The 66503-nt window shown below is 38.4% G+C and overlaps 1 protein-coding gene across 1 annotated transcript; it reads right to left on the minus strand.

The window, feature by feature from the left end:
* Positions 1-426: 426 nt before the first annotated feature.
* GNAT3 (G protein subunit alpha transducin 3) lies at positions 427-24983 on the minus strand (the record flags this gene model as incomplete). Its single annotated transcript, XM_082279941.1, has 8 exons — positions 427-617; positions 1298-1451; positions 1655-1784; positions 5861-5989; positions 9709-9866; positions 13251-13392; positions 17371-17413; positions 24866-24983. The coding sequence occupies 8 exons, from the start codon at positions 24981-24983 to the stop codon at positions 427-429; spliced, it is 1065 nt and encodes a 354-aa protein (XP_082136067.1).
* Between the last annotated feature and the right edge of the window lie 41520 nt (positions 24984-66503).

The following is a 66503-nucleotide window of genomic DNA, read 5'->3' on the forward strand; positions in this document are numbered from 1 at the left end:
CACTAGAAGACACAGAATTCTGAGGTGTCCCCAGTTTCCTGAAAAGTGTTGATTGCCTGGTCTAGTGGAAGATGTTGCTGCCTATGGCATGGGGGGTGGAACTAGATGGTCTTTAAGGTCACTTCCAAACCAAAGAATTCTATGAATCTATGATATTGATTTAAATAGGAATGTGACTTTGATTCCAGTAGGACTTATCAGCAGCTGGCATCTTTGTAGAACAGGAACAATTTGTTCAATCTTCTTATGATATATGGAAAGTCTGTGTTGGTCTGCAATGCTCAGGCTGTACCCAAGGCTTCAACTGATGCTAATGGGTGCCTAATTGATATTGTTTCTTACCTAGAGGGTTTTTTTTTTACTTCAGACAGCACATCAGACGAAGAGAGGAAAGTGGACTGAGGCTCTGAGCAAGGGAATGAATGGTTAGAAAAGCCCACAGTCTTTCAGATTTTCTTTGATTATTATGTCTGTGACTGCATCAAAAACAAATTTGACATTCTGGGTGTCTGTGGCACAGGTCAAGTGACAATATATCTCTTTATCTTGTTTCCTTATGTTCAAGTCTAGAAATTGTTTCTTGATGTAATTTGCAGCATCTTCAAATGTGTTTTGTCCTAGTGGAAAGAAAAGAAAAACAAAAGAAGACACATTTCCACTGGTACTTCCTCACAACTGCAGAGACAAGAAACAATGCTTTTTGCCTTTATTTTTTCTATTCTTTCTATTCAAATTAACTTCTTGAATTAGGCATGAAAATTTTGTATCTAAATTGGTTTTTCTCTGGTAATTTCTGACATAGCCTTATATATTCTCTTGCATCAGCTGGGAACATCTGGTGTTTTTTTTATTTCCAGTAGGCACTACTGTCACACAGAAAAAGAGACAGACTTCCCTTATGGAATGAGTTCTTAAATTAGGGACAAAAATCTTGGATTCAGTTGTGGTGTGTGTGTGTGAGTGATAAAATACTGATGTGTACTGAAATACTGGCTGAGTCCATCACAGCTCCCTTCAGTCATCTGAAATTTCTAGATTGCTCAGCTTAGGCTACCACCAATGGACAGAAATGAGCATCTCCAGGGAGAGACATGAAGGATAAACATGGTGAGTAGGTGAGATGAGTTGAATTCTGGCTGTGTCTGTCTCATACCATTCTTCCATGAGAAGATGCTCAGATAAGAGGCTTAGTATTTAAAAGGTTATATATAGGTGACATGAGTCAAAGTCTCAGTCTTTAATGCATGGCCTGCACTTACTATCTAAACGTGTTTTCTTCTGAACACTCCAAACTTACCATTATACTCAGGAAAGCAGATATTCAGGTGAACTTTTGTTATTTTCTCTTGAAAGAGGTCTTTTTTGTTTAGGAACAGCACAATGGAAGTGGCTGCAAAGCATTTATGGTTGCAGATGCTGTTGAACAGATGAAGGCTTTCATGCATTCTGTTCTGTTGAGATGCAAAAGGTAAACATGAGACTGACAAATCTCATCCCCATATGTCATTTTTACTGCAATGTTCTTTACTGGAAAGAACCAATACAGCGTAATAGCCTTTAAATGGTTATCAGAGAATGGGAATAGTTTTGATGTGCCATCAGAGAGTACATTAAACTTAGAAGAAAAAAGGGCTGCTTGTCTGTTCTGACTCACCACTTCTTTATCTTCCACCAGAACCATGTCATAGGCACTGAGTGCAGCACAGAATATGATGCAAGTAACTCCTTCAAAGCAGTGAATCCACTTTTTTCTCTCTGATCGTTGTCCACCCACATCAAACATCCTTTGCAGGAAAAATAACATATGTACAATGTAAAGCGCTAATAAGGATGTAGTCGTGATTTAATGCACAGAGTTCAGATGGAGATGAATGAAAAATATCCAACTTTTCCAAATATTGGTCTGTTTCTATCCCAACAAGTCCAGGAGGGCTGTGTGTTGTTACTCCTGGCTTTGTAGTGGGTATAAAATGAAACATAAAGGCTTAAATACCTGCATGTAGGAAAAATATCCAGTACTTTCAGGTGGCACTCTGTGTTGAGGAAGTGGGGCTCAGGGCAGGACTAAGACCTGCAGGCAAGGATTTATTCAGGGCAGAGTTCTGAGACATCAATAGAAGACCCTCAAATCCAGTGTCATTTGCTACTTCACGGTTTTGCATGCTGACATATGGATCAATAAGACACACGACTGGAGGCCAGTCATGGATTGAGCCCTGTTTGTGTATGAATAGTTGTTGCCATCTGCTCACTGCCCTGGTGTGATCACTGAGCCCACTACACAACTTGCACTACACCTGTGGAGGATGGAGGGTGTGTTCCTTGTCCATCTCAGCTGCTCTTTAAGCAGCAATTCCTGGAGAGCAGGAATCCCCTCTTTCGTGCTGAGGGAATGGGAGGGCTGTCCTTCTTGGCATTTATTTCCTTCCGCCAGGAATTCCTTTGCCAGGAATTGCTACTACCTTTGGGTAGTGTCATATGAACTTTATATGGACTCTATATGGGATCCAAAGCCAGCTCAACACACCCAGCAAGGACCTGGTTAGGGCCCAGCTGAGCCGGAGCTGTTAAAGCTACCACTGTTGTGCTTTGCCTATCCAGAGCTCCCACTTACATTTGCAGTTCTTCAGTGATAAGGGCTAGGGCTTCCTTTTCACTATTTTTCTGGAACAAAAGGTGCCAAACTTGAAGATTTTTCAAGTGCATTAGAAAACAGGCAAAGCATAAAAAATTAAATTTATCCTACCCTTAGGTTTTCTGTTCCTAGTGTGCATGATGACTTTTCCCTGTGCTGCCTGTTGTTGAACTTAATACTGTAAAACTTAATCCCCTGTTGGATTACCCTTTCCTTCCAGAACATGCATTAGATCTCTGGATCCTGCAGAATCCGAAAGTTAAACACAACTCAATTCTTATAGCAATGAATATAATGGGATTCAGTAAGAAACAATCATGTCAGTAGTAAGCAGAGAAAGAATAATTTGTTGCTGAAACATTGTTTTCTGCAGTATCTTAATCTTCTGTTTCCTTCACCATCAGCAGTGCAGTTAATGTTAAAAAAGGTTTATTTTTTATAATTTTTCATCCTTCTTAGAAAAAATGAAATACTTTCCGATGCTCATAATGAACTGCTTCTGCAGCTGAGGAGCAATCATTTTTTTTCTGGTACATTTCATCTTTTTGATTATTGGGTGTCTACGAAAGTGAATTATTTTGGAAATCAGGACGCTGTTGTGGAGCAAGATTTTGACAACAGAAATGGCATTCTTCCAAGCATATCTTCACTGAATTCAGAAGGTCTACTTAAGAGTGGGGTCATAAATAAACTATCTTGATTTTGTCTGTGATTAGTGCCCAAAAGTCACCTAGTATTACATGCCTTTCTTGATTTGTGGTGTATAACTCTAACATCAGTGTTATGGCAGGAAAAAAATTTAAAAACCTTCAAAATTTAGTCTTCAGGAAAATTTTGTTTCAGCATACATAATCATATGAATCAGTATTCACTTCCTGTGAGATTTTAGAATATGGCCCTTTGACTATTCAGGAGAAGTCAGTTAAAAAGGACAAGACCAAGGCCAGAGGCAGTGCTGCTGGGCAGTTTTTGTTGTACTAACCTTAGTTTTCTTCCCTCTTCTCAGCCCAGAACTTAACATGTGCACATATAAAATCAAAGTCCCTCCATGAATGGTAGAAAATGAGGTGATCTTCTTTTACCAAGTTAGTAATTTAGTCTAGAAATCTCTATATTTTCCTAGAACTGCTCTTGAAAAACTTAGCTGCAGATATAGCATTAGCCATATACTCAGTCAGTGGTACGCACAGAGAGGCCTGAAGCCTAAAATAAAGCTTGCCTGCTTTCAGTCAAACTCTTCCTAGCACACCAATAGAAAGGACAGTAGAAGAGGACCTAAGAAGACCAGGCCTTCTTTTAAAAACATTTAAATATGTGTTGAGCTCTAAGTCAACATTAGTGAAATAAATTGAAGAGCACATGGAACCTAAATTGCACTAAACCAGTAAATTAACCACTAAGCAAGGAGCAAATAAAAATCGATGTTTTCTGTGCAAGTGTAATTCAGTTTCCTGGAGCAGTACCAGGGTTTAGACTTTTACTTAATGGATACAAAATATTTTCTGCCTCATTCAGTTCAGTAAAGGGATCAGTGTTTAGTGAATGAGGCATCTGTTCACGGATTTTTTGTATCCATGTATGGCTTGTGACCTGAAGCCCCATCAGCACATCAGCCAAAACTCACTCTGAATGTGGAAATGTTCTTCTCTTTATAGATGTTTCTATGGTACTTATCAAACTTGCTGCAGAGATATCAGGGTCCTCCAGCTGTTTTGCATTTCTATGGCAATGCAAAGTAGCAGTAACTGGCTGGTTAACATGGATTTATAATTGTTCTGCACCACTCCAGCGGCTCAAACCCCTCGACTACTTTGTAGTGGTTTTACCTAATATTACTCAACTGCCTGAAACCACCAATGAGTTTACTCACATAACACTACTGTGATGCATAGCAGAGAGGGTAAAATCGGTGGGGTTTGTGTTTGTGGTGGCATTAAGAGCCTTTGTCTTGTTTGCAGACACTTGGGTAGCTAAATTCTCAGTTGTGCCACATTTCAACTGGACCTAAACACTAATCTGATATTCTCATGTCAGGACAGGCAGCACCCATGTCAACAAGGATTTGCACTCTGATGGTTTCTTTCTCCACCCTGAATTTATTTCTTACACGAACTATGATTGTAACTGAAGGCATTCAAATTTCCAATGTACAAAGCTGTCTGGAAATATGTTAATCAGAGAAAAAGAAGATGATGTCTATGACATTGCAGTGTACTATTTGTGGGCAACTCCTGAATCTTCATGAGTGACCAGAATATTGATAGATGACAATAATTTATTTGTAAGACATCTGCTTCAGAATCTCATTTTGTATGTGCAACTTCTGTTGTGTTAAAGCATCTGTGTGGTAGCATAGATGGTTTGGGGAATGTTTAATTGGCACATGCAGAGAAAGAAAGAAGCCAAATGAAAAATGTAAGTTATAATCCTCATGCTTGATGAATCTCTCTACAGGCAGTGTCTTGTCTAGACTGCATTCCTCAATGTGCGCCCCAGCCTTTAAATTAAGAATTAAATGGATTTCAGTCCACAGACAAAAGCATTATAGAACACTGAGACAATCATAATTCATTCAAATCCATTTTCACATGCAATTAGATGTTTTTAATTGGTTCACCAAGCATAACAAGATCTTGGGTATCTGAAAGTGTAAAGTATTTCAGTCAAATTTCTCAGAGGCATTATTTTCAAAACTTTTTTCTGAACATTTTGGTTTTCATCTTAAATGAGCATGAAAGCATGCTTGATAATGCTGAAATTTCCTATGGGACAGAATTTTTTTTTTTGCCAACTGCAGTGCATTCCAGTGCTAAGAGCAGCTATTTCCATTCTCAAAAGAAGAGTGAAAGGTTGAGAGTGCATGCAAATTAGTAGACATCAAATGTTTTTGCATGCTGTTAAGGACATTTAAGTAGGCATATATCACAAATGTCACAATTATTCAAATGGCAGGATATAACTAATGCTTTTTAGACATTTACATATGTAAAAATGTCCTTTTAGAACCTGGTATTCTGTGACCATTTATAATAGTCCATTATATGCTCAAAGCTGGAGTACTGATAGTAAAATACCTTTCTTTTTCAGCTGTGTAAGAAAGTTAAGTAAGAGTGGGTTCAATGAAATCACAATGGGATTACCTGTGTTATAATAGGTCAATACCTTTGGAAGAAAATACTTAAGAAATATAAACCCCGAGAAGATTGTCAAATATGGCTTTCATACCTGAAGTTTAAATCCTTGAAACAAAACTGAGTCTCTATAATCCCAGTTGTCTGCACTCTGGAGTGCAGGACATCTTGCTCAGTAGGGACATAGTCAGGCATTGCCAACCTGTCCAAATCGTTGAGGTAACTAGGAGAGTAAGAAAGAAATTGTGGTTGATGAATCCAAAAAGTGAAATGTCCGTTATATAATTCCTCCACACTGATCCACTTTTAAATATGTAAAGCAAATTACACATTTAAACACAATACTCTTGGTTCTTATGCAACTGAATTCTACAATACAGAACCATTTATTTTTTTCTTACTTGCATATAGAAGTGTAATTTATTTGCACATAATAAACATTTTTCTGAGGATTTCAGCTGAGGGAAATCCTTATTTCTCTTAGGGATGCTTTAAAACCACCTTGTCAGCAAAGAGGTTTTTGGCTTTTCTTCAGCAAGTGGGAATTGTCACCCCAGGGGAAGAACCACAAGCATCCTTCAGAAGCAGATGCATCAGGAGTCACCTCAGCCTGTCAGATGGGTTGCAACAGTATTTTCCTTCCTAAGTGAAAGGGAGGGCATAATATTTTGGAGAAATTCACTTTTAAGGGCTATTTTCCCTCTAGACCTCTCAATTAACAAGAAGGTACATGATGATTTTAAAAAATGTATTTTTTAGTCAAAACCAAAATCTTCTGTGAAGGTGAGGATCCCCTCATTGGTATTGGTATATTTCCAAGATGAGCCCTTGGAAAAGTGTGGCTTATCTGCTTTTATAGAAAGAAAATATCTCTGGTATATAGAGATAAAATCTGCATGAAATGAGAACCCAAACCAGATCTCTGAAATATGTTTTTGCCAACCCTTCTCCCGTCTCTTCTAGGGGCACACAGCTTTCTTTAAATGGCTAGGCAGAGCTTCTGAATCCTACTGGATGGTCTAGGAATCTGTGCAGAGAGGTTATGAATTGTCAGAAGGAAAAGAGGTGATGCCTGGGTAACTTCCTACCTTTTAACTACTGGTATTCAAATAGAGAAGAAAGCCAAAAGCAAGAAACCCCACCAGGAGCTGAAGCATTTTCAGTGTCCCAGTTGGTACCTTCCTATTAGTAGCCCTGCATCTCTGACAAACAAGACACTGTGTCTCTAATGTCTATTAGGCTCCATGCCTTCTTTTTCCCTCTCTACACCAAGTCTGCCCAGCAGGTAGTGCTGCTGTTCAGTTTAACCAGAATCTTCCAAAATAAACCTCACAGCTCATCATCCTTGTCTGCAATATTTAATAGATCTGTAATTTTAAAAGATTAAAAAATAGAAGAATAAAATGAAACGAAATAAAATTTTAAAAAGCCAGAATCTTTCATTCAGATATTTCCAAGTAATGATTGGAAATGGGATTTTCTTATTTTAAGCTGAATAAACTGTATGCAAGGGGTGTTGAACTTGATCTGAGTAATTCAATGTTTTCCCATTATTTGAGTCCAGGAAACAATCTGTTGGGGAAAAAAAAAAAAGCAATATAGCTCTGTTTCTCTGAGTAGGGCCTGAGGCAAACTCGTCTCAGCTCACCTTTGTGGAAGGCAGGAACAAAAGACATTTTGTTATTTATGAAGCATATAAGCACTAAAATAAACACTTGAATATAAAATGAAGTTCTGATAGTTTTTAGACACAAATGCCTGAATTCAATTCAACACAGCCAATTGTAATTGCATGAAAAATTAGACCAAGTTAATTATCTAGTTAATGGAGCAAGAGGCAGTTTCAGGCTCTTCTTAGAGCTGTAGATAGCTCCAAGGGGAGACTCCAGACCATCTCTTCACTGGCAAAGGAGGGAATGGAAACTGGTAGGTCAGTAAATGCTGATCTTTCCTTGGCTTGAATGAGGTGACAGGACTCCTACCCTGACAGGCAATTGACTGAAAAGCAAGATGCACCATGTACTACTGGTAGCTGTACAATGACATTTAAAGTCACAGTTTATAATCCCAATCTTGCCCCTTCCATATCCATCATTAAATTTTAAAACAGAATTAGTTCTAGGTGAGTCTAAGGGAGCAATTCCATCCAAATTTAACAAACAGGATTTTTCTATCATTCAGAAGATATAACTTTTTTTTTTTTCAATTAAAATACGCAAAGGAAAGGCAGTGATCAAACTTCATTAGTATGAATTAATAAAGTAAAATCTCAGAGAAGATAACCTCAGAAAGTTAGAGTTTGCACAGTATCAATCAATATTCTTTGTAGGAGCTGATTCACAGGAGCTGAGAAACAGGGTTTGGGGTTTAAAAGAAATTGAACTGCAGCATTAGATGGTTGATTGACTGTAGCTGACTTTGAACTGATCATTAGAAGCCCAGCAGTGAGGGAAAATATTAAGTTGATTTTAATGCTTCAGAGCCAAAGGCTAGAATTTTAGAAGCATCAGGTACCAAAAGATGAAGACAGAAGATTAGCAGGATTTTCAAGAAAATAACACTGAGATGCAATTAATTTAGATTCTTCTATCTTCTTTGTTAGGCAACAAAACCTAATTTGCCAGGCATAGTGTACACAGCAGAGTGTTAGCTGGTAAACAAGCAATTTTTAAAATTTTTTTTTTTCTTAATTAAGAGGTGGTTTTCCTTTTAATTATTATGACTGGTTTGTTAAGGGCTTTTAGTGATGGGAATGGCAGTGGGACCTGTCAGAATGGGTATGTTAGAAAAAAATTGCTCTGTACTATTCCTACAGGAATCCAACGCTGCTATAAAATACTGTCAAATTAGGCACGAATCAACACAGGCAATATTTTCTTTGTTTAGGAATCTTGCAAAAGGTCTTCAATCTTGCTTGGAAGATACAAAGAGATGAAGAATTTGTAATATTTTCTCTGCCTATTCCCTCCACTACCTACAAAAAGTGAACTATGGAGGCCTTCACTTGTCCCCTGAAGTCCAGTCTCCAGCCATGCCTTTCTTTCCCTGCCGTGTAGAAGGCACACTCAACACCTTGGGAGACTTCCCTCTGCAGGTGCCCTCAGCCTGTAGGAGGAGCTGCAGGAACAGCAGGGAAACCTCCACCTGCCCGTCTCAGAAGATGGACCTCAGCTGGAAGGAACCTCTGCCCCAAGTCTGGAGTCAGACTTGAGCACTCTCAAAAGACTCTGATCTAGTGACACCTCACTTCATGGCCGTGTATGAGCTGAGAGACAAGGCAGCTGAGCAGGACTGGAGCCTGCAAGAACAGCTGCAGAAGCAGCCAAGCCAGGGACTCCTGAAAAGTCTAAACACTGACTATATCTGAGGTAAGAGATGTGCCCCAGCTGGACAGTGACCCTTTATGGGGTCGGGGCTGAGCAGCCCTAGTCAGTCCCCTGCTTATCTGTCTGGTGCCTTCCCAGCACTCAGAAAGGGACCTGAGGCTGGAGCAGCTGCAGCACCACTGGCTCAGCTGGGTGCTGGGATGGTAATGGCCCAGGGAACACCTGTCCATGCAGCCGGGTTAGTTTAGAGGAAAGTTTTTATAGTTTCCTCCAGACTTATATTTAGTATCTTGCAATATATACAAAGACTCACTCTAGGTAAAAACCTAAGCTGTTTCAAGTCACCTTTCCCTCTATTTGTCAATCTCAGAAATACCCAGAGGGAGAATATACTGGGTTTTTTTTTTAAACTGTTCAAACAAACTCACAGAAACAAATTTTTTCTGAAACCTTGGTTTCACTTGTTTCCTCCAGTTAAACATTGCTGATATATCATAAACCTTTGCAACCCCCTCATTTTTTCAGGCTGATGAGCAATGATTGTTGCAGGCTGTTCTGCAGGAGGGACAGTTTTGCTGCAGCAATAGCCAGCTGTTCAGCAGCTGCTGTCACCTACTATGCAGCCGAGTCGCTGAGCTGATACTCTGCTGCCCTGGCGAAGCAGGCCTGGGTCCCGCCGTCACACCACAGCTGTTTGATGAGCTCAACCAGTTCAGGAGACATGCTGCCATCCTCCAGAGTTGTTGCCATGGCACACAGCTTCCTTTCATCTTCCTAAAAAGAAATTTCAGTAAATATTGTGCAAGCGCGCTGAGCCCCTTCACCTGCTTGAAGATGTGTTTGGTTTATAATGAGTTGCAGGGGCAAAACTTCTCATTTTCACTGTTTTTTCCAGGTGGCTGTACTCTCCTGTGCATGTAAACATCCTTTTACAAGCTCACTTTCCTTTAGGTTAGGCTTAAATTGTGATGGAGTTTTCATCTTTTTATTGTTTTGTTTTGTTCACGCAAAGGCTCCGTTTCACTTTGCCATCAGCATTTACAAATAGTCCAACCTCAAAGCAAGGCTTTTATATTAAGAAAGAATAATAGGGTATCAAGAGCTAAATTAAAAAGGACATTTAAAGTTAAAACTTATTATAACTATATCAATGCAGAAATCTAAATCTAAATGTATTTTTGGATGTATCCATAAGAAAAAAATTCTAGCTTTAGGCCACAGTGAGAAATGTGACAAAGTGAATATAACTAGTGGAGTCATTTCCCATATGTAGGGAAGCAGAAACCTGTAACAGAATAAAATCCCAAGCATTTAAAATATATTATTCTGTGATTTCTTCCTTTTGTAGTCAAAGAAAAAAAGAGTTTAAATAATTTATTTCATTAAAAATATTTCTTTTCAGTAGTTAACAGCTTAGGAATTTACTGTAAATAAAGACCATGATTAAATAGTCATTTGATACACTGCCACAACAGGGGATAATTATAAAATATAATTCCTTCCTAGTTATAGAAGTAGACAATTCAGGTGCCTTGCAGTCAATAGTTGCAAAAGCATAAATGGATTCTGACAGACACTGTTTTGGCAGGGAGTATGTTTTATTCAGAACCAGGAAACATCCTCACAAAAATTTTTCACAAATTTATTTTAGGAATGTGCTGTATCTTTATGTCTCAAGAGGAATTGCAGTTTATGGAAACTATAAAAGTCAGAGACAGATCAAAAATGAAACACTGCATTTTTTCTGAAAGAGAAATTGAGTAGGCATGGAGGAAGAAAAAAGGGAAATTGAGTAGGCATGGAGGGAAAAAAACCCTGGGGAAATAACCACTAGTGAATTGCCTTTACTGGTAGGAGGGAGGAGGACAGCAGGATAATTTCCCTTCTGCATGAAAAAACACCAGCTCCATTTACACCCCCATGCCCTCCTGCAGTGCTGGGATCAGCAGAAGCGAGTCACGCTCTCTCCTGTGTGTGTGGATCCACTTTTGAATCCAGGGTGCACACTAGTTCAGCTGCAAGATAAGAGCTGGAACGTTCTCTTCTCCAAGATATGACATATCACGGAATGATTGCAGCTTTCCACCTACTAGGCTGGTTGAATGGCCTACAGTGAGAAGCCTTGGGCTCAGAGTCTCCAGGTGTAGAGGGTAAATGTTTATTGATTATTATGTGAAAGGTGGCAATTGTGGATTTTTGTGCTTACATAATAAAGGAAGATAGCAGCAGATTGAACTTGTCACAAACTTGTACAAAGTTTTGTTTCTCTCTGGCATTTACAAAGACTTCAGATAATTTTCATACTAAAAATAGATTGGAGTGATGCTTTAGAAAAAAAAATTACCTCACTCTCCAGAACAGATGTTCTTTAAATAAGTGCTAAGGCCCTTTCAGTACCAGCAAGATGTATTTGCAGGCAGACCTGCAACATGGATAAGCACATTGCTTTTGGGACCAAGATAATCCCAATCCTTGAACTAGATGATTTTAAGCAGCTAAATCTGGACTAGAACATACAACAAAAACAAAGTCCGGCTGAAATCAAAGCTTATATCAAAATAACCAAGCTTATCAATGGCTTATGATTTTAAAAGGGTAATGTAAGCTAAGTTTTTGGAGGTTTTTTGGAAGAAAGGGCAGTGTTTAGTGGCAATTCAAATAAATGTGATCAAAATTTCTACTTTCTCTAAAAATCACATCCAGGTTGCTCTTCTGTGGTTCTTGGCGAAAAGAAGACAGGCACTGCAAATATTCTTCACAGCTGTATTCAACTGTGTTCTTAGAGGCCCATTCTGCAGCGACAGCAAGAGTGAGCTGACTGTGCTATAAATGATAAACTTACAAAAGTTGTATTTTCTGCATTTGGTTATATGTAATGCTAAGAAATGGACTATTTAAGTTATTTAATTTTAAGTATTACAAGTTCTCCAGGCTGTGAAGTCCTTTGAAAAGACCGTCTATGAAACTGGCATAGATGGAGCCTGTACAGATATCTCAGAAAATTTGGAAGGGCTGAGAAGAGTCTGAAATACTGGGGCACAGGGAGAGCATATCTTAATTACAGGTGGCAGAGTCTGCACCACCCAATGGATACCATGGGCTGAGCCAGGCCTGACCTATGGCCAGTGCTGCAAGGTCCAGCTGTAGCCATGGCTTGGGCCATGCAGACTGGTTGATGGCTCAGTACAGCACATTAACACTGGCCTATTTTCTGTCTGCTGATTCTGGGCCTCGCTACATTTGTTTGAATGACTTGCATTCATGGAAAATATTTAATTTCTATTTTGTCAAATGCCTGTATGAGCTTTAGTAACCTCTGGAGATTTTGTTTATCATTTTTTAGGTCAAAGTACCACATGTCACTATAATGAAATGTAGACTTCTGGAACAAGTAAAGCTCTTTCAGATAAGCAGATGTTATTCTCTCCAAGATAAACCTCTAGGGATTAGGTAGAATTTGCCAAAACTGGAATCAACTGATATTCTGACAGGCATTTGAGAAATTCTCAGCAAGATCTGAGTTACAGGCTAACAGACTAAATCATTGCATGGAGAAGAAAAGTTATTCCTTTATTTCTGTCCTTGAAAATTCAGCATGATTGACAGAAGAAAACAGGTCTTCTTCCTGTGGCTTTGCTCCCTGTGCCTGTGCAGAGGATTGTTGACTGTGTCAGGAATGCTGGACTCCAGTTCCCAGAGGTGCCAGTGTGCCAGCACTGCATCCACACAACAGGGAGGTCTCTGCTCCAGGAGCAATGCCAGACTGAAATGCTCCCAACATGTCTACATGACCTTTCCTTACATAGCTGAACCCCAAGGGCTGGTCATAAAAGGAAAATATTTTTTACATTTCCCAATAGCAATAAATAAGTAACTATGCACTAAGAAAATGTTCTGGTTTTTACTTTTTCTTTTTTTTTTAATGTCTTTGGCAAGTTGAATATTTCTTTTGTAAAAATCAAAATGGGAGTTTATGCAAAGGTTAGACCTCAGGCATCAGTTAATGAGAAAATTAAAATAAGTAAGGAAGTCTTGTCACATGTGACTCAAATGTCATATAGAAACTACTGGATCCTCTTTGTTGCACTAGTCTCCACAATTATATTACAAAAAAATGTGTTCCAATGCCTATTTCGAGAGAAAGGGTGACATACTCACAATTCTAGCAGGGTTTTCATAACTGATTCCTAACTTAGTCATTGCTTTCACAATAGCAAGGATAGACTGCACTGCATTACTGTAAACGATAGGTCTGAACTCCAGGCGTTCCTGGTAGGTGAAACCATCTTTATGGATGATCCTGGTGAAAAAAAGAGAAAAAAATAAGGTTTATGGAATACATCTGCAAAAAAGAAAAAAAAAAAAAGAAAGCAATGCAAAGTTGGAACAGGTGCTTTTGTGGTCAGTGTGAGAAAGAACTGAATATGTTTGGCCCCTGTAAAAGCATTTATCAGTGGTTGATCTGCCTATTCTGCTAGAACAGAGAAGCAGCAGTTTCTGTCTATGTGAGGTTGAGTCTCTGTACCCAGTCTGAGTGAACAGATGCTGTTTTTCCCCCTTTTGGGTTACCTTAAGATAAGGTAGGAGTCTGGAACAGGATCCAGGCCCATCCCTACAGATATTGGGCAAGATGCATTTCTATACTTAGATCCCAAATCTTTTATTATTGGAAACTACTGTTTTAGTAATGGGCTGTCACATTGCTTGTTCAGTCATTCTCGTTTTTATCCAGAATCTTACCTAGATAGAAAAATTACTGCAAAAATGCTTCAACTCTGGGAGGCACTTATCAACAAAACAAGAAAAAAATCTTTAATTTTTTTTTTTTTTTGTACATCAACTGCAGTTTCTAGTTATAGCAAGGTCTTACTCTTATTATCTCCAGGGTTTGGAGACCTACATTTTACTCCAGAGGGTAAAGAGCCTTAGTAATCAATATCAGTAATCTAATTCTGACAGAAGGATTAGAATTTCATAATCCTCTTTGACTGGAGAATGGCATGTGGTTAAAGTTCTCCAAACCAGTATTCAGATTATATCTTTTTCCATGAGTTGTGAAAAAGGATGAAATCTTCACCCACTTTGGCCTGGTGTGCTCTCAATGAACAGACACCAAACTGCTTTGGCTGCTGCTGGAACCAAGGCTCTATTCTTCCTCACCTCAGCTGGCCAGAGATGAAGGCCAGGTTATTAAATACAGAATTTCTGGGCTTTGGGGTTTGGTGTTTTACCCCATCTTGCCTGAGATACACTCTGGTCAGAGCTACCCAAGCAGCCAACTCAGCCCTGTCAGAAAATAATTCACTCACATACACACACATGCACAAAACCCAGATGACAACTCATGTGTCTTAACATCTCTCTGACTTATGGATGCCAGGAAACTCAAAAGTTGCCTTCCAGTGCCTGTAGGAATTGCATCTGTAGAAAAAAAGGCTCTCTAAAATGTTTTCCCAATCAGTTCTAGACCAAGCAAATCTATGAACTCTCTTTTGAAGCTTTGTTTTTTGGAATGCTGTTTTCATCATGAATTCAAATGAATTCTGCAAGATTCAAAGGAATTCTATTGAACTTGGGAGAAAGAAAAAAGAGGAGCTCATGGAGCAGAGACCTCTCCATTTTATGGATGCAGTCTTCTGGGGTTTTATTCACAAAAGAAGGGCTTCTCATCAGATAGGTGGCTTTGATTCAGTCTCAACAGGCATGATGAATTACCAAATATTTTGCTTCCTACTTTTCATTCACTGAAATATTTGTACTAGCTTCATACTACGAACTAAGAGCACAGCACAAAGATACTCAGCTTGGTTTTAAAAAAGATAGATCACACTTTGGAAATCATGCAGTTAGAAGCACAGAGTTCCAGGAATTGTTTTTTTTTCCTTTTTAGTAACTCTCATAACCATCCTCATCTTTTTAGGGCCTTGCAGCATGTCTGTATTTTGAGTATCAGAAGATATTTTGTAAAGCTTAGTGGATGGATATAACTTTGATTAAGACTGGAAAAAAATAGATTTATTAATTAGAAAGTTATGTTATTAAGAGTAAAATTACTATGATTTTAGTGGAAACTGTGTTTTCAGTAAAATTATTTGTTTTGTAAGCCATCATCAGTGTTCTTTAGAAAATGTTACGCTTCACTAAAAAAAAAATTAACAACTAATATTGGGGGTTTTAACAGAAAAAAATCTGTTAAAAAGAAGTTCTTGGTTGTGACAGAAAGATGACATTTTATATGAACAAATACAATTTTTTGGAACCATTTTCCTGTAAAATAATTTGGTTTTGTGATCAATTTGACAGCTCATAAATCCACAGGTTTTTAAATATAACTCTCAACTTTGCAGCATTCCCCCCTCCTCCATGCAGTTAAATCTTATCAGCCTTTTTAAAGCGCTCAGTTCAGAGGAACATCTTTAATATGCTCCTGCTTGGGGCAGCTTTGAGCACAATACACCTCAGTGGTTTGCTGAATAGGGAGGTCTCCTGAATGGAACTCAAACCAGAAATAAATTTATCTACTATTTAACTGGAAAAAAAAGGTTAGCAAAGTATTTGATGGATGGTTCTGAATCTGCTTTATTACAAATGAGCTGCTTAAATAGTAGAAATTTGTTCTTATGACTTTTTTTACTCAACTCTTTAAAATGCATTGGTGAAGATAACAAATAAGGGGAACTTAAGTTCAGAATAGTATTACTGATTTCATAAACAGGTTGTTTTATTTTTACACAGGAAGAGATTGGTGCTTAAAAAGTAGGGTCAAATCTAAACAGTTGCAATCCCTGTGTAATTTTTTTCTCTATTTGGACAGGTTTAGGAATCAGACCTGGACCTCTCTATGAAAACAAGACTAGACACAACAGCAGTATTTTATCAGGCTGTGCAGCAAAGGAGGACTTTTGCTATGGGTGTAAGATTGGTCCCTTGAATTTAGGTGGATTATTAATTTAAACCAGATACATAATTAGCATTTTGGCTACCCTTAAAAGAAGAACACAAATGAATTTAGTAGTGACCTGTTTTACTATACATGAAAATATTGTCAAGGTAAATTGTAAATCAGCACACACACACAGAGGTAGAGAGATTTGACCTTCCTCTGAAGCCAGGGTAAGTGAAGCTCCTGACTTCAATCTGTGAGGCACCTTGTACACTTTGAACAAACTACAAGTATTCTTGCTGTAGATTTATGATGCACACACAATATCTCTGTAACCAGATAGTCAGTCCAAATTCAAACAGGGGTTTCTGCATTTGAGCTTGCACAGCCTGGGTCTTTTTTCCCAGAGTGATTATTGTATGAAAACTTTTTGTGTTGATAATTTTCTTGCTAAATCAGTTCTTACATCGGTCCCTACCCATGGAATCGTGGGTAGGAGCAGCTCACTGTGCAGGCTGGTGGCTAAGTATGTTCTCACCTGGCCTGTAGGAGACCTTTTAATCTTGGCCGGAGCTCTGGAGACTAAGAATGATCTATAGAGGCCAATTTGGGGGAAAAAAATCCCCAATGAAACAACAAAAAAATGCCACCAAAATAACCCCACCCCCAAAAAATACCCAGGAAGAAAACTTTCTGTTCTCTCATACAGTGTGAATATTTTGATACTTTCTCTTGAAATACAGTGAAAGCAAACGAAATTAACAGACACCAAAATAAAATTGAACAAAGAGATATGATTGACATCAAGCGTAATTAAACTGTGGAGCTACTTGCTGTAGAATGCTCTGGATATTGTTAATTTACATTGGTTCAACAAAAGATTCAGGGGTAGACATGAATTAACTGAGGGCTAATACAGAGATGAAGTGGTGCTCTCTCTGCTTCAGGATGGTTCCCAAGCCATAGATCATTAGATACTGCCAGGGTATCCAGCACAAGTGTGCTGGCATGGCTGGTCTGATGATCTTCAGCAAACATCATTCATAGGTGTCTGCTGGAGACAGGGTCTGCCAGCTGGATCTGCCATCACTGGTTGTCTCACACAGTGCTATTCCCACTACAGGAACTCCCACCAAAGCCAGGGAAGCAGATTGCCCGGTCTCCATGTGTGGGCCCAGTGCATGATTTGGTCAATCAGATTTGACTACCAATCCACCTGTGTGTCTCACTCACTCTGTGTTTTTCTTTATTGTGTGGCTGAATGGGAACTTGATTTGAATGATGTTTCTTTGCATGTTATTCAAATAAGCATAAACATTGTAATAAGACATTAGCTAGACAGCATACACTACCAATACCAAATTCAACAACTGCTATGCATATTCAGATACTTACTTCATTTGCTTTACAATAGTGCTCTTTCCTGACTCTCCAGCACCTGCAGAAGGGGAATGTTGAGAAGATATGATTGATAGATGAATAAGAAGCAAGTATTAAAAATAACTCCCTGGAATACAGAATTTTTCTATCTAGGAAGAGAAGTACAGATGTCTTAGTTTCTCACTGTACTAAGTATAAACCCTCCCTAATGTCCATTTGGATTTAAAAAGAACAAAATCTTGGTAAAAGTATTAATACTCAAAAGGAAAGGGACACTTGAAAATAACTGAATATTCAGTCAATTAAGAGAAAATTACAGAATTTTCAATTAGCAAGTAAATAAAATATGGATAATATTTTGATTTAATCTCTGGCAGATAGGCAAGAAAACATGTACAAAGTACAGCCTCTGACAGTGTCCCATTTATTACCTGATTTGTAGCTGCTCAATTAATGTGTATTATGACCTTTTGTAAGCCAAATGATCCACCTCCATTCCCTTTAGCCAGCTTCCATGAGCGACTAGAAAACCAGAGTGTAAAGACTTGCATGTGGTCTAGCTCATGATGCAAAGGCAGGACATGAGCAAAAGTCTTGACACTGTTTTTTTTGTCATTCCTCTGCCATGTGGTCTTCCGCCATGAAGTAGTGTGGCTGGAAGTGGGAAACCTGCAGAGTAATGCAGCAGCTGGGGATGATTCTGCAGGATAACCCCATAGCTGCTGAGGAGGGGCAAACATTTGCTTACACAGCCAGCTGAAGAACTAGGGCATAGGTTTGGCCAGATTACGTACAACTAATTTGCCCTCTTATCTCATGGAAAGTGAGTAATCACAAATGCAAAGTGTCTCCATTGCAATTCAACACAGTTGACTCTCATCTTCGGTCAGAGAGAATCATGGGGGTTGGCAAAAGCTGCCAAAAAAGAGATGGATTTTGAAAGCACCTAAAGAGAGGATTTAATTTTGTGAATGCATGGGACAGGATTAATAGAATCTGAGAATATATTGGTCCTGCACAAGACAGCCCAAGAATCACGCCATGTTGATGAGAGCATTGTGCAAACACTTCCTGAACTCTGTCAGGCTGGTGCTGTGGCCATTTCCCTGGGGAGCTGTTCCAGTGCCCAACCACCCTCTGGGGGAAGAACCTTTTCCTGATATCCAACCTAAACCTCCCCTGACACAACTTCATGCTCTTTCTTTGAGTCCTGCCACTGGTCACAAGAGTGAAGAGATCAGTACCTGACCCTCTGTTTCCTCTCAGGAGGGCACTGAAGACTGCAATGAGGTCTCCCCTCAGTCTCCTCCAGCTGAACAGATCTCAACTGCTCCTCATAACCATTCCTCTCCTGACCCTTCACCCTCTGCCTGGCCCTCCTCTGGATGCTCTCTAATAACTTGATGACATTTTTTTATTGTGCTGCCCAAAACTGCACACAGTACTCAAGGTGACAAATATTTGTCATATTTTTAGGAAACTGAATGAACTATTCATTACAAGAATTTGTGCTCCCTTGTCCAGCTGGCGATGCTGTGCCTGATGCTCCCCAGGACAGAGTTGGCCCTCCTGGCTGCCAGGCCACTGCTGACTTGTGTTCAACTTGCCATTGACCAGGACCCCCAGGTCCTTTTCCACAGGTGCTCTCCAGCCTCTCATTTCCAATCTGTCGATACATCCAGGGTTGCCCTGTCCCAGATGCAGAATCCAGCACTTTGCCTTGTTGAAGTTCATATGGTGGGTGATTGTCCATCTCTCTAATTTGCTGGGGCCTCTCTGCCCTGGAGGGAATTGACAGCTCCTCCCAATTTAGTTTTGTTGGCAAACTTCCTTAGTATTCCTTCAAGTCCTGCATCCAAGTAATTTAAGAAGATGCTGAAGAGAACTGGGCTGAGGATGGAGCCCTGTGGAACCCCACAAGTGGCAGGTCACCAGCCTGATGTTCCCCCATTCTCTATAACCTTTGTGCCTGACCTGTGAGCCCATTGCTCACCCATCATGTAGCCCTGTTATCCAGGTGTGAGCTGGACATTTTATCCAGAAGGATCTTGCAAGAGACAGCATCAAAAACTCTGCTGAGTACAAAAAGATTCATCACTGCTTTTCTCTTTGTAGATTACCCTTTCCCTCACAGTATGGTGTCAAATAATTCTGACAAAAACAAAATCTGAGGCCTAGGTTTTTTAACCAAGGACTTCTCAGTGAATGGAAGAAACTGATTACAGAATTTCCAAACACATTTTGTAAAGGTAACAATATTCAAATGACAGGGATTAATTTACTCAAATCACAAAAGACAGCAAACCATACTCAAAGCATTTCCTGAAACCCATGATGTGAATGGTAGAAAGTGAGAGAGAAAAACAAGCCCATGCAAAATGGGCTGATGCTGCCATCTGCCACAGTTTGGAAAAAATGCAAATTTGTTGTAGTTCATTTATTATACTTTCAGTGACCATCTGAAGAATTTGGTAAATCCCTGCCAGCAAGGTAGTGTTTGCTATACTTTTTGTGGGAAAGAGAGGAGGCTGTACTGAGAACTCCTGCATTCACCTCATGGAAAGATGCCAGGAAACATAATATAGAAATTAACTTCTCTTCCAGATCTGAAAGACAGTGTTAAAATAGAGTGAGACACAATTGATATATTTTAGATGCATTTTTCTACCTCTGCTCATCTTTAATTTATGATCCAGTAATGCTTTTATGTAAACAACAGATGACTTTCAGACTTTGGCTTCACCATGGAGTATCATCTTAGTTGTAGCAGCACTTTCACCCCAGGAAGTAGGTTAGGAACTATTTGCTTTGCACCTGCTTTCTTTGTTACTTCCCTTACCATGCAGCCTCCTCCTTTGGCCAGTCCCTGCTGCAGGAAATGAGGGACAGGGCTGCATTTCCACCTTCAGCAGTAGATTTCTACTTGCAGAAATAGTGGCAAAAAGTGTATCACAAAAGACGTTGTGTGACTACGCAGGGAGCTGAAAGCATCTTCTTCAAGCCCAGATTTTTTAATCAAAGAACTTAGGACAAACAGTCTTGTCCTGAAGCACAGAAAGAACTTAGAGTTTTGAAAAACTCTGTCAGCTGTGAAGATTTATAGCTCAACCTGATAGGTACCAGTGATAATATGTCATAGCCATATTTTATATTTCACATATTTATGGTCTAGCTGAAATTTACTTCTCATTTCTGTCTCTACTTCCTTGACATGGATAACTGCACAGAAAATACTGGCACAAAAGTTTCAGTCAATGCCTGAAACTCTGACACTGTTCCTGGGAGCTGAAAGATGTCCCCCCCACCTGTAAGATTGACGCTTCTTCCCAGAGATCACATCCACCATGCCACAGGGCATGTCACATTCACCTTCAGTGAGGTGCTGAGCTCTGACTGGCTGTAACCTGCATCTCTTCTTGATTTGCGTATTCCAGAACTGCATCCCACCATGTCCCAAGCCTACCATGATTCTGGGCACCCTGGGCCTGAACTTGTAAGGCTGCAAAGGAGCTGGCCCCCAGCAGCTGGACACAAATCTCCCTGCTGCTCTGGGACTGCTCAACCTCTTTCCCACAGGACACTAAGGCATATAGAGAGCAGAAATAGAAAAAAAAATGGAAGTGCCTTGAAACCGTGTGAGAATCTCTCAAATGCAAGGGGAAACAGAACCCAAGCCCTCAGCTGTAACTTGACATTATTGTTTTTCTAAACAGAATTTGGTTGAATAGTTGCGGACAGTACAAGCTTTCAAGATAGCACCTGCTGAGACATTGAAGAATATATATTCTTATATAATAAGGTGCTTTTGTGACTCAGATAAAGACTTATTATCTCTCCACAGTTATTATCTATGTGGAAGGAAAGGTTTCGTTTAGGAAACTTTCCAGAACTAAATGTAAGGAAATAAAAATCCCTACTGAATACTTGTTTGAAACCTGTTAGAAAACCCACTGACAATCACAAAAATCAGCAAAAAGCAGGAAAAGAAAATATTAAAATTAAAATCAGAAAATGTTCCACACCCCTTTCTGAGCCTTGTCTGTGCCATTCAGAACTCTGGATATTGTGAACTAGAAAGGAAATCATATCTTCCTGGTCCTCTTACTAGACTCTATGAGAGAAAGAAACTTGAAGAAAAAACCTAAGATCAAACCCTCTTGAGACAATAAAGTCCTTAAATGTCCCACCCTCCGTAAAAGAAAATTGGTATATTCCCATCAATGGGATTATTGGTCTGTCTTTGTGCTCAAAGCCTATGTTTCCAGGCTAGATTTTAATAACAGGAAATTAAACTTCACTACTACAGTAACTGATTAATTTAACTGGTTTTAAATATCTATATTATAAATTTCTACATTCAGATTACTTACCAGAGACCTCTTATAGTCAGTGGAAAAAAATATTTGCTACTAAGCCTAAACCAAACATCTTCAACTTCTGTTCCCCTGAAGCAGATGTTTAAATTAAATTGTGTGAGTTGTGCCCCCTAAGGGAGTAAAGTGAGATGAGGATAACCAGTTCTATTAAGGGTGGCTTTTGTCCCGACACTGAAAACTGTGGACAAGACATGGAGTAATACTTTGAAAATAGGTAAGTTAAAATTTTTAATGATTATTTAAACTGAATATAAGTTCTTATTTCTGTGAAACATCTCTGTGAACATCAGCTGTTTTGGCTATATTTGGAATGTGCACTGTACTTTGCACACCTATAAATTGAAAGCTGGCATCCTGCAAAGCATATAAACTACTTGTGATGTGGCAGGCCAGATATGGTCCTGATACAAAGGAAATAAAGCTTTCACTGTGGAGTTCTTGGAGTTTGTTCCAGACCCATAAAACAACCTGATCTTTCTGAAGTACAAATATATAGAGACCAGATTTGTGGACATGTTGGACCTAGAATAGAGGAGTTAACCCTCTTGGCTCCTGGACAACGGGTGACGAACATCAGAAAGTGAAACGATTTCTCTCCTCCTCCAGTTTATAGGTGCATATCATATAAACTGTAAATCATCTCAACCCAGATAGTGTGTTTGCCCGGGTCATTGAGCTTCATATAAACAAACATGGGGCTTTTTTTTTTCTTAATGTAATTTCTATTTTTTGGAAAGAGATCTACTGGAGGCTGTAGAGAGATCATGCCAGATTTTAAATAATTCTCTCAGAAAATAGTCAGAATACATTGTTTTTTACATTTTAACTGTAAGGAAAAAAGTGATTACACTGAAAAAGTTATGATATACATCTCATTTTTTTTCTATTTTCTACCAATCTGCCTACTGCAAAAAGAAATTATGATATCCAGTATGCAGTATAAAGGCAATATGAAGTCTGACTGAACAGAAAGCTAGGACTAGGCTGGCTTGAATAGAGCTGCCCTCGATTTATGAAGTCTAAAATTTATATCATTTCTGATATCGTCTTGGGGGTATGGAAAGTTAACAAATCTGAATAAAGTGGATTTAATCCTTTCTTATCTATCCATTTCACACAGCCCCTGTGGAAGGGGTGGTATGGAGCCCCTTATGCACATTGCTTCTGAATCTCTGGTTACAGGTGCTCAAGAGACACTGTCACTCTGGTCGTGCAATAGGCTCCAGATTCACAGTTTATTCACCTCTCATTTCTTTTAAGAACAAGAAAATTCAAGTTATTTAGTATATTATATTTTTTTTGTCTCTTCAATATGCTTTTTACCCAGACTTTCCAATCTGCTGTTCAAGAGAAAAAAAGCCTTCCAAAATATTACCCACTCAAAAATTTGAATTTTTATCATGTGTGATGTAAGTAAAGGAATATATTTTAAAATCTATAAAGAAGTATTTCAGATCCAAATGATCATCTTGCCGCATGAAGAGTGCTTGGGAAGCTAATGAAACTGAAATATATTCAGGTTTGAAATGAACATAATGGAAGTCTTTTTCATGTAGCTTGCATTGAATTTCAAAGTATTTTACTAAAAGTGTCTCAAGGCTGATATTAATAGTGTCAGAAGAAGACTGATTGTATAAATTAGGAAACATTTAAAACTAAAGTCCTTAATTCTAAATACATACATATGTTCAGTGTGTATGGGGGGTAATTTACTTGATATCCTGGTGTAAAACAGTCTTCAGTAATACTGTAAGGGCATAAAAGCTTGAAGATAAAACTGCTTAACTTATAAATTCCTCTTTATCTGGAAAATTCTTCTTTATCCTACGCATTCCTCTTAAAGGATTTCTTACTTCTTCCTCATGGATAAGGTTCAGGATGCTGAATTAGATGGATCCTGGTTCTAACTCAATGTCACAATACCTTTTCATAACAAAAAATAGAAATTATTTTAAATTCATTACATTTTAAATTAAAATATTGTTCTGGGGCTTTTTGACCAATTTAAGCTTTCCTCATTAGGGGCAATATTTTATACTAATGTCGCACAGAAAATCTTTGAATTCTTAACCAGACTGAAAAGTTTTGTGAGCCACAATCCAAATACTGATGGCAAATAAAGAGTATCAAACTTCTGCTTTCATATTATTATTTGAGAAACCTGCATGTTCTTCTCTATTTTTGAATAGCAATTGTTTGATTTTTAACAGATATAAATAGACCTTTTTCATAAGATACAAAACAACAGAGTTGATTTACTTTATCTAAGAGATCTAGTTATGTCTGAATAAATGTCAGTTTAAAAGCAATTGCAAGAACTGCAGTTACAAGGAAGGCAAAAAGAGAAACATTTGAATGATCAAAGACTGTTCTTCTATTCATTGGGAGAAACCAGTTTTAACTTTTGTAAGAGGTTGTTAAAAGAAAAATATTAAGACAGTGGTGATGTCAATGTGCTCTTGGATATTTCTTGTAAGCTGCACAGAGCCATGGGAAAAAATAGACAAGAATAAAGCTGTATCAAGAAAAATAATATCTTTTCTTTTGCCACTACAGCTCCTGGCTGCTAATAAATTGATCATAGTGTGGATTAGAAGTAGTAGTTTATGAGAATATTTATCTGTATTAAGCTCAGTACTTCTCAGTCCACTCTCCATTATACATGAAAAAAAGCCATTCTAAATCACTTTCTGCTTCTTTAAAAAATGGAGTGAAACACTTTGCAAGATAAACAATATCAATACCTTGTGACACCTGTGGATTTTTTATGCAACCACTTACCCTACTTAATCTTCCAGCAAATGAATGCATATCGATCCATGAAGAAAATCTGCTCTGTTCTGTGTAAGTTTGCATCATAACATTTATTCTAACAGCAGGTTCTCATTTCTCAAACATTTTCAAAGTCAAGGAATTATAACATTTGAAATTTAATACATCCAGTGACACGGCCATTTCCAGCCTATTCCTTGTGACTTCATAAATGGCCACAACCAGAAAACATTTTAAACACATATTACATTTTCTTCAAATAAAATAGTGAAAGGTGAGAAATTCACTGCACTGAAATGTAATTCCAGAGCTAAACAACTCCTCAATGGAAAAGCATTATGAGAAATTTTAATTCTATTTACCCAAGAGTAGCAGTTTGACTGTCCTGGCTTCCCTCTCTGCATCTTCCTGGAGTTTCTTCTCCAGTTCTCTGGATCTCCTGGCTGACTCTTTGCTCTCTGAACTGGCTCCACTGCCCATCTTGAGATGTTAAAAATTCTCTTTATGCAGCTGATTTACTTCTTATCAGACCAGTTGCTTTAATTCAGAAGGACAACCATCTGTGCTTAAAGAAAATTTTAAAATCCCATTTGACTTCTCCAGCCAGCCTTCAAATCAAATGGTCCTTTTTCACCTGTCACATGACCTGGAGATGCTATAGACAAGGATTTACATAGGCACACAAAAAGGTAGTGTTATGATGTCATAGAATTAAAGTTATCCATTCAAGATCAAACCAAGGTATGGAGAGATCTCTCTTTTTGTTCAGGGAGGTTTTGTTTCCCACACTCCAAAAAAATGTGCAAAATGTCTTGAGGCAACAGAATTGGGAATAATACAGAGTAAAATTTTCAGCTTGTGAGGCAGTGTGATGCCCTGAAGCAAAAAAAGAAAAAAAAATGTACAGTTTTGGTTTTCATCTTTCTTGGTGCCCATAGCTCTAAATATACGTATCCTTTATTTTTGAAGGACAGAATTTGAATTTACATAGTCAAGACATTTTTAATTTATTATTTTGATTGATTATTTTTGATTTATTAACTGGCACGCAGAATATTTGCTGCATTTTTGTATTATGGCAAGTACATTTATTTCCTTGGAATGGTAAAGGACCTCTTACTACAATTTGTAACATCTTTGGAATAATTTTGCACAGACATTCCTTGACTAATGTCAGAGTCTTTTCCATTTTTTTAAAATTAATTTATTAGCAGTTATCAGTTTTGGCTGAAAGCACCTCACCTTTTCTTATGTAAGAAAGGACACAGGTCAGATTCTCCCCACTGATGTAATAATTTAATTTTAGTTTATTCACAGTGCAGTAGGATTATAGAAATGTTTTATGTAATATGATGGAAATATTACTTGGCATGTACTATCAGCAGTATATCGAGAAAATATATCTGCTGTAATAGTGTGGCAGTGAAAAAGTGTAGAATTACTGTCAGAACTAAAAGATACAAAACTCATTTTTTTGTCCCTTCTCTTCAGATTAAGGATTTAAATAAAATAAATCTCACCAGTGTGAAAGATTTATTCTAGACTTAAACTTATTCACTTTATAAAGTATTTTGGTTATATAAAAAGCAGAAACATGAAATTATATTATGATACTACAATTATTCACTAATATTAGTTAAAAATGCTCTGACTTCACAGTATATAAATATATAAGGTTCAGCATGAAAATAATGTTTAATGGTAAAATAAGCATGAAGGTTATTTTGATTTATGTTAGAAGTATTTTTAGGTCAGAAGATAAATGAGGAAGAAGGCCAGAGGTAAACTCATTCCATCCTAGTGAAAAGAAACTTCCCCACAGCAGAAGTGTGTGGACCTCAGACAGGAAGGCAACTGGTACTGGGTGGGGAAGATGAGAGCAAGCAGAATAAATATCATGAATTCTGAGCCATTAGAGATGGAGAGAGCTGTCTTCTGAAAAGAGACAGGTCTTTTGCTGTGCTCATCCCATTCAGCACCGAGTGTCTTCTCAGGCTTAATTTTCAGACCACAAGCTGCAGTAAAGACACAAAGCTGTTGTGAGTCAATAGATTCTTCTCAGTCAGCAGCACATGAAGCTACCCAATTTTCAGTCTCCTTGCACTGAGATGCCAGAAATAAACAATCAGTGCTTGTTAATGGCTGAATTTTTGCATATATATTTACAATGCAAGAAAGTTCTCTGTTTTGTTAAGCTTATATTCCTGCTTTGTTTATTGATTAAAATAGGCCATCATAAGATCTTTACACAGCCATAGTAAAACTGATTTGTTTAAAAAATGAAAATAGCAGCTTTGGAAGTGTGGTATCAGTGCCAGGTGTCTGTTTATCAGAACTGTAGGCAAGTACAGTGTTCCTACGGATTTCAGGGGGGGGTTGAAAAGTAAGCATTTCTGAAAACTAACAGAACTAAATATTAACTGATATGGTCACAATTCATGGAGATGAACATCATCTCCAAATTAAAGGCCCACTTCACTACTGAGTTGTTCCACATATTTAGTGTAACTCTATTCATTTTGCATTTAATTTTTACAGTATCAAACTAGAATAGGGTAAGGGTAAACTATTCAGTTTACTGGATGGGTGTAAATGTATCCTCACTTACATAATTTTTCCTAGATGGAAAACAATGGAAAATCAATGTGCATCCCATAATATAATTTTCCTATCATTCTCTGTTATTGTGACTATGTACAGGAACTGGCTTTAATAAGTAGGTGTCTAAATCAAGCAGACTGTAAAGAGAATATGCATAAACTAAGATAAAACCAATTATTTCATAAACATGCAGTGTCTATAACATATTATCCATTTGATTTATTTAGTTCTACCTTCAAACTCTAAACAGTTTACTGAAAAAGACCCCTCAGCAATATGTTTCTATTTCTCTAGAGAGAAAACAGGTTTCTGTTTTGCTTTAGACATCCTCCTCCTCTTCTCTTCCTCCTCATCCTCACTAAAAATGTTTTGATTGAAAAAATTTCTGATTATGATTAAGCCAGAACTAGTAGACAATGCCTTACAGGGTTCAGTTGATTCCAAAATGCTTTTTGATGTCTTTTCTTGACCTCTTCTAGGCGCAATAATAAAAATATGGTCTCACCTTGCTTCTCTTCTATTGTTTCAATCACCTTTATTTGGTATGGGAGTGTTTGAAGGTAAGTCTGGAAAATGCTCCTTTGAAATGCCATCATGCTTTGTAAAGAATACTAGTTTTGTGGCTGGAGTTGTTTCTGGTGATTCACTCTAGGTGGTGCTGATAATACAGAATGTTTGCTAAAGCATTCTGCAGCTGTACAAGCTCTCAGACTGCCTGAAAGACTGTTTCAAGTGATCTCTTCAGAATTCATGAATGGGGCATTTTGGATTCCAGTTGAAAATTTTTTTTTTATATTAAAGTTGTACTGGCCTGGGATCTTTTTGGCCAATAATGTAGATTGCCCTGGTAGTAGAGTTCTCAAGTAACAGGTTTCATCTGAAAGTGCTGAATGTGTCCCAGTCAAAGAAAGAGGAATAGCTTGGGAAATTCACACCTTTTAAGTGTTATCTCCTACTTTCTGTCCAAGTCTTTGCATTTTCAATCTGTTCAGACTGGACTCTGGTAATCTTTTCCACATTTTCACTAAAATGAATGTTTTCCCTTTTCTCTGATAAATTTTAGCAGAATGACATGGATTAAAAAGGAGGAACCTTGAGAAAGAATACATTTCTCTAAATTTAGGAACTCTCAATACAAATCCTTCAGCATGCTTCTAAATAAAGGAGGCTTGAAAAATCTTCAGTACAATGCCTTTTACAATCAAAGGAAACTGTTCAGCTCTTTCATCTGGCTACTGAATTTCTTGAAATGCACCTCCCAGTTAAACACTGGCAACATTTCAGTGGAAAAAAGACCCACTGAAATATTTACAAACCCATCCAGACTTCAGTAATTACTGATGTGCAGAGATACCTGCTCAATGACAGATATTTTAGCTTTTGAGACCTGTTAAGAGCCTTATCTCTGGCACTGGGCCACAGTCACAGGGCTGAAATGTTTGTGGAGCTCAGGCAGTGTCTGCACACAGGGCTGTGCTGAGCTGTGTGACCTGCACAGTCTGGACTGTCACCTGCCCTGCACAGTGCAGGGGCACTTGCACTGCCTGACTGCTGTAGGCGAAGTGCAGGATGGATGTTAATCCTCCTGGGACCTTTGCACAAGAATGTAAGGTGGACCCAGAAGAAGCTTCATAGTTTAGCAATGAAAAGCCCTGAGAAACTTTAACTTTGAACTTATTTCTGCTTTGAGCTGAGGGTTGGACTAGAGACCTTGGGAGGTCCCTTCAAACAAAAATTGTTCTATTGTTTTGTAAAAGAAATTTCAACTTGTTTTACCTTGGCTTTAATTTATAAAGCTTGTCTATGAGATACTAAGGCCTTAATTTTGCTTCTTTTTTTCCCCTCAAAATATTAATAAGAACATAAATCTTGATTGTTTTCTTTTTATCTGCTCTGCCTCTTGCTAAGCTTTCTGCTTCCCTACTCTACACAGGATATAAATGTGAAAATCTAAGTGAAATCTAAGACTTTTGTGTCATATCATCCCCCCACCTCCTAATTTGTCATCTTCTCTCAAGAAAACATTACCAAATAGCAGAAGAAAAAAGGAAAACTTGGCCCTTAGCTCTGTAATAGTACAGTGATGATACTGTAATATTTGCAAAGACATTTAGTTCTGTAAGAAAGGTAAAAGGAATTATGTAGTCATTCATTTTTACTGCTTACAGAGGTGAAAAGAAAAGGAAGGATAGAAACAACCTTACAGATGTCAAAAGAAAATATTTTAAAACGATGAGTTCCTGCATTTTCAATCCTGTCATTTTTTCCTCAAGTGTTGATATAAGCATGAATTCTTTTCCCTTTTTGTGAAAATCTCAGATTTGCTATGACATAGATGAGCTGTACTGGCTTCAGTACACTCATCATCCTTGGCTCTGTATTTGCAGTTCGTGCTGATTCAATGGAATATGTGACATTGTGTGAGAAAAGATTATTGAGCACTGGGCGGGGCTCACTGGATGAGTATTGGGCCAGGAAAGACCCACTTATATCTGACAAGTTTGCCAGTGCTTCAGCTGAACCTTTGTGTTATCAGTGAACCTCTGCCAATTTTTGACAGTAGATGTGTGGCTGAGCTACTGTGTTCAGATTAAGAACTGGACATTCCAAAACTCTCAAACTTGATGTATATATCTGTCTGACCAGTGGAAAAAAAGCAACATCCAGTGCAAAGCTGTAAAAGCCCAAATCCTTCAGTGTCTCTCGAACCAATACTCCTATTCCAGTCTGTGCTTACAGGATGCCTGGGATGTGTTTGACAGAACTGCACTGAGCATGGCAATTTCCCCTGACTTCCCACACATGAACAGCAAATATTTCAGGGTCTGACCTTTCTACAAAGATTAACAAATGATCTGTCTGCTGTGGTAAGTTTAATTTTTCTTCTGGCTTATTGCTGATTCACACAAGAAAATGGAAAAAAACAGTCAGGAGCTAGTGCATTATAAAATGGTTTGAGGTCTTTGAACTCACATATTTCCCGCTGGATTGTCTGAGACTCTCTCCTGCTGACTCCTGTGAGAGGTGCACCTGGTATTTTTTGCAGGGGGAGAAAAAAGAAGAAAAGGAAAAGGGAATCTTAGTGGAAAATGGCTGACGCCTGCTATCTCTGATGAAAGGATTAAGTTTCTAGTACAAGGTGAACAGTCAACACGGTATGTTAAAAAAAGAAAACAGCTTAAAACAATGGGGAAAGATTTTGTCAACATCCCACTCTGAACAATTCCAATTCCCAGCAGAGCCATATATTAAGACTCATCAAGGCCCATTGTGCCTTGATAGCCTGAAGTTAATGAAGAGTGAAAGCAAACACAATTCTGATTTGACTTGTACAACCCTTTAAATAACAAATATTTTAACCTTTGCTTTTAGTGTCAAACAAACATGCAATGCAAATTATGGAAAAACTAAAGACACTTTTCCCAGCAGATTAGCATTCCCTCTTTTTTATTTGGCAGACTTTTTCCAGCTAAAAAACCATGTGATTGCAGTCCCCTCATCAGAATTCATGCAGCCCTGTACTGACATAGCTATGTAGTGGCTGGATAAAATCTGATTTCTGAATGCTGACAACAATGTAAGTCTGTAGTTTCAGAGCTTGGAGTGATTTCCAGGACGTCAGCTGAATTGAACTGCTCTGTGTGGAGTGTGTCCACAAAATTTCCATAAGAGCTGTTGCCACAGTGCAACAATACCTATAGAAATGACTGTAGAAGAGCTTGTTCTGCTGCTGTTCTAATGCACTTCCTCTGAAGAGATTTGTTTTATTCTGCATAGATTCTTATACTACATACTTATGGAAGCTGGCTGATATCTGCTGCGTGATACTTGTTCTTTCATTCGTACTCCAGGACATAATAACTAAACAAGATCCTTATTTTGATAGGTTTTTAGAGAGGATGGTATTGTTACATTTTTTTAAGATAAATTTCATTGTAATCCTACGTTAAATCTAAATATTTAAAAGGATAGAGCATGACAGCCAAATGTGGTAAGGCAGAGGAGAGAGATTTCCTAGTAATCTATAATATTGAGATAATTCTGGGAAAACTCTTCTCTCTTGCTCAGTGTAACTTCTGAAAGAAAAGTTATTTAGTTATTTCTTCAGAGAAGAAAGTTGTCTCTTATTATCTTTGTGGTTTGTAACCATTTTAGGGTCTGATTTAGTCCTATACATTGTCTTCCTCTGTAGTCAGATCTCCCTAACTTTGAAGTGTCTTCAACTAAATACATAAAGTGCTTTCTGTCTTGATGGTATCCTGCAATACTGTGAGGTGGTGACATGACATACCTCATCCCAACCCATGCAGCACATGGAGGTAATACTGGGAATTTTAAGGATTAATGATGTTTTTAGTATTCTTCTGTTCTACTTATAAACTGACACTTCCCCTAGATAAATGTGCATTGTCCTGGGAAGAATTCAAAGGGAAAGGGAAATTATCTCATTATTCTCAGCTCCCACTCCCCTTAGAGAAATTTAAAAAGCTGAGCATTTCTTCCTGAACCAGGCTGGCCTCCACCCCAAAATGTTCCGTTCTTAGACAGGCAAAAGAAAAACAAAATGTTTTGTTTTTACTACCCTCCTGAATGGATTGAGCAGAGCTCAGGCTTCCTGGGTATTTGAGAAGGGACATCCTAAGCCCATATGTTAAGAACTCCACCCAGATTCAATAAGTTCATAGGAAAAATGTAAACCTCTGAAACATTGGGTCTCCTAAGAAATGAGGTCAGGACTTAGGTGCAAAGGAAATGGAAGAGCCTACAAGACTAGCCAGACATTTTGTGAATACTAGTAGTGTCTAAGTTCCTTAAGAAATCACAGACAGGAGTGGGTCTCCAATAAAGGGTAAAAAGAAATATAATTGGGTAATTATAGAATGACATGTTGAGATGGGGAACAACACGGTACTTTCACACAGCATATTAGTCTGTGTCTTCAGGGATGATGTTTTTTGCTTCTCAAAATCAGACAATCTTTTCCAGAATTAAATATCCCTCCAGTTTTATTCTCAAAATTACAAATTTAAGTGGGCTTACTTTCTAGCCTTTTGAGATCTTGTTTTCTTGGCAGCTACAGATGTTTTGGGAAAATGTCTCCTCAATTTCTTATTTTTCCAGCATCTTTCATGTGTCAAAATTAGTTTTATCTGAGTCTTCCTCTAACTGAAGTGCAGAGCAAAATCTGCCAGTTCTTTGGACAGTGGCTACTTTCATATTTATTTGTTTGAGTAATTTTCTCATTAGAGATTCTGCAAGGTAAAGCTGCAGGTGTTTAAGACACTGTAGGATAACTTGAATTACACCATGTTGTACTGGCCAATGTCCCAAGTGTTTTGTTTATTCTGGCAATTGATGTTGTGTTTTTGTATTTATTACTAAATCTGTTGTGGTAGCACTTTCATGGGATGCAGGGCGACATTTTCTCCAGAAGCCACTGCAGTGCCTGTCTCTTATTTTAACGTGCTGCACAGCTGGCAAGTAACACTGAGTGTTACTGATATTTCACACAACTCTGTCAGGCCATTTATCTGTGTGTCCTCTGCTGCTCCAGAATCACCATGATGAAAAGTCACCTCTGGGTTGAGTTGCTGGCTGGGTGCCAAGCACTGCCCTGTGTGATTCCAGCTCACATACCTGTCACAGTCCTGCTGGCTAAGCAGTCGTACCTCGTGCTTCAGTGTGGTGCTCTGCCTGGGTCTTATATTTCATTTGTACCTGCTCAATTTTTAAATCTTTCTGAAGCACAGATGCTGCAGGGCTGGAGTCCTGTGTTTTTGATCAAAATTCTCACATGTATGTATTCAATCCCATACTCTGTTCAGATTTCCACTTTGCAGTTAAACTATTCCTTACAGACATGGTTCAGCAATGCATATTGCTTTTCAACATGACCTGTTCTCATGGATTATCTTGTGGCATGTGACAAAAAGAAACACGTCTTCTTACTCAGTATTTGCCCCTTACCCTCAGTTATACATTGAATTTATAGACGTCAGTTGTATTAGGAAACCCAAGAATGCCTGGCAATTTTCCTGGACCTGGATTTTCTGTGCTTGCATGTCTTAGGACAGTCTCAAGAAAGAATTTGGTGTGTTTATGACATCCCCTGAACAATTCATACACTTGGCTTGCCAGAAAAAATTGGCACAACTAAAGGCAGATTGCCTACAACCTGTTTGGTCTGAAAACTGTGACAGTCTATTAATAGACTTGAGCTGGACTGTGATAATTGTTCTCAGTTCCTATAGGTGTGAGTCACATGTTCTGGAGCTGATATGCATTCAAGAAGGCACTTTTGTTCAGATGGCTGCAGCATCCTACTTATTTTACAGTACAAGCTATCCTGATCCATGTGCATGGAAGACAACATCTGTGTGCCACGGGAACACAAAACATATTCAGCAAAGTGGTCCTTCAATGCTCTGTGGGCATCTGGCAGCTCCTTTCCACTCCTGCTCAAACCCTAAGTACTATCAAGCAAAAAGCAGAGTAGCCTATTTTCCTACTTTTTCCACCAGTTTATATTCTTTGGTTTGTGGAGAATTCTCAAGGTTAACACTTGGAAAGTCCTGCATTCAGAAGGGAACAGGCAATGGTGATCTCCCTGGTACTCTGTTGAAATTATTGGCCTGCCTGTGGTCTGTATCCACAACCAGCATTTTTGCTCAAGGGTCTGATCAGGCACCTGCTCAGCATCCTCCCTCTAGCACCCTCTTGGGAAATATGATCCTACACAGTAAAAGTAAATTGTAAAATTGTCTTGCTAGGGAAGGGTAACGGAGCTGGGGAACGGTCTGGGGCACAAGTTTACTGATGAGCAGCTGAGGGAGCTGGGGGTGTTTGTTCTGGAGAAAAGGAGGCTCAAGAGGGACTTCATCACTTTCTACAACTCCCTGAAAGGTGCTTCTAGCCAGGTGGAGGTCAGTCTCTTCTCCCATGTAAAAAGTGTCAGAACAAGAGAAAATGACCCCAAGGTGCATTGTGGGAGGTTTATATGTGCATGTCATATAAACTGTAAATCACCTCAAGCCAGAAAAGGTGCATATAAATTTGATTTCTATTTATGTTTACTCATTCACTTCAGTAATGAAAAATATATTATAAGTATTTCTAAATACATGATTTTGACCAAAAATATTGCATATGTAGTATCCTGTCAAAAAAATCTCAGAATTCTCCACCACATGTGTACTTACTGACAAACAATAATAAATCAATTATCTTTTTGGTTCTTGATAAACATAAAATAGAATTCACACCCCTTGCATGGCAAATATGCACATATATGAGATTGCCATAAACTGTTGTATACTTATCCAGCAGGCCAGGGACTAACATACCATGCCAAGTGTGTAATTTCCATGCCAAGTGTGTAATTTACTGATAAAACTGAGAGTTTTTGCAGTTTTTCTGTATATGTAATAATTTGTTGTTCACTTTCATATTGTATACTTTTTATTTATAATTTATTATAATCATGAATTGCTAATAAAAATTTATTCTGTCACTGCTGCTACAATCTTGAAATATATTTTTTGACAAGAGTTGCAACTGTCTGCAGATACCTACAGTGTACAAGCCTACATCTGGACAAGTTACCTTCAATCATTTTTAAAGGCAATGAAAAATAATAGACACTTCCAGAGTTCAGTTTTCTCTCACACTTGAAGTATGCAGTACAGAGGTCTCATCTTTTGCTGCCAAAAATCTTCAGCGAGAATACTAAAATCTTTTTGTCTCACTTATCACAGAAGTTCTTCTGAGCATGTTTCTCATCAGAAGAAAATCCTTTGCCTCAGAACCCTACTGTTTTTTTCACTGTTCTAAATTCAGAAGTTCTCCAGGGAGAATTTTAATAGTGTCCTGCTCCCATGCAAGTAGCTGGTGCAGAAGCTATGGATGAACTGATTGTCTCAAAGTGGTTGGACAACTGAAAATGTCAGCAATGCCCAGAAGGACTCAAGAGACAAAGGTCACCTTCTCATTTTAGGAAAACACAGTGTAAAGATCTTGAAGTTAGGAGCTTTTCCAGACTTCAGTGCATGAGCACGTCTGACTTGTTACTGGTAGTTGCCTGCAGAGCTTATTGGAGGCTGCCTGCAGTGGTTGGTGGCAGCCACGCCAGAGACATCCCGATAAACTCCAAGACCTGCTGGGCAAAAGGTCCACATGAACTTCATGAGTACTCCAAAAAAAATTAGGAAAATTGACAGAGAGTTGTACAATGGCCAAAGTCAGTGATAATTTCCAACACGCTGTAATAGAAACTAAAAGACTTTCAATTTTATTGAAAAAATTACATATTTTGTTAAAACAGTCCACTGATTGATCTATGAACACAAATTGAAATGGTGATCAAGGGCAATAGGAGATGGGGAATGTCCCTGCATTGACAGCCACATTCATCTTTGTGTTGACAAGAGATCCTTTGTGTGTAAGGTGGTTGGGTTTTTTTCCCTATTCTTCATGCAAGATAACACATTTAATTTTCCTTTACTAGATTAATTATATAGTTTAACCATTCATCTAGATGTCACTTTTACAAGGACAGTTTTATGTCAGATGTTATATCTAATTGGTAACTAGGAATGAAGTCCGTCTCTGGAATAAATTCTACCTGCTTCATCTTGCAGCCTGAATAATAAAACATTTCTTCAGAACTCACACCTCTCAGAATGAAAAAGAAAAAAAAAAAACAACAAACCCCAAACTAAAAAGCCAGACCAATGGAAATAAAGAACTGTTTTCTCTAGCAGAAAAATAAATATAAATTAATTTCACAGGCAAACAAAATTGGTTACTGTGTGTCTGACTACACTGAATTATGATCCACAATAGAAAAACCTGTTTTACTACAGGCCGAGTTCTGAATTGCTTTGAGTCTGTGTGGGTGTACATGGAAATCATATGGAAAAAAAAAGAGACAAAGCTCTAGGAGGAAGACAATGTTGAAAGCCTCATTTCTCCATATATACTAAGGGCAAAAAGAAAGTGGATATACATGCCTGTATTACAGTTACAGGTCTGTTGTAACAGGCATACCTGAAAGGAATTGTAACTGATAGTATCCAAGTAAACATTGCCAAGCAGAATTCTTCCCAGAAATAACATTACATGGCTGAAATACAAAAGGAGTTTCATAACACAAGAGGAGATGCTCGGTTTCATCATATTCTTAGAGAAGCCTCGTAGAGCCAAGTGCAGAAGCTCATAATGGAGGCAAAAGTCTTCTTTCTCCTTGTTACACATTTTCTGATTGAAAATATGAGGCATATTGTAGACAAAAATGTTGTGTACATTCACATTACCACTTTGTAAATAAACACCAGGTGAGTGTAATGGGCAACTGACCTCTGCTATGATCTAATTTTTGCAAAAAAAATACACAGAATTTCACAAAGTATTTGTCTAGTATAATATATGCAATCTGAAGCATGACCATAAAATTTTTTTATTTGTGGTAGTTTTGACGGCTTAGATGTGTTTTTCCATTATTAATTGATAAAGAATATGAAAAGGGGGTTATGATGTTTAAGTTACAAATGAAAGACAAGTTCCATTCGGAATCAGAAAAAAATGAACTTATGCAAATAACGCTAATAGTGAAAATAAAAAAAAAATAATATTTTTTTAAGTTTGGAAAATAAATTAGCAAGGAAATGAAGTGTGAAAGTGTTCATAATAGCCTGAAAATACCATATGCATTTTCAAGAAATCAAATGCCCAGGTCAGGGAAAAAAAGGTCATAATTTAAGACAGGGAAGGTTTCTATTAGATCTTATGAAAACTTTCTAATGTAGTGGTAGTTTAGCATTGTAAGATGTTATAAGTGAAGGCTATGGAAATCATAACCATAATAGTCCCTTATCAGACACTGTAATCACAAACTAAATCCAGCATATTTAATGCAGAGAGTCCTATGTGCTATTACATTTCATTTCTCTTCTCACTCCCATGAATCCTAGCGTACCTTTACAGAATTGAGCTTGCTCAGTGACTTCTTCTTCCTCTAATAATCTTTTTGGCTACCTACAAAGATTCTCATGATTGTTTATCTTTCCTTCCTGAATGATACACTGAAATATTGTACCGTATGACTTAATGTATGCCAGATTGGAACACACCTCTTTACTTACTTTAAAGAAAATTACAAGGATTTGTGAAACTTATTTTAGGCTGAGGATTTTTTTCTAGAGCCTCCAAGTATGTGGTCATTCATTGCTTTTGACAGGATTCCAAGACTCAAAGGGGAGTCCAGAGTGAACAAAACAGTATTAAAAAACCCAACAACAACAACAAAACCCAACAACAACAAAACAACAACATGAAAACAAACAAAACACCCCCCAAAAACCCCCAAAACCACCAAAAAAAAGTGTGCGTGAAATTACTGCAGGTTAACTGAGGAGTTCCTAGTTACCTCAGAACACACTTGCTGATTTCATTCAGATTCAAAATGACCATTCAAAATGACTCCGACCATCTGGATTAGCCACCCTAGTGTACAGAAGGGCTGACCTGGACCTGTGAGGTGAGTCAGAGTGCTCAAGCTGGGCAGCAAGGCTCCTGGTGCGATAGGTGGTAGGAGCCTGTCACCTCCAGGAGAGTGCCTGAACTCTCCAAAGAGGTATTGAGTGTGAAATTGTCAACAACAGAAAATGCTAAGAAGATCATAAAGTAAGATGGCTCTGTAAGCTAGTGGTTCAGTTCTCTGTAGTGAATGGGCACTCAAGTGTACATATTTTTCTTTATATCTAGTACTTGCCGACTGGTAAAACCAGAATAAGGATGCTCTCCCCTCTTTTTGGAGTGTTAAACGGATCTTTTTAAGTCTGACTGAGGATGAGAGATAGGTGGAATTATCCATGGCTGCTCTGAACAAGATTATTTGATGGACCTCATGGCATAAAATATAACTCTGAACCTGACTGCATTCAGGGTTACATCATGCTGGACAGTGAATATTAGGATTCTCTTATTTAATCCCAAGATTCTTAATTGTTCTTCAGGTTTTTCACTGGCACCAAAGTAGGTGATCTGAAACTTATCCTGTGTGTTTTTCACAATAGAAGCATATCAGTTTATGTGAGCCTTATTGCCTTAGGAGATATGAATGGATCTTTACTTCAAAAAATCCTAGGATGTTTTGTTTCTTTAAGGATGTATTCGAGACTTGAACACAGCTATTAAGGCAAGGAAATTGTTTAACTACTTTAAGCTACTTTAACTACTACCTGTTTCCTTCTTTTGTTGAGCATTTAATAAAAACTAGAACATTTTTTACGTGGTGATAGAAAACACAGGTCTTGGGCTGAAACCTCATATTTAGGGAGATGTTTTTTATTGTTTTTGATAATTTTATTTATTTTGAACATTTTATTGTTCCTGATCCTTCCTTCCCCTCCATCTCTTATTGTTTCACTAATTGATAATTACAAAGAGCCTGCAGAGGGAGTTTTGCAATAGTGGAGCTGTTCAAACAAGATTTCAGGGAAATCTTATGTTTTGTGTTATCCAGTCAGAAATTAGATTGATAGTTCAGCCCTAGATTTTCCAGTTCTGGACTGGCTTGTGCTGCATTTCTGCTCAGCTCTACACGGAAAAAGGCCTGATACCTACTTGGTGCATTTAAGTGCTATGGTAACACCAAGCATGGTTAGTGATATATGTCAGGGTCCCTAATAACTCAGGGAACATAGGAGCTGGCTTCTTACACTGCTGGCAACTAACTGATCAGCAAGAAATTTGTAAGCATAAATGCATGCCTTGCTTCCAAAAAAGCTTTCAGTATTTCCATTGGCAGTGTTTATAAAGTACATTGCTGTACATCTTTTCCACACAGCCTCTCATGCTGCTCCCATGACTCCCTTTTGCTGTACGTAACAAGAGCTTAAATGCAGTAGAAATTATGCACTTATAAGTGCACTTATAAGATGCACTTACCACTTTGTTCTAATTTTGTATGCATTGTTTCCTTTTCTATATATTTTCCTCAGTTTCTGTGCCTTAATTTCACGGCATTACACCAGGAGTGGAGGGATCCAAAGATAAAGCAAGGCTGGACAAGATGCTTCCTGAAGCCCTGTACTGATACTTCATCTGAAATAGGGCACCTGCTGCTTATGAGCATCCAGCTAACATGAAGCTGAAGAGCAGTATAAAAAGGAAATAAGACAGAGAATGAGTCAGTCCACCCTCTGCAGACTGTGGGTCCCCCATCAGCCCCACTTATGTGGGTTTCTCTTAAGAAGGAGCACAAGGAAAGATAAAAGTTTTAGATTACAATACCCATGAATGGATGACAGAGAGTCCTGACCATCTCCTGTTTATATCAGGTACACAAATCACAGCAGTCCCATCCCACTTCTGCTGGACCATTACTGATGGGCATTCAAATTATTTGAACATTTAAGTAACCAGCAAATATATGTCATTAACAGAGAATTGATCTCAGTCTGGTCCTGTGGTTTTGATGTTTATCTAAGTCCAGATAGAGAAAATTCTAAAAATGTAAGTCAATTACGTGATGTACTAGCAGTCTAGAAACCTTATCCTCAAACACAGAAGAATTACTCCTCTGCCAGGTTATGCTGTTGAGAAATTCAAGGAGTTTAGAGTAAACTCATAATAGGTATTGAAAAAAAGATACTGGGAAACGTGTTACCTTCTTTTTTTGTACACCACTTCACAGCACCTCAGAATAACAATCAAGCCCAGTATTTTGGAGTGGTTTGTTAAGCAGTCAAAATAGGAGAAGCCAGCTCTGCAACATGTATTCCACTAGAGAGCTCCAGTGCAGCAGCAGCAGCAGCAGAATTTGGGATTCCATCACCATCCTGGTTATGGGTTCTCCACATCCTCCCTAGTGGTTTGTTCAGGTGTACGTAGCGTGGGACCCTCCCAGTCAGGGGCAATGATGAGGACAATTATACATGACTAAATTCTTGGCAGGATACACCATGCAGGTCCTTCTAAGGACTTCCAGGGTTTATGTTTGAATAACATGAAGTGAATGTATGACCACACCTCAAACCACAGCCCACCACCATACCCCCCATCCTCAAACTCATAAAGTCTCTCTCTCTCTTCCTTTCCTACAAACCCTTTTTATTTCCCCATTTTGCCTCTTAGGGTTTTTTCCTTAGAGGTGAGATTTGAAGCAAAACAAAAAAAGGTGTTTGTTAGTATTTTTTAAAGCTGAAATCAGAATTTTACTGGACTTCATAACACATATGACTGAAACCCTAAAATAAAAATACTGTTAAGTAAAATCACACAGTTCATAAAAAGACAGAAAGAGATGGGAAAGCAAATTCTGTATGCAGACTGGGAATGAACTGGTGACATCCCCAAGCCAAGTTTTTTCACTTGGAAAAGTACTGAAGCAGACACACAAAAATATATCTATAATAAATACATTTATAAACAAAATTTTCTCTTAGAATGAGCTTTAGTAGTCTCCCTAAGAAGAGAAGAGCTATGTCCTCTAATGGAAACCTGAAATTAAATGAAAAGTCTGAAGCTACCCTTAGACAGGCTAATGCAATCCTCTAGAGGAGATTTCAGAGAAAATAAGATTATACTGTCCTCATCTCATGCTGTGCTGTATCTTCCCTTTTATATGTTCTATAAAGCATTTAACACGAAAAGTTCTGACATTAAACCTTGAACCACAGGATTAATCTTTATTTGTTCTGGAGACACATTTTTCCTTCAGGTTTTCTCACAATGTCTTCCTAGACTCTAGCCTTACCTGGCACAGCAATTCCCCATTTAAATATACGCAACAAAAACAGGGCAAGCCTTGGAACAAATACTGAATTTTGCTACTCCAAGAAATAGACCTGGGAGGTGGGTAGAAGTCGTCTGGGGCTGAGCAACTCCCCCTACAAGGAGGGAAGAGGAAGGTGGTGGGAAAATGTGTCAAGCTGGACTTGCTGCTTCTGCTCACTCCTAGGAGACAGGGAAACAAAGGATGGCGTCTGATGTCTGGTGCTGGAAGGAGCTCCTCTTTCCCCTCTCCCCAGTGCTATGCACCAGCCCACTCACCACAGAAAGAAAACACCTTTGTAAGGCTCCGGTATCATAAACTATGGCAGGGAAGAAGTACAGATATTTGGGGGATTTTTTTTCTCTGTCTGCTTTTCTAAGCAGTTGCCTACATTGCCCACAGCCAAATCAATCATCAATAGGCGTGAGTTAATACCCTGTACACATGAAGCGTGATTTCTAAATCTGCCTGTAAGAGGGAAGAACAAGGCAATCTGGTTTCTGAGACCATTATTGACAGAAATGGCTGTGGGCAGCCTCTCAAGCTATCATTGATTATCTCAAGTACAATATATTTCTGGCAAGACAAATCTCCGTTTGAGCTGATTTAGCCTTCTTTATGTCAAGGTTTATTGGTATTGGTCCAATCTGTTGAGAGTTTCCTTTTGGGAAATTCATCAGGTATTTCTATAAAAACTGCAAACCATTGTGCTCCATTTGGAACATTTTGTACTGTGGAGGCCCTGCCTAGAACTTCTTCCTGCTACACCTCTTTTTAGCGACTGGCTCCCAAAATGTCAAGACACCTTCTTCTTTCTTGGCTGTGCAAATTATCTTTTCTTCTTTTTTCTTTTCCCTTTTTTCTCCATTCATCTTTTTAAAATTATCTTTTTACTCTTTTTATCTTATTGATCCTTCAGGTCCAATACCTGAGTTTGAGATTTGTTTATTTTATAAGAAAGGGGTGTAAGGATTAACAGAGATAAGATGAAAAGTTTATTGGTGTTTGCCTTTGAGCACAGGCACATGCCTCTGACTGCAGCAGTTGGTACCCAGGAATGGTCAGAAGGCCCCTGTTTCATTCCAGTACAGTGACCTTCCTTTGAGTTATTTGGGGACCCTTGCAGTGGTTCTGAAAGGTGCTCATCTTTCCCTTTCCATGTAGGAATAGACAAATTTACATCCTGTGTTGATAGCTCATTGCTGTCACTGAAATAACACATTGCTGCACATTTTTCAAAGTCAGAAAGCACTTCTACCCCACTCTTTTAAAACTTATGTGGATTTTAGTAAGTCTGAATAACGTAGTCATGGCCACTGTCACGGACATGGCTGGGGTCCATAGCCATTCATTCATGGGTGGCATCCACCCATGTTTCCAGGAAGGCTTAAAATCTTTATAAATGTTGATTACACATTACATACTGACCTTGATTCTTGGAGGCTGTAAACAAAGTAAAGGACTTCCACTTCCCACAGATGATTATTTGTTGCCTTGGTGGTGATTCTCTTTATCAGTGAATGCTGCTTCTAAAATTTTTTTGCCCATTGTGCACAACTGTTGGAGATTGCTCTCTACAGAGGAATGTAGAGGGGTAACTTCCTTTAATGGACTAAAGAACAGCTCTGGCTGTTCCTTCTCATTAGTGTTTTCTAGTTGACATAGTGAATATTTTTATATTTTTATTTTCCTTAGGTGCTTTATGAAAGTCATAAATTCAAATGCTACTTGTCTTAATTTTTCATACTAATGCTTCACCTGAGCAGTGGCTATGTCTTCTACTAGCAATATAACTCCGTGGTTAGCTCTGTAAGTATTTTTGAGAGAGGCTACATGGCTTTTACTTAGAGAAACACACTTGCCCTGATGTTTTTATTTTGAGGAACTGCTGTACTTTGTTACTACAAACACCATAAAATGACAAAAAAATTTATGAACTATGTTTAAATGAAGTATATGTATGACATTTAGTAAGCTTTAATGTTCTACTTGTATACCACCTGGATATAAACTAATAGAGGCTAATACTTAGTGTCAGGTCACTTCTGATTTTTTTGTGTAGATTTGTACCATGGAAGTCATTGAAGCAATTGGAAGTTCCTGGAAAACATAGATATTTTCTGTGAGAATTTAATTTCTTATCAATCTGCTTTTCGAATGAAAAATGTATATTTGCACTTGTCTTCAAAATAATTCTTTAACTTTGATGATATTGTAATTATTGACAGGCAGGCTTGTTATAATGTCTTCTTTTGAATAAATCGTTTAGGAACATTTTAATTTTCATGTTTCAGGTAACAATTCTTGAATTCAGTCTTTTAATTCCCACTCAACTGTAGTTTTGAAACCTTCCTTAGGAGTAACAGATATTGGAGAGTGTAAGGTTATACTTTTTTACCCCTTTAAGTTACCAAGTTGAATCAAATGATGAATTTTCATTACTATGACTCATGAATTTTTCTTCTGCTGCATTATATCAGCAATGTAGATGTCAAGACTTGGTGAAAAATGAAACAAATCCCCAAAAACCCACTTCAAAACAACGAACTCCCAAACCCATTTCCAGTTGTAAAGGGACTATCTAGGTTTGGTTTGCTGTTACCTGTGTGGGATGTCGACCTTCCAGTTTACAGGATGCTGCTTAATGGAGCTGCTTCTCTCTGTATATGTGGCAAGACGCATGTAATCGTGCTTCCCTTCACTCCCTCTGACTTGCAGCCACTCAGCATTTTGCTGTCCAGAATCCTCCATCCAGCACAACCAGCAACTTCTTGGTTCTGACTGATTTTTTGGCATTTGTACATCATTCCCTTTTAAAGACCCAAATCAAATGTTTCAAAAAGATGTGGAAAGATTTGTTTTTCTCTTTAGAAGGGAAGAATATGGAACTTTTCCAGGGGAACACAAAGCTTGGGGAAGGGGATATATTATTGTTAGGAGGTTTTAAGATGCTTTCTCAAGACTGAGACAGAGGCTGCTGTGGTTCTTATGCTTTGCCATTTCATTTGTAACATTTGAAAGCAGTCCTACACAAAAAAAAAAAAAAAAAATTGAAAAGAAGTATTTCTGTGACCTGTAACAAAAACAAAAATCCAAGTCAAGAAAGCTAAGTCTGAAAAGATACAGAAGGAAAAAATAGCAGTGCTTTTCTAAAACAGAAGAAATGAGAGCCTGGTCCAGACCTTTGAGCTACCACTACACTGTATTATTCTACTCACTTCTGGGAATTTATTCCAAATCTGCTCTCTATCAGTGTGGAATATCCTGTTGGGGCCCTCCCCCTGCCATGGAGCCCTGGGAGAGGGGCCCTGGGGGGAGGTACGGCGTTTCCCTGCCCCTGCTCAGCCTCGTTCCCCATTGGTTGTTTTGTGTTCCCCTGTGCAGGCAGGGACCCTCGGGTCCTGTGATGGCCTCGGTTCCTCGGCAGAGCCCGGCCATGCGGCTGGAGAAATAAACATCTCTGAAACATCTATCGAGATTCAGTCCATAGATATTTCTTTCCCATGGGTCTCCTTGTTTGATACATCGTGTTACAGCATCCGCACTGTAACAAATGGTGAAAAATTGCTGGCAAGACACCGATCCCTAAGGACAGAAAATTCGTGAGTAAAAACCACTCTAGATCTCTCTCTTCTCACCTTGGTTTGGATATTCTCTCTGGACTATGGAAGAATCATGGGAAATGTGGCTCTCTGAACCACAGAAAAATGTATCTAGAAGTTAAAGGAATCCTTGAACAACAAAACAAGAAAGTGTTTTTTCCGGGAGATCTAGAACATTTTTTTAACTGGCTTTTCAAACATTTCTTCTATATTTCTTGAGACTTACTTTTTGATATTGAACCTCCTGGAACTAGTCTTGAGTGTTTTTGGTACGGGATCTTGTGTGAGATGGGGGATCAAACAAAACATTCATTAGTGATTGAACTGCTCCGTGGATGCCTTGTGATCAGTGAAGCTCTTGAGGAGCATTTATATGGTCCCATTACCCCTAAAGCAGAGGATCATACCAATCCCGTGGCCGAGGCCGCGCGGCCGCCATCCCGGGAGCGCATGACTGCAGCCGTGCCGGCGGAGGTGCCTGTGCTGGATGCACTCGGCCCCCTCGGGAGCGCGCTCCTTATCACGGACCCCATCCCTGTCTCGGGGTCCCCGGCCACGCGGCCGCGAGTGAGGGAGCGATGCCGCAGGCGCCGCGGGTGCCGTGGGCCACGAGCAGCCAGGAACCGGCATCGGCGTGGCAGCCCGCTCTGAGCACACGGCTCGGAGAGCCCTGCGGAGGGAGAAGCGGCGGTTCCCACAGCGACACGAGAAGCCGCGCAGCGCCGAGCCGGAACGGGGCCGCTCTCAAAGCAGCGTGGAGTTGGCGGAGCGGAACCGCTCACAGGGCACGGAGCCAGCGGCGATGGCAACGCGGGGCCGCGCAGAGCCCAGACACGCCGGAGCAGCACCGCTCGGAGAGCGCGGAGCAGCCGCAACGCGGGGGCCCGGCCGAGACGTCGGAGCCGGCGAGGCAGCAACCACGCGGGACCAGCAGCCACAACGAACACGCAAACACGTGATAGGAGGAGTTATAGCCACGAAATCACAGGAACTGTGAAATGGTACAATGTAAAAAACAACTATGGGTTTATAACACGAGATGATACAGGCGAAGATTTATTAATCCATAGAACTTCCATTAAAAGGAATAACCCTAAAAATTACCTGCAAAGTGTAGGAGATGGGGAAGTTGTACAATTTGATATAGTACAAGGAAAGAAGGGTTTACAAGCAGCAAATGTTACTGGGCCTGGAGGTATTCCAGTCAAAGGCAGCCGTTATGCACAAAATTATAAACAATATCTATCCCAGCAATTTCCCTACCCACAGCCTACTTTCCCCTTTTACCCTATACCCAATACGAACCCTTTCCTAAGTTTACTCCATCCCCAGTTTATTCCTAATCCTTTTTTCATCCCATGGCTTCCCTATACAATTCCCTTTCCCTACAATTCCTCTCTGATGCCGAGGGGGGCTGAAAAGGGGGAGGGAAGAAATTAAACCCTCTCCTGCCTCAGTTTCCCCACAAAGCATGCCCGGAGAGTTCTGTCTCCCTTCTGTCAGCCTTAAGATGTTCCACAGAATCTGTTTGGACATTTAAAGGCTCACGAGGGTGGCTTATTTTGTTTTAAAACTGTTCTTGTTATGTTTATCTAGTTGTTTTCAATGTTAGGTTTTACATCTCTTTTGTTAAAATAAACGGGTGAAACGGGTCTCCTCCCCTGCTGTGTAGCCCTGGCAGAGGGGCCCTGAGGGCACAGACACGGGGTTTCCCTGCCCCTGCTCAGCCTCGTTCCCATGGGTTGGTTTGTGTTCCCTGCGCGGGCAGAAGGACCCTTGGTCCGTGACTGGAACAGTTCCTGGGCAGAGCCCCGGCCATGCGGCTGGGGAAATAAACATCTATCAAGAATCGGTCCATATACATTTCTTTCCATGGGCTCCTTGTTTGATACATCATGTTACAGAATCCTCACTGTAACAATAACAGTGGCCTTAACAGCTAAGGAACAAGAATATCAGTGGGGTTGCTTCCATGCTGAAGCTGCAAGAGTAGCAGAAGGTATTTAATTATCCTTAACATGTAGGTAATGAACACAGTCACAGAACATTCGGTTGTTTCTGTTTTCTCCCTCATTCTCTGTAACTAAATGCAACAGTGAATTTGAGAAATTTATTACACTATAGGTAGATATAAGAGGGTTTAAGTTCTTTGTAGTTAATTCTTGCTATCCCATGGTCTCACAGATAGTGCTTCAGAGGAGCAGTTATCCTGGTATCCCCTCATTTCCCACAGCTATGGCTCAGCAAACCCAGGCACATTACTAGAGCACAGGTCCTTCCCTGATCGCTCAGTGATTAGAAGCCACTTCCTGCTTACTTAATTCAAAAATGTGATTACTCTTCAAGATGCAGGAAATTTAGACACAGTTGGAAACGACACAATTTTTTTCCCCTCGATAAAACAACAAGGACAAACTGTTTATACAAATATTGACACACTGTTCTCAGCAGCACTACGAAAAATGCAGCTGGTTGCTGACAGTTCTGTGCCACTCCCAGAGGCACAGGTAGAGACTTACTAAAACATGTTTCTACCAAGCACTTCACAGACAATCAGCTGCCTTAAAGGACACAGCAGCCACCTTTCATGTTTTCTTTAAAATAATAACCACATTTCTATTTTGTTGAAAATTTCAGTCAGTCTTCCTTTAAAAAAATACTTATTTTAGAATAAAGGCTACTTGTGCAATTGCTGGATTACACATTTCAAAATATCTGACTAAGCAGTAAACTGTTACATCCCCCACAGTTCCCTGCAAACAGTGCTTACTGCAGTGACCCACCACAGCCATGGTAAACTCATGGACATATCTCTGGGTCTGTGAACAGCCTTTGCTAATGGCAGAAGGAAATTTGTCGTGCTTGGGGAACTGAAAAATTGAGTTCTTTAGCCTCACACATTTGATATTAAATAATTCACTTAAACTTTAATTTAGAGTATTTCAGTGTATGTAGCAACACGTAATCAGCTCTGTCCTCCTTAGTGCAAAGGGATCTTCCTGGCCATGTTCCACTATGGCAAACGAGATATCTAAAATCAAACGTCTGTGTACTCTAATTGTGTCACTTTGAAAAGAAAACAGTACACTGGATTAATAATTTAAAGGAGATGTTATAGCAGCTGATAATTTTCTGCTGCAACAGAACACTGGGAAAATGCTGATGCTAAAAAATGAAAAGCCCTCCAGTAGGTGAACAGCTCCAGGCTGCTCATCTTGCTGGTATCCTGCTCTCAGCCTGACTTTTTCTGGCAGCACTTCATGCTTTTTCTGCCATAGTAAATTTTTCAGACATTTACTATGTAAATATTTGAATTATATACATAAATTTGAATTCCATATATATTTAATCATTCACTTCAATAATGAAAAATGTATTATATCTAAAGACATGGTTTTGACCAAAAATATTGCACATGTAGTATTCTGTCAAACAAATCTCAGAATTCTCTACCACATGTTTAGTTATGGACAAACAATAATAAGCCAATTATCTTTCTTTTTGGTTCTTGATGACCATAAAATAGAATTCACACCCCTTACATGGCAAATACACACATAATGAGATTGTCATAAAATATTCAATAATAGAATGCAAATAGCTTTTTTCCACGTGACAGCTTTTATCTCACTTATGAGAATTGACATTGAATTAAAATTCAATTTTTATTATTTTTGCTTCTATTTCTATATTTATTTTTATATTATTTCATGTAATATAAATATATTTTACATTTATATATAGCTGTCGTATATGTATTTTTATTTTATATAATCAAAATATGTTTTATATTTATATATAGCTTTATATTTTTCCATTTATCTTTGCCATCTATATGATTATATAATAGGGATTAGGTAACAACAACAGGCAATATTAGAACTGCACATTATTGCTTACCAGATCCACTATTCCTGATAAGCTTAGTTAAATATTAAAAAATATTTATTTTAGATTCTCCTTGCTGGGTTCATTTCTTCTGACATGAGATAAAAGAAAGGCACAGACAGCATGTTCTCTGTGCCCCTATAAAATTTAATAATACCTACTTTTTTTCTTCATGTTTAGTGTTATCCCACTCAAAAAGGTGGGATAGCACTGGTCACACAGCAAACGAACAGTGTGTGGAGATTCGTTGTCAGTTCTGGCACCAGAATTTTTGGCTCTGGACTAGGAAGTCCTGGTTGAAGCCGAGACACCCCGGTGAGGCTGAACTGTGATTAACCAACCACCCAGCCCCCAACACATTGCAAGATGCAGAATTTAATGTGACTTTTCTAGGAAACAGTACAATAATTTGGGCTTCACTAAAACATATTTGATTTTCATTAAAATGTGTCTTCAAATGTAGGCCACTGGACTAGCACAGAAGTGAAAGTCGAGTGGCATTTGGAGATGACACGGTCTTGGCTAGATGCCGGTTTTGAAGCAATCCAGTGTAAGGCCACCAGTGAAGGATTATCACTTTTTGGCAGAGGGCTCACTCTAAGATAGGACAAATTCACAGCAGAGGGCTGAGGTGATACATGAAACAGAAAGGAATGAATGGTGATGACATTATGAAAACACATGGCGGCAAATTTAGCCAGCAACTATGTGCCTCTCACGTGAACTGAAAAAAATGTGTAGTCACAGTTCACTTCCCACAAAGTGGCACGCATGCTATAAGATACAGGAACTTTTCTCGAAACCCTGAGAGAAAGGAAGAGAGTTAGAAACAGGAAATCTGTTTCCACAAAGCTCTGACTGTTTTTTATGTACTAGCTTTGACCACAAAAAACTGTTGGTAAATGTGTTTTTAGAGATGTAACTGCCTTCTAAAACTACTTGACAGGAAATTGTAACGTAAAAATTGAAATCTTCCCAATAGTGGCATATCTATGAGAAGAGAAGAGAGTCAGAGGCTGAGCAGTCTTGAACAATAGAAGAAGCTTCTTTATTTAGTGGGTACAGAATAATGCAGCATTGGAAGACTGAGGAGAATCTGCCCTTTGAGATTTTCAAAGCATAGCTAATGAGAGCTGCAGCTGATGAAAATCTTTGTTTAAGGAGGAAGTTGGATCTGAGATCTCCGGACATAACCTTTTCAGGTAACTCTTCTGTGAATAGCTTTTCTTGTGGATCTTCATTCAGCTCAAGTGAATGTCTGTTTACATGGTTTATCTAAAGATGTTATACTAAAGAAAAGGAGTAGGAACTTACTTCAGGTATTAGGAAATCATCCTATGACTTGTATTTCACTTCAACTTGCCACTGTCTTATGCACTTTGCATTGTGACCCGAGAACACACTTTGTACATACAAATGTAAGGCTCCAACAGCAGTGAGAAGGTACTACAAATTCATAGTGGTCACCTCTCCCTGTTTAAATCTAAGACAGTTTCACATGCCTAATGCTTGTGTGGAAAAACAAAGAGCAGGATGCACTAGATGCAGTGTGATCTGCTTATGAATTACTCTGCTTGTTGTCAGCAAACAAATATTGAGCCATACCCTTCGTGATCGAGCAATGCAATTGTGTGTGATTACATAGCGCTAGTTGCCCACATGTCTTCTGCGTCTGCATAATCCTGTGTATTCCTTCAAAGCTATGGATGAGAAGAAAATATTTCTCATCTGGAATCAGGCAACTGTTGTTAAGGAGGAGGTTGGGAGTATTACCAGTAATAATTAGGCTTAATAGACTGTAATACAGACCATCAGCAACTCAGTCTTATCCGCTCTTTCAGATTTTTTTAGCAGTTTTACAAATTACTTTGCTTTATATTCTTATTTATTTCACTTTAGTTTTTTTTTTTTTTTTCTATAAATGCTCTTACTTTTAGATAAAAGTTTTAAGAGTTTTGGGGACTCTCATTTTTACTAAATCAAACTTTGCCTCCATTATGCATCTGCATTTCACCTGACAAATTATTGCTGAGTCAGTTGAATCCTGAACTCCAGCATATTTGGATTGAGCAATTTGAGCTGGGAGATTAACCATGGCACCATGAGCAGGAGTATGGCCTTGTGAAAATGATTCTTCAGACAATCATCTATAACTATATGGCTCTGGGGTTTTCTTTTTGGTTTTTTTTTGTTCCTCAGGTGAGATACTTTGGATTCAAATCTCCTTCTAGATCTGATCCATAGCTCAGCAATAAAATGCTGCCCTTTATATGAGCTGTGATAAAAACTGTATTTTAATCACTAGCAAGTGATGAAGCCACTACACGTGAAATTTAGAAAATGAGTTTCCTTCCAGGAAATTTCTCAGAACTCCTTATTGATTCTGTTTGGTGTGAAAGAAGCACTAGTGTCTGGATTATGTTGCAAACTTAGCTATGAGGATGGGGTTAACTTGCCAATCTAGCTGCCACATGCCATGTTTAGATATTTGGCATAAATATGTATTTAAAATAATTAGGCAACTCCTACACTTTTACTATTCTATCTAATCCCTGTTTGTACTGCTTTAGGTTTGCTGTATCAGGGAACATATCAAAGTGGAAACTAATGAAGGAATAAAATGGGGCTTGGTTGTAATGATCAAGAAGAAGAAACAAATCAAGGGCTGAGATCAACAACCTGGTGTTTGATGAGGAATGCTTAAAATAACACAGCAAAAGAAGAAATGATTGCTCAAGTCTTTTTCTATGTACGTGCAGAACTGCTTTTCTAGGAGATCTTCTGTTACAAAAGAGGCAAAGTTCTCCTCCCTATGCAGAAACCCTTTCCTTCCCAGGAGCTCATTTTTCAGTTCTGACTTGCAGCAGTCAGTAAGCTGTACACCTACTGAAGGGGAACTCTCATCACGCAGGAATGGTGTCGAAGCTGACCATCTGACGTAAATTGTCTCACCACTTAATTAAAGAATGTGTGGCCATCACCATCTAAATGCTTGTAACACACAATAATGTAATGTGTATTACCACTTGCTGCTTAGACCAATCCTTTGTGCTGTGGCCTCTTTATATCTATCAGCCCTCAGACTTCATAATTAGAAGTCAGCATTCTTATTTTATTCCTTTCAAAGAAACCAGTTGTTTTTAAAAGCACAAATTCTCCACTGAGCCTTCAGTACAATATATGATGATAATAGTAATTAATTAAGCGTGCTCTTTCTAAAGATCTCACAGAAGGTTACAGGAGCTTTTAAGAAATTAATCCTTAGAACATCACTGTGACTGAGGGAAGAAGTATAATTTTTCTTTTTTGGATTAAAAATATCGAGCTTTTAGAATAAATCCCTTGTCTATGATCCAAGAACAAATTCTGGCTGACTACAGATCTGGAGCTCAATCAGAATAAATGAGTTTAACCATGTGGTGCTCATATCAATAGAAATTAATTTAGCTGGGGGAGTCCAATAAACATAGTGGGGCTGACTTCATAATTTGACCATAACTTTTCAGAAAAATAAGGACTTGGAAAGATACATGCAAGTCTTTCTCTGTGGGCCACAGTCTTACTTTTGAGTGCAGATAGCCGTAGAACTGTACAACACACAAAGCTGTAGGATTATGCAAAGTCAAAAAAGATAATCCTCTTTAGGGTGGTTCTTCCATCAGGTGATTTTTGAGTGAGTCTGTAACAAAATACAGAGAATAAGTTCCTCATGAGAAGATACTGACTTCAAGGGGATCTACAAATGTGAATTTAGGGGTTTAGAAAAATTTGACCTTCTCCGCTGTCAGGAATATCTTGTAGAACAAGATTTCTGGTCCTGCTAACACTTAAAGGACTTCTGAAGTGAGAAGACTTTTGTTTGATTTAATTAGCTGTCATGTACAACTACCAGAGGGGGTTTGTTCTTCTCTGGTTCTAGAAATGTGATATAAAATTATTAACCACCACTGTGGCCATTTGGATACTTTCAGTCAGCCCACCTGACTGAAAGCCAGCACCAAGAAACCTTGATCCCTAAAAGCAATTTTTGCTTGGTTTAAGCTTATATTCTTCCTGTGGTTAAGCCCGGACATCTAAATTATCAACTCTGAGTGAAGGATTTCCTTGACCCATGTATGTAAGCAGATTTTTCATGTGACTTCTCACTTGTGGCTTTCCAGTCATGAGTCTTACTCATAATGCACAAGCTATTTTTGCGTCTTTTCTGATACTTCCTCTTGCAAATAGTTCTTTTTTCATTTACACTAGAGACTGTTTAATTGGAGCAGTTTTCCTTATAAGTGCTTCTAAGGATTAACCTCAAATCTGTCTCCTGAGGGTCCCCACGATGTGGTTGGTACAGCTTCTCTCCTGTCCTTCAAGTCTTTGTGATATCGTCAAGCAAATTTGGAAAGTCACAGGCTATTGTGGTGACTTAGGAGAAAGTCCATGTGTCCTGAAAACAGGACTTGAAGGCAGCTTAAACCATGCTGTATGCTTGTTGTACCCTCAATATTGGAATTGGTATTTTTTAGCTTTGGAGCTTAAGCCCCGTATTTAACAGCACAGGTGAAATGGTCATGTCATCAGTGCACAGGATTAAACTGTTTTATTTGTTTAATCTAGCAGAAGCTCTGGGATGATCCACAAGCACTCAAAATATATTTTAAAACAGGCAGAGAAAAATAATTTCCATTGGTTATGATTTGAAGTATTTTGGGGGATCACAAATAATATAGTTTATGTATATGGGTAATAACAGATAACTAATTATGAAACAGAAAAATTTACACAGTGGCTATGTAAAGCCAGTGGAGTTTTTGGACCCTCCTTAAAATATGACAGTTTTGTTTATAAATATCGGTCAATTTTATGCAAAAGTACTTTTGACTGTCAAAAGTCAAGACAAAGTAGAATCAGTGGCACTGTTGCTGGAGGTAGCAGATTTTCAGTCTCAGTGGTTAAATAGTAGTCCTTGATTTATGCAACTTTCTCTTTAAAACTCTGGCAGAATGACAAAATTGATGAAACTTTATGAAAAAGTCATTCCATACAAGAGATCTTAGGGATGCCGCCTCTTTGGAAATTGTGATGCAGACGATTACTGTGTTCTTCCAAGACTTCCAAGGCTTAAGCACTGCCTTAAAAAGTGCCAAGTTGCAGGTTGCCATTTGTGTCTTTAGCTGTAGGTGCTGGTGCAGTTTATGAAACACGCAAAAGAAAAATCTCTGAAATTAAAAGAAAACCAAAAACCCTCAACAAAACAGTGGGGATTTTCACTACTGTCCTCTAAAGAACTGAATCAGGATTGCAGATTCTGCACCATTTGCCAAGACGATGCTTTGAAGGTGGTGAAGGTCCAGAATATGCAGCCTGGGCAGTGTGGAATATTTGGCCCACACCCTGCAATTCTGGATTAGGGAGCATTGTACTAATTAAAGAATAATTTGTGCAAACATGGTGCAACCAACATTTGTGCAAACTAGGAACATTTAAGGGTTTTTTCATAAGGAATAATTATAGTAAGTACTTATTCTTAATTAGTGGGATTACACTGCTTTTTCTTTTCTTTTGTTTTTAACTATTATTATTATGTGTTGTAAGTACAGTTTAGGTCATGCATGCTCTAAGAAATATAAAAGGACCTTATATTCCATCTCTGTGAAGGAAAAGAGATGGTTTCAGCATTGAAGTAAATGAAATGGAAGACTCTAAAAAGGAATATTATGATGAGGCTCTCACATAGGCAAGAAGATCCCCGTGGCTTTTCCCCTTGGTGAAGACAGAACAAGAGCCCTGGCCACACCGCCAGCAGTTAAAATATCTCATCCTTACCTACACACACAGCACTCATTCTCTGCTCTAGTCCCAGTCACTCTGCTTGTATATATATATTTATCTCCAGCGCTAGCGTGAGATAGAAAATTGCACCTAAGAGGATTTTGGGACACAAATTTAGTGGATTCAGTGAGATTAGGAGGGTGGTCAGTTCAGCTTCCCCCTGGAGTATATAGAAATCAGAAGAGGACTAAACTTCCAAAGATCTGAATTGTTTCTCCGGTGTCCTGACTTTCTTCAAAGAGCAAAGAGGCAGAAAAATTTAGCTAAGCTAGAGATACTTTGGGTATCTTTAGCCACTATTTAGACATTATGAGCATCCTAAAAAATGTCATTCACCTAATTCTAGGACTATGGTGATACTGCAAAACAAAAAGGTATCATAACCAAGTGAGGAATACTGAGCGGCACTGATTGTCCTATATCCAGAGTGCTAGAGTTGGTTGGAGTGGTTCAAAACAGTCAAGGAGCTGTGATTGCTACACACAGACTGTCAGTGCTCACACTCACTGCTGGGCAGGCTACCCCTGCTTCTCTAAATAGACATACTGAATTCAAAGCATTGCAACACTTAGGGTATGGAGTTCAGTAACTTGAAAGTGATAATTGAGAAATCAGTGAAAAATCTGGAACTTAATCAGATCTTCTACAGCATAGGCAAGCCTCTCCTAAAACTGAGCCAATATTGTACTTTCTTATGTACCTCACACTAGCACTCCCTTCTTTAGTGCTTCTTTCACTCTTTGATCCTTCAGATGCTTATTTGACATTTCTGGGATCAGATTAAGAATCAGAGTATTGGGAAACAGAGAGCTCAAAGGCAAGAGGAAGAAGATATTCTAGTGGGAAAAATCCAGAGGATTTTTGCGTAACCAGGGTCTGAAAGAGCTTCTGACAATCCTGTCACCACATTGCATTTTTAATGTCCATGCTGTATTATCTGTACCCTTCATTTCAAGGGTTGATATTGCAGTCAGTTACTTTGGTCAGAAATCCTGCAATATTTATTTTTGGAATTAAAACTAAAGGAAGCATGACTGTGGGAACTCAGTGATTTGCTGAGGTCAGTGTAAAAAAGTAACAAAATATCATACCAGCAAGGAGACAAAGAGGACAAGGAGACTGGTACTACAATACAAAAGAGGATATGGAAAATATTAGAAAAACATGCTTTTGAGCAGAAAATAAGAATTAATTTGGGGAAACACAGATTTCTTTGCAGAAAGAAATCTGAAAGCTGAGGGCTGTCAGGAAAGACAATATGAATGGCTACTAGTAAGAGAGAAAACTAATATTTGGGTACAGAAAGAGAATTAGTAGCTGCACAGAAGAGGGATCTATTTTAAATTAAAGATCTTTTTACTCTTAAAGGGTAAAGTAATAGTAGAAAATAGAACAATGGATTGGAAAATAAATTGGTGGGAGTTGTTTGTAAATATTAATTGTCATTGGAATGCTGCCAGAATATTTTCTGAATACTTCACTCATTTTTGTAGGATTTTTCTCTTCCCTTCCTAAGAAAGTCTAAATAGGAAATTAAATGTAAAATTCATCATAAAAGCCACACTCTTAGAGCTTTAAGATTCTTGAATAATTATAATTGTGTGTCCCTTTGAAAAAACAACCTGTAAAAGTGAAAAGAATTACTCCACTATTAAGATACTCGTGCTTTTTTCTGTAATTCAAATTCAAATAGATATTCAATCAAGGAGGATACTCAACTTTCATTCAACTGTGTTCATGAAGAAACTCTTTGTAACTCCTTTAATTAACCCACTGTTTGAGTATCTGTCACAGCCTCTGGGGGTAGAGATTCCTTATTCACTGCATACATGAAAAGAAGTACGCCTACACAACAAATCAACACTGGAGTGCCAAACAGCTAGCAGCAATAAGAACAACTGCATACAAGACCTATCCTGCCAAATATTTGTATTTCATAATTTTGGCTAGTCAAACTACTCTTCAGACTGTCCCAAAGTGTAATGAGTTGAAATAACAACAAAAATAAGGATACCTTCAGAAGAAACAAGTTGTCTGTGGTGGAACAAGTGAGCAAAAGGGACAAACAAAGCATTTCTAAAGGTCACCTTGCTATCAGCTTTCTCCTCTCTACCTCTAGAACTGCTGCTCTGCTCCCCAGAATCATGCCATTTCACTTAAAATAGCTGGGAGAGGAACGTAACTGAGGAACAGAAAGCTCATTTTGTTCAGTTTAACATCAGGGGCCAGAATCAGTCAGATTCCTAGGTATTAGATGAAATGACTAATTTTCATAAGGATGTAAAAATTAAAGAATGACATCAAACCAAAAAAACCTGATGATTTCTACTTGAGGTCTGTTGCCCATCTTCTGTACAATTCTTTGTTCATTTAAGGATTATCCTTCTCATGCTTTGCCACTTTAGTTTCTTCAGCAATATTTGGTGGGTGGCTGATTTAAACAACTGTTTCAAACTGAAGTAACTGATATGCAGGTTTCCCATGTCCACTCTTGCTTGCTTCTTCAAAGAAAACTCCGAGGCATGACTTTCCTTGTCAAAAGGGAGGCATTTATTAATTCTTTCCTGGTACTTACCTATTTCCTTGAGTTATGTCAGAACAGAGTTCATATCACCTCCCAGCTTCAAATTAATAGAGACATTTTCTGTGTACTAAGACTGATTTCAAACTATGGGGTTAGTGCTTGCATGTGGACCTGGAAGACTGGATATTCAAAAACATGGTCATCCTTCTAAAAAATTCAAACTATTGAACAATTGAAATAAAGCTTTTCTCAACTTCAGCTACTTAAATTTTAGGTGAGAAATTAAGAAGAAACATAAGTAGTCTGAGAACCAGTTTTTCATATTATGACATAGGACCAGATTATAAATGAAATTTTGATGGTTTTGGGCTCCGGAACAGACTGTAGGAGTGGGATTCATTATGCTGGAAGATACCCTTCTAGTGAATGGGATTGGTATTGCACTCTTGGAAAAAGTACTTTCATTTTGTGCAGGAGTCTAGGGGTTAGGAATGTAGAGTTAGGAGCTTGTGATCAGGGTTCAGATTCTCTCTCAGCCTGTCTCATTTCACTCCTTTGCTGTCCAAAACACCACACAGTGGAACAGCAGAGAGGAAGACAGGACTTCACCATCATATATCCAACCCAAAATATTTTGAAGACAAGAATTTAAGGTTTCAGAATAGCTATGAAGGACTTCACCTTGGCAGCAGAAGATGTGGTTACTAACAGAAGATAACTGACTATTTTTACTCTCTTATCAAACCTTTTCCACTTTCACATTGCTGTGTTTCCTTCCCTCTTAATTTTTTCTTGTGCAGCTCTTCCCTCCCATATCTCTGCTCATAGCAGCCATCTTCTTTCACTGCAAAACCACTGGGCTTATGTGCAAAGGTTGAGGATTTTTTAATTTTTTGTTTAATTAAGGTTTTGTAAAGATCCATGCTAACAGTGTTGAAGTACAGTCGTTTCCCACTGAATTTGTTATATCTTGCTTTGTAGCTGGGCCTCTCCTCTGCATCATTTTCTCCTCCCACCTGCCTTCCTGGACTGGTGACCAGCAGCACTGAACTATGGCTGAAATACGTCCTGGATTGTCAGTGCTGCTCATGCAATTTCCTTGATTATTACTGATCTCCACCAGGTGATGAGTAATAATAATAAGTAACCTGGCAGACAGCACCAGCTAGAACAGATCTGCTCAGCAGTTGTAACTGCAGCTCTAATGTTATGATTTGCTTTCAGTTATTGACAAAATTACTATAATAATTTTATCTCACTTTTTAAAGTAGAACATTATTATCTTAATCCTCTATCTGAACAATTTGGACACAATTCTAAACAATGGATTAAAACTCTACTGTTTTGATTTATTTCTGAGACTAGAGCTATAATAAACAATGTTCCAGAGCTTTTCTGCACTGCAATTTTAACACTCCATGTAAAGAAGAATAAGCTAATAGCTCTTTACAATGACATGGGATACTGTAGCATGACATACATATGCCCTGCCTCAGATAAGGAATTTTTCATTTAATCATTTGTGATTATGTTTTTCCAGGTTATGTTTCAATTCAGACAGACTTTGAACACTTTTTATCATATCCTCTCTCAGATAAATTCCTGGCGCCAGGGAGGATTTCAGGACTTTGCCTTACAATTGATTTTTTATGCAAATAAAGTGAGGATGTGTACAAGTGTATTAATTTGGTATGCTGACTGAACTAGAAAAATCCCAACAAGCTATTCATTGCACTGAGTGTTGGACTTACTATTGTATTGAAGCTTCTATCCCAGCTAAAAAATAAGATCATTTCCTACACAGAAGGACACATACTTCTCAAAAGGTGATTGCATTTATTGTACTAGTTTTGATCTATATAAACAGGGCTTCTGGGATTACTTGAATTTTGCTTTGTATAATTTAGCATGGAAATTGCAACTTAAACACCTCAGATAAAAAATTTAATTTCAGCAATTGCCCAGAGTTCTAGCTGAAGTAGAAAAGCACCCCGCTTCTCTTTTACCAATCACACCTGAACACAGAGCAGACTCTTTAAACATAGGTCACATAACTGAGCCTTCAGCTTTCTCCAAACGTTAATAAAGTATACAGAACAGCAAAACAATCTTACTAAGTTTTCATTCCCATCTGCTCAGCTTCACTTACTCCAGTGGTTTCTTCACAGCAGCTATCAGGAAATCAATCCCTGAAAGCAGATGTGCTGAAGTGGGAGGGAAGGAAGGAGGGTCAGGATCTGCAGTCATCAGTCAGAGCTGTCAGTTCAGCCCAAATTTTCTGTTTAAATGAAGGCACAATTTGGATAAGAGGAGAAATAATTTACGCAATGTGAAAACCTTGGAGCATAGTAGGATGTTTAATACCATTGAGCAGTTCAGATAAGCCTCATTTTAATTACACAAACACAATAGGAAGGCTGAAAAAAGTGATGATGACTGTGGTGTGTCAGATACTCCTCATGATATGGCAAAATTAATATCTCAAAATCCTGTTCATTGCCTTGTCCCTTAAAAAAGCAGTGTTTACAATGAAAACATACATGAGTCTATCACATATGAATGCAACCTCACCTTTTCAAGAAGCTGCAATCCATTGTATTGTCACAAAAAATATTAAGAACTGCCTTGTGGTAATAGACCTATGAATACTCTTGCTTAATTAAAGTGTAATTAAATACTTCTTGAAAGCATTTTAATTGCTATTACAAGGACTAATATGCTACTACATTGAAGGTGTTTGACTGAAACTACTGGATTTTTAGTTTTGTTTTTTCCATCAAGCCTTCAGTAGCTGTTGAATTATTCTTTCCTAATAGGCAAATGTTAAAGCACCTATATGGCATGAAGCAATTACTGATTTAGGCAGCAGCGTAAGTGACAGCATTTGTAATTGCTAGATGGATGATGAGACACCAGAAATAGCAATGCATGTTGAGAAATCCCCTCTTGGACTTGATCTCATCTTAACGACACGTACAAGGTCAGGCTTTTCAGATTCTTGATTAAGGGTTCTCTTCCTTGCTTTGTTCATATTTCTGTGCAGAGAAACCCAGTGACACTGGGGAATCACTACAGAACATTATCCTTGTAAGAAATGGGGGTTTTTTGCACTTAATTCACTTACTTTTATTCAGATTCTTTTAAAAGAATAACTGGTTCCTTAGATGTTGCTGATACAGATGCATTTTCCAGAATGTTTCCTTACTTTTTCATTTAGATTATTAGCTGAAAATCAGTGCAGGGTTAGAAGAAACAGAAATGTTAATCCATCAAAACAGTGCTGTTTATAGAACATTTATTATAAAAATTTCCTGCATTTGTGTGTTTAGAAACACAAGGAAAAGGAGTTCATTTTTGAGGACATTCAGAAGTGGTGTTCAAATGTATTCTGAGTTAAAAAAAAAGAGTTGAAACACAGAATCCCCCACTGAAATGTAACAGATCATTAACAAAACCAAAGGAGGAAATCTGCCTCTCCAGGCACTTTTTGGAAGTGTGTAATCATGTATTTTAAGTAAAAATATATGCCTTATTTGAAAACTGCTAAGACAGCACTGACTCTTGTAATTTCATTTCTTTGCAAAAAAGCTGCAAAGATTGAATTACTTTCTGAGTATAGTTCTTAAATTATTACCAATGTACTAGAATTAAAAAAAGAGAAAATCTCTTTAAAAAATATTTGTTGTCAACAATTTTGTAATAATGTTGTATTCCAATATTAAAAAGCCACTAGAATTCCTCCAAAACAACAATAATTTTTTGCAAGAGTTGGAAATTTTCAACACACAGAAGCCCACCACAGCCCTCAGGAATAACAAATTAACCTCACTAGAATTAGGAGACTAGATTCACTGCAATTTTTTTTCTCCAGTTTTTTGCTATAGTGAGGAAATTTTCCTCAGAAATGAAAGCTGAGGTGTTCATACTGAAGCTTGACTCTACAATTAACAATTACAATAACAGTTTAAGCTCCACAGGGAAATGATAAGCTGTTTGGGTAATGCTGATTTCATAAGAGTCAAAGCTACCTGAAGTATTCCCTATGTTTTATAATTTCATGTGTCCACAATTTTTTTTTCCTTCCTATATTTGGATTACATGGCAAGATTCTGGTAGCCTTTGGGGGGGTGAAGGCTGCAAGTGTAGCTTCTCTGACAAACTGCCAGAAGTTGTCTCCATGTGTGACACAGTCACATGCAGCTCACTCCAAGAGGGACCCATCACTGACCAAAGCCAACCCCATTGGTGACGGTGGTATCATATTTAAGAAAGGGCAAAAAAAATCTGTGCAAGAGCTGGGATGGACGGTAGTGACAATGTGTGAGAGAATAACTCTGCAGACACCGAGGTCAGTGCGGAAGAAGGGTGAGGAGGTGCTCCAAATGCCGGAGAAGAGATATGCCTGCAGCCCGTGACAAAGACCATGGTGAGGCAGGCTGTCCTTCTTCATGCTGGAGAAATTCATGTCTCCCATGGGAAGGATCCCATGCTGGAGCAGGGGAAGAGTGTGACGAGTTCCTTGCGGAGGAAGGAGTTGGAGAGGCAGCGTGTGAGCAACTGAGCACAACCCCCATTCCATCCCCTGTGCCACTGAGGAGGAGGAGGTAGAAGAGTTTGGAGTGAAGCCCGGAAGGAAGGAGTGCATAGGAAGTTGGTTTTAGATTTGTTTTTGTTTCTCATTATCCTACTCTGCTTAATTGACAATAAATTAAATTAATTTCCCTAAAATGAGTCTATTTTGCCTGTGACAGTAACTGGTGAATGATCTTTCCCTGTCCTTATCTCAAACTATGGGTTTTTCAATGTATTTTTTTCCCTTGTCTAGTTAAGGAGGCGAGTGATAGAGCAACTTGGTGGGCACCCAGTGTCCAGCTGGAGCCAATCTACCACTCTTGTCTAGTTTTTTTTCTTAGTTCTTTTTAGCATCTCTTTTGAATTTTTACTTTTCTCCTACTTTCACTCCACAGCATACTCATGAGTGAGAGTAGTTAGTCAATTTGCTGACAAGTCCCTTGCAGCTGTTCAGATAGTTAAGTCTTGTTCTACATTATTAACATCAGTTTCCTTTGCCCTTTTACACACTCCTTGGATTCAAAAATTGTCTCCCAGCTTTCCTACAGTTAGGTATTGTTTATACGTGTCTGGAACAGAATGATTAAAAGTGAAAAGAGAAGCCAAGTATCTTTGGGCTACTGGCCTCTGAGTAGTCACTCTTGGCACACATTTAAGTATGACTTGTGCAATGTCAAGATCTGTCTCAGTCCCAATATGTTTCTTGCTTGTGTTCTTACTTTCTGGCATAGCTGCTATTCTTCCCACAATTACTGCCAGAGCCATTAGAGACCCAAAGTGCATGTGTGATTCCAAGTCCTCACAAAGTACAAGAAGCATTCTTGTGACATTTTGTTCAGTATCTTCCTAACTTAACAGCAATCAGTTTTTGTCAAAACTGCTCGGTAGGCAGGAGGTCCTTGAGCACAAGATACTTTTTCAGTCTTCACACTGGATTCTACATTCTGATCTTGATAATTATACAAGTATCGGTTGATTTTGAACACAAGTTTTTACTTAGGATCATTCACTTATCTCATTAATTAGAAACACAGTATATCACATAAAAGGAAAGTTCAATTATCAGTTTAAGTTTGAAAATTTTGAAATACAAGAATGTTTATTCAAGATATAAATTGATCAAATTCATACCACTGCTCAGTTCACAGGGGAACACTGCCTCAAAGAAGCAAGAGCAGCCCAGGTATTCATTCACCTTATTAAAGGATCCTTTATCTCAGAAATGTAACAACCAGACTGGTGAAGCTGACAGCTTGTATATAAAAGCTTACTACATAAGAGTTTTAAATAGTAAATTCATGTATTAAGGTATTAATGTTAATAGTATCCTCTGATGATAGACCTCTGGCCTGATTTTTAAGATCTCCCAGGCAGATGTTCCAAGGAAGCTGTGCTGAAGAACACTTGGGCTAAACTGGAAGTCAATACTATTTCAAGAGACATAAGGCATGTTCTGTCTTACATTTTCATCAGAAGGTGTTTTACAGATACTTTTGTTTGGAAAATAAAAGTGAGAGGCCAAAGAAATGAAAGTTAATTAAAGTCTCCTGAGATGAAAAACAAATATTAAGAATCTTTGCAGTAGGAGAGGAGCTAAGCACTGTAAGTGTTCTGCTGGGAAAAATCCAGTTGACAAAATTCTGAGTTATGCAGCTAAAAAACAGACAGAAAGTCTTCCTAATTATGTTTTAAGAGATGGCAGAGAACTACCCACCTGAGCAATCTAGATCTGAGGGGTTTGGGATTTTGTTTGTTTTGTTTTTTTAGTGACTAAAGTATTGCTACTTGGCAAAATTGAAATAATCTAAACCAACTTTATTTTTCACTGTGTAAACACTGTATAAACAAACACAACACTCTCATTATTTAAATAACCAGCAATTTTTTATTTTGAAAGTTTTTTGGAAAAGGTAGTTTCTTTGTGTTGGGGAACATGGAATTTCAGTTGAAAAGTATCTGATTTTCAAAGGAAAAATAGCAATCTTCTTAAATCAGCAATATAAATTTCGAGGTATCCATACAATTTGTGACTTCTGAGAATAACAATTTTAGGATTTATGTACATTAGCATATTGCAGCATTTGGTTTTCAGAAATAAAGCAGAAACATTATTTTCAGACATGCTGAGACTAAAAAAAAGCATGGAAATAAACCGGCTTCATCTCTAAAAATTTAAATGAAACCATGGAGGTTCTGCCTTTCCATTGCCTTAGGTTTATGTAACTTCATTACTTCATTAATGTAAATACTTTTAGATTCCTGTGACCTATCACTTGGTCTGGCTTCTACATCTGAATGGCTCTGAATATGTCCAGACTCAGTCAGAGAAAGGGACAACTGCTGTCACCATTTCCAGGCATTTAGGCAGCAGGCCTAGGCAGCAGGACAAGTTAAAAATCCTCCCCTGACATTTGGTTTGCACCACAGGAGTTTCCAGTCTTACCACCTCGGCACCAGCTTCCCCCCAGGCTCTGTGGGGACTCTCTGTGAACACTCAATTATCCGAGTAAATCTGGCAAGGACAGGATGTCTTTAAACAAGGAAGTACACTTTGTAGTGTCTAAACTGAGAATAACTTTTAACTTTTAAACATGTATAGAAAGCTGTAACAGTGTATAAATTTCTTTTTACATTTTTATTCAGGGCTTTGTTAGAGTCTCTGTTAACAAAAAAAGCAGGTAGAACACTGCTTTCAAGGACTCTAATCTTGATGAACTCTACAAAACTCTATTTGTCATGTCAGAGACTGACCCACTGAATTTTTCATGAACTATTTTGTTTTTTCCCTTAGAAAAAAGTCTTGCTATCCCACTGCTTTACCTGAAGTATCAATTACTCATGTAATGCATAGCATCATGGTGATGTAGTTTCTGAAAAGGAATGTGACATATCCAAATACATCCCATTTTTTCATTTTATTAGAGATATGTTATGACAGACATAAATGTCCAATGTTTGTTATTATAATATTTCTTCATTAATGACACGCAGCATTGCATGGTCTGTCTTGGTTAGCATGCTCCTTGCTAAACCTTAACAGTCAACTAATTTATATCTTAGTCACTAATTGATTTTGAGTCATGAATGTTTAATTCATGTGGGATGGCTCCATTACGTGCCTCTAAAACCACTTGACACAGACCACTGGTTGGAGTTCCTCCTGCACTCTGTGAAGCTTAGGTTTCATGCATTGGAAGCACAGAATGTTTGAAAAGTTTTAAATGTTAATCAATTGTGTATTAAATTAATTTTTATTAATTGCAGCACGGTGGAATATAGAACATAAAAATAAATGAGAGTAAAAGCAATGAATTCAGTAGAATATGACAATTTATGCTGTGATTGTTTAATAAAGGGTCATATGAGCTCTTTGAACTGTGATGAAATTCACCCTGAGTACAACCCGGGGACAATGCTCATAGACTGCTTAAACTCTTGTCATTGTATCAAGTCTCACTAGCTACAGTCACTTTTTCAGGACAAAACTCTTTCCACAGCAAGTAAATCCCAAAATCAAATAAGTCTGAATTACAAAATGAGGATGAGAACAAGTCTAAAGCATATATCATAATTTTGTTCCTTCTCCCTTCTAAGGAGAGTTTGAGTAGGAGATATTTCTGAAATCACGAAATTACTTCAAAAGCTTTGGAATCACTGGACACATGCCTGGCATATAATGTGAATTAAACATCAAGTATTGAAGTGGTATTTAGAGGAGGGATAGCCATAAAAGTGGGAATCTGCTCATGGATTAATTTGATCACAAGAAAGGGAAGATTACATAGAAAGGCAGTAGCCACATCAAAACATCCGTAGCACCCCAAAAAGCAGTTCACTTTAAGCAGTACACCAAGCATGGCAACATGCCAAAGAAATAGGTCTGTATTCTGTCCATGTTCTTCAGGTGAAGAACCTGGATGGTATGAGAAGAATGGCTCTGCAAGGAATCACAACACAATTTCAAAGGTAGGTACACGTCCTCCCAGCCACATGCATTTCAGTGAGGCACACGTGCAATTTTCCAAAGAAAAGGTAGTACTTTGCAGTGTGCTTCCATGGTGGAAAATGAGAATAGGCAAGATTGCAAGAAGCAAAAAAAGCTCAGCTACCCACTAAGTTTCAGGACAGATTGAAATTGAAACAAGACACCAGCATGTACGCTCATGTATACATGCAAGCATGCATAAAGTATTTAGTTCAAAAATGTATTATTATTGACCTCAGAAAGGGAGGCCTTCACATTTTATTTAGTCAAAGGAAAGTAAAATACCCACAGGGAAGTATGTCCTCACGTCTACTATCCAAGAAAATATCTTCTCACAAGCCTCATGAGTTCATGAGTCAACATATGCCTGTCATGCCAAGATGAAAATTCTTCTCATTACATGCAGATGAAGAATCAAAATACCAGGATCTTCTGGGTCTAAATGTCTTTTACTAGGTTTTTCATAAGCCCAATGGATGGAAGCTGTCCGCCATGAAAGCTGTTGGGAAGCTTTGAAAAACCATTTCCAGTGCAGTGGTTTCTGTCTCTTCTAAGGAGATCCATACATGTTACTTGAATGTGCACACATTATTTAGGCACAAGGACATTAAAGTATAGTCAGAGGCATTGTAGGCATCCTGACAGATACCAGCTGATAGGGTCCATGGTGTTTGTTTGACCAAGATACCAGAATGCTCCCTTGGGCACACAGACTTTGGAAAATACAACATTCAGTAAGACTTAGAATGTGAAACTGCTGTTAAACAGTCTCACATGCAGAAGTACAGCAGAAAAAAATCTTCCCCATCATATGAACATGCAATGCTGAAATAAGTAGATAAGACTTTTAGAGGTACAGTTCTGATATGGTGTTACAAGCCAGTTTAGACCCAGGAAAGCAAAGCAAGCTAAGTCTCTGAGCATAAACCGGAAAGAACCTGGAAGGTTCAAAATATCCCCAGAAATGAGATTAAAACCAAATGAGGTTAAATGTTGTTGCCAAAAAATGGATGTATTTTATTTGATAGTAAAAGAGGCAAAGAGAAGGGAAGAGAAAAGAAAGAGAGAAAGAAAAGAAGTGTGCGTGAGGTGTGGGGGAACAGGGAGAGGTGACAGGGGTCAGATGGAAGCAGATCACCCATCTGAGGGTCCCAACGATGTCTCGTTGCTCCCCTCCATCTGCTCTGCTCGTGGTGAGGGTCCCCTGTTGCTGCTGTGGCCACGCTGCCACACG

Source organism: Coloeus monedula, assembly GCF_965178545.1.
Source record: "Coloeus monedula genome assembly, chromosome: 4".
Taxonomy (NCBI): Eukaryota; Metazoa; Chordata; class Aves; order Passeriformes; family Corvidae; genus Coloeus; species Coloeus monedula.